At 35.3% G+C, this 72,089-nt stretch overlaps 2 protein-coding genes and 1 long non-coding RNA gene across 3 annotated transcripts; 1 reads left to right on the top strand and 2 right to left on the bottom strand.

The window, feature by feature from the left end:
* Positions 1-6,749: 6,749 nt before the first annotated feature.
* On the top strand, positions 6,750-13,255 carry LOC130728801 (uncharacterized). Its single transcript, XM_057580370.1, has 4 exons — positions 6,750-8,106; positions 8,363-8,939; positions 9,037-10,079; positions 11,927-13,255. Exons 1-4 carry the CDS (start codon positions 6,750-6,752, stop codon positions 13,231-13,233), a joined length of 4,284 nt encoding a protein of 1,427 aa, XP_057436353.1. The 3' UTR covers positions 13,234-13,255.
* Positions 13,256-34,013: 20,758 nt separating this feature from the next.
* Positions 34,014-48,402, bottom strand: LOC130728800 (uncharacterized). The gene is made up of 3 exons (XR_009015786.1): positions 47,783-48,402; positions 46,707-46,823; positions 34,014-35,151 (listed from the first exon to the last, which is right to left on the bottom strand). It is a non-coding gene; the product is annotated as an uncharacterized LOC130728800 (long non-coding RNA).
* A 22,330-nt stretch (positions 48,403-70,732) lies between these two features.
* Positions 70,733-71,747, bottom strand: LOC130717229 (NAC domain-containing protein 83-like). The gene is made up of 3 exons (XM_057567383.1): positions 71,540-71,747; positions 71,070-71,329; positions 70,733-70,903 (listed from the first exon to the last, which is right to left on the bottom strand). Exons 1-3 carry the CDS (start codon positions 71,745-71,747, stop codon positions 70,733-70,735), a joined length of 639 nt encoding a protein of 212 aa, XP_057423366.1.
* Positions 71,748-72,089: the final 342 nt, after the last annotated feature.

The following is a 72,089-nucleotide window of genomic DNA, read 5'->3' as shown; positions in this document are numbered from 1 at the left end:
CACTTAATGAAAATGACAAATGTGAAACTGACAACAATACTACATAGTGGCATTAAAGAAATTATTCCAACGGAATTTCCTTCAGCTGCTCAAAGAAATCTTCTATATACTATATACATCACGTGTACAATGTTTTTGAGCACAATGTTAATTGAAATTAATACACTGTTTCTCAATTTCATAAATTCTGCACAAATCCATAACCTGCCATTTCAAAGTAATGAACCACCCTGCAAAAACTGATAAAACTGATAAAACTTGGCAATACAAAGAGCCTATTCATCTACCACATTAATTTGAAATAATTGAATTACACTAAATCATGCACTATTACATATCTCTATATAAACAACTCAAACACACTCAAATCATACATACCTTAGACTTCAACATCCTACAAGAAAAGAATGGCAACTGTCACAAGCTATTTCAACAAGTATGTCATTTTTTCATCACATTAGCAAGCAAAAAAAAATGCCCTTATTACATATTACTCATTTCTTATTATTTCTTTGTTTCAGGAGAAAGATCATCAACAACAACAAAGAACACACATTCCTTAGTGATCTATCCTCCACTGCAGGTGATTGGAAAATTAAAGTGAGAGTTTCACGAATATGGGACACTCTCAATATATACATAAACAAGGACTTAATTAGCACTGATATGGTTCTAATTGATGAAAAAGTTTGATACTTATATTGTCTAATAGCTTTTTATAATCATTAAACAAACTTCTCTTGATTTCTAATTCTTACTCTTGATTTCTTATTGTTACAATTTTTCCAGAGTAACTACATACATGCTACTATAGGGAGAAATTTTGCACCCAGATTCAAGAATATTTTAAAAGAAGGGAAAATATACACAATCACAAATTTTATGGTCACAAAGAATAAAGAAAAATTTCCTGTGGTTGAGAAAAATCCTTTGATGTTACAATTTGATTATACAACTATAGTGAAGGAAATAGAAAATGGTGATAGCATAATTCCCCACCACATTTTTGAATTTGTGAACTTTGAAGATTTGCCAAATCAATATGACAAAGATGTCCTAACAGGTAAGTTTTTGAAATTTTTTTACCAAGTTGTTTTATTTAATATTAAGTAAGCATATTTAATTCAAATAAAATAATTGTATCATTCTCCTCATTGGTAGATGTTATTGGAGTTATCACCAATATAAGTTCAATTGAAGAAAAAACAACTCCTCAAGGCCAAGTTGATACTGTGACTCTTCATTTAAAAGATATGAGGTACAAAAAAGCCCCTCTTTAAAAAATCTCTTTTGAGTGTCACAACTACAACTATTATGAACTTAAAAATATACTCAATAGGGGAAAATTATTTTCCAACCTATTTTACTTTTTCTTTTTTCCAGGGGAAAAAATGTCAGAGTCACAATATGGGATGACTATGTTCCACTATTTCAGCAAAAAATGAAAGAGAGTGAATCTAATGCTTCTGAACCCAAAGTTGTCATTTTGACATCAACAAGAGTCAAGGAATTTCGAGGTATATTATATTATCATATTTGGAAATATGTAAATGAATTCAAGTTTAAGATATGTTAAGTTTAAACAAAGTTATGAATTTGCATACAGGTGAAATTTCTATTTCTACATCAAGGTCTACAAAAATTTATGTCAATATAGACATACCAGAAGCAAATGAGCTCATACAATCATTCAAGCAAGAAATTTGTGATATTTAACATGCATTTAACACTAAAATTAATATTTAGTGGCATATATTCAATTATATATTATACAATAAATACAGAGATTCAGATGAATTCCAAAAAGTTGCAACTTCTGGTATTACAAAGTCTCCAATGCTTGATATGGATAAAAAGAAGAATATATCTGAAATTCTGGACATTGCAACCTCAAAGAGTGATATGGTAGATAAGTTTATTTAAGTATTGTTATTCTTTAATATATTCCTAAAGGAAATGAGTGTATCATTGAAACTTTTAATTATTTAAAATGTAGAATGGTACCTATTGTTGTGCTGCAACTATAAATGACATCTTGCTGAAAAACGGGTGGTTTTATGTTTCCTGCCCTCATTGCAAAAGAAAGGTCTCTAACACATCAACAAAGTTCAGTTGTGATTCCTGCCACAAGAATGTTGACTATCCAACAACAAGGTAACAAATACTTCTAATATAATATATTCAATGAAATGAAAATTAAATTATTAATGTTCTATATTATTTATAAATAGGTTTTGATTAGAGCTTGATGTCAGAGATCCTACCAATTCAACTATATTTGTTGTATTTGATGACATTGCTGAACAAATAGCACGTGTGAAATTACATGATCTTTTATCAACCTTTGAACAGGTCAGGAACAAACTAATTTTGCCCATTTTTCAATCATAATGAAGACACGTAAAATGCTTATTATGTTAAAATTATGATTCTAATCTTTATCCATCTATGATTGAACAATATAGGGAGATAAGAGGGATTTGGACCTACCTCCACAACTCCTGAAAACCATAGGCTCTTCACATGTTTTTCAAATAAAGATGAGTACCTACTTTGAGAGTCATGGAAGGCAAAGTTTCACAGCAAATAAACTTTTGAAAGCAGTGGTGAAGGTGATTAAAATTACTTTGTATTTAATCTAATAATTAACAATTAAACAATGTCAATTAAATTGTAAAGTAATTCCAAAAAATTCTATCAGATTGAGAAGGAAGCTGAGAAGGAAGCAACTGAAGTTGAGAAAGAGGCTGAGAAGGAAGCAACTGAAGTTAACTTACCAGACAAAGTAACAGAGACCATATTGGAAATCAACAACTCCTCAATTGGATCTCCAGATATTAACATGTCAGATTCACCACAAAAGAGAAGAAAATTGAGGTAAAATTAGAGAATTTCCTAATGAGTTTTAACAAATATATATTGAATACTAACTTCTTTAACAACATTTAATTCAGGTTGCAACGGGAAGGAAAAAAACCAAGTTATCCAGAAAAAGAAGAAGAGAGTTTTGAAGATTTAGATTCTTGAAGAAAAAACCAAGTTATCCAGAAAAAGAAGAAGAGAATTTTGAAGATTTAGATTCTTGAAGAAAATAGTTTACCTAATACTTTAAGGTGTTTCTTTTAAAGCATTTCTTCGATAAAATCATTGTACTAGAATTTTATGTTTATGTTTAACGAAATAAACGATTTCTCTTATTACTAATTTTAATGCTTCTTTTATAACACTTAAATCAGAATATAAATGACACACATGCGCAATGAAAATAAGAAAACAAAGTCCAACCTGAAGTGAACGCTGGAAAGTCCAACTTGGAGCATATTCCCAATCGCTTAGAAGATATGCATTGAATCTCTGCAACTTCACAAATAAAGACCCAATAAGTCCAAATAAAAAACTAATTAATCTCAATCCCCTAATAAATAAAAAACTAACTAATCTCAATCTAGGCTGAAATGAGATGCTCTAAAATTAGATTGAATCCTAAATATGATAATAACAATAAAATGATTTTAAATCGAAAAACCAAATTACAAACCTAAATCTCTTAATGGAAAACTCAAATCTGTATATCTATGAATCATCAACAGGCTATAAACGTATACACTAAAGGCCTACTTATAGACCAAGTGAATCCAAACCTAATAACTAATCCAATTCTAAGCTGAAATGAAATAAACTAAAGTTTGAATGAACTCCCTAAATACCAAAATAACAATTAAGTGACTCCGAATCGAAAACCCTACTTACAAAATTAAATCCTCAATACATAAATAATACAATGTAAAGCATTTGGTTCCTGGATCAAGCACTACCTAAAGTTGATCACACACCTTTAAGATGTAGGTGTGACATAGGAGTCCATCTACGTGAACTACCTCAATGTTGTTACATAATAAACTTTATGAAACTCAGACAAAACAAATTCTTAAACCAAACACACTAAGGAATTCTCATTATCAAGTTTCATGTATTTTATGAAATATTCAAGTGAGTTTTAAATATTGTCACTCTCTTACAATATTTTTCCCACTCAAAGCTACTTATTACTCCTTCAGAACTCATTACTATACATATATTCTCTCTCAAACTTATAAATCCAACATGTAGAATACACAATGTCCAGTTTTAAACTTAATACAAAATAAAAAAATCAAACTTAATAATCCACATTATTCAATCAAAATCACTTGAGCTTAATATTACAGATTGCTTTGATCCATTATTAATCTCAAATTCCCAGAAAACCGCTCACATAAAAGATGATCTATCAGAAAATCAGAAAATCAGGAAATAGAAATGAAATATTCAGCTTCGAAACAAAAGCAGCTGTAAAAATTCACCAAAAACACTTATTAAGTTAACTTAAATCCCCCAAATTCAACATTAAGTTCATTTGTATATCTCACAATAGATCACATAATACTGTTGTTGATTAGAGTAAAAAAAACAACATGAGAGATTAAAAAATAAAATTATAAATTGGAAACCAACATAGTTATGCACCAATAATGTGGTTGGGTAATAAATATTAAAAAAAAAACTTTCCCTTCTACTAAATTCTGAATAAAATTCTCATATCCAAAAGTTTTTAAACTAAAGTTACTCCAGAAAAATATAGCATTAAAACGCATTCAAATACAATAAGCACTCAATCAATGATATATTAATTAATAACACTAAAACGTTATAAAAAATTTGACATACTCATTACTAATAAAGTTGTTACTAATTATTGTTTAGCCTAAACATAATAAAAAAAATGAGAATTAAAAATAATGACAAAATGTTCTTTCATATTCATAACGGTTTTTCTAATTATTACCAAAATCAATTCACTCATTCATAGTCATAACCTATCAGAATAGATCCCTATAAAAAAAATCTCACAACATATAGTCAAGACAAGAAAGCCTCTAATGTTCTTTCACATTCATAACAGTTTCTTCTGATTATTATCAAAATTAATTCATATAAATTCATATTCATAACCTATCAGAATAGAGCCCCTATAAAATAAAGATCTCACAACGTATACACAAGACAAGAAAGCCTCTAGAAATCATATGAAACTCTTGGCAAAATCTTCTTCCACAACTATAACATATATGCTACAGGTAAGTCAGTTCTTCATATTATTAATATTTATTTTCGTCAAAAATTATCATTAAGACCATTCTACCTTTCAACTCATTTGTTTATTGGTATCTTTTAAATCATTATTAGTTTCATACACTACTCAAAATCTTGATCCAACATGAAGTTCAAAGCTCAGCAACCAAGTAAGAGTACAGGTCAGCTCTATTGTACAATGGTGAAGAAAAATACCTATTTATTTTGTTGTTTCAAGTTTGTTTAAGTTTCTGTAAATTATGTCTTTCTTTCCAACTATTTACATGTCAATTGACAAAAAAACACAGTCTTATTCATACCAAATTATAAAAAAACGAAAAAAATATCATGATACTAACTCCAATACAAATTTAAACATTTCACCAACAAAGTTGCAGAAAGGGGCAAGAGCATACTCCATGATTTTCCAGCCAACATTGAAATGCGATCACAAAGAATATCTTTACCTAATGGGAGAGTGCAAAACTTTTTCGGCCTCACTCTTAATTGTGAAAAGACAACTGCAAACTTAGGTATTATTTTTATTATCATGCTCTGAAAAAAAAATTATTTAAATATAAATATTATCATTTGAGATAAGAATTACTAATTATTTTGCTGAATTTTTAAACAGATACAATCAATCTATCAACAGCATCAATGCAAAGAGGAATTTACCAAAATACATTCGAAAGGAAAAGAAAGCACCATAGATCGAGCACGTCAACACAGATACAACAAAACGGTTAGTCCAAAAAAAATTGTTTTCAATGTTAAATATGTTTAAAAATAACATGTCAACAGTTCCACATCCTAAATGTAATTATAAAAAAAAATGAAAATAAAGGAGACAAACGTTCCTCCTAAAGACATTCCTAAGGATGACAAGCACTAATGTTTATGTAGCTGTTGGGGATGTTTAGTGGGGTAATTTTGCTACTTCTTTCTGATCACCTGCTTCTGTCTTTGAATGAATACGTGGTATTTTTCTTTCTTTTACTAAATGTATTCTTCATCAATAGTTGTTGATATAACTCTTGAACGACTCTTATCTTAGATATATTTACCAATGTTATAAAATTTTGGTTATTCCACATTCCCATTTTTAAGTATTTCTGCCCCAGTTGACTACTATAGATCTGACCGTAATCTTTCTTAGACTTGAAAATTCTCACTTTAGGAGTGCAATTCTATGCCACTATTGTAAGGTGATGCGTTACTTAACCTGAAAGGCTTTTAGATCCTTTCAGAAAAATAATTTTTCTCATCCCTGTATATAAATTGATGCCTTCTGTTTCCTTTCCTCAATTTTTTTTTAAATATAATGTAAAGTGAATTGTTTTCCAGGTTCTGCTGCTTGCCCCTTCGTAAGTGCATACAAATGTGGCAAAGAAACCTAACATAACATCTTTCCCACTAATTACTTTAATCTTTGCAGAAGCAAGCACATCCAATGCACGGCCCAGATCAAAAAAAGCTCAAAATAAAAGGACAAATAAGAAAAAGGCCCAAACCTCAAATTTGGTCCCAAACCAAAATGGTTAGTACAATACCTTATTTCAATACCAATGAAAGCAACACATTTGAAACCACTATTACTAATATACTTGAAATTTGCAGGTTACGGATCAGTTTATATGGATATAGGATGTCCAAATATCACATGCGAAGATTGTGGAAGCTTTATGTGGTATGAGGAAAGAGTGGATAAACCACATCGACCAAAAAAGCCAAAATTCTCTATTTGTTGCCAAAGAGGAAAAGTTCAACTACCACTACTTTTAGAACCACCAGAGATTTTGCAAACACTTCTAAGCTATGAAGGTGGTCGCCGCTCAGCGAAATTCAGGGAAAAAATTCGAGCATTTAATTCTATGTTTGCATTCACATCCATGGGTGCTAAAATAGATCATACGGTCAACATACGACCAGGTCCATATGTATACAAAATTAGTGGGCAAAATTATCATAAAATTGGAGGGCTCATACCTGAAGAAGGAGAAACCCCAAAATTCTGCCAGCTTTATATCCATGATACAGAAAATGAAATCCAAAATAGAATGCGCTCCTTCAAAAAGGGAGCAAAGGCAGAAGAACTTGATGCAACCATAGTTGAAGATCTAAAGGAAATGCTTGACAGAGAAAATCTCATTGCCCAACTTTTCAGGATGGCAAGAGATCGATTATCTGCACCTGGAACAGCAAATGTCCGTATCAAGTTACTTGGTACTAGATCAACAGAATCAAGACAATATAGCAAACCAACTTCATCAGAAATTGCTGCTCTTATAGTTGGAGATTTTGGAAATTCTAATGGAAAAAGAGATGTAATAATAGAACACAAAACTATGGGCTTCCAAAGGATAACTGAATTACATCCTTCTTTCATGGCCATGCAGTACCCATTGTTATTTCCCTATGGTGAGGATGGATTTCACTTGGAAATTCCATATTCTCAAAAGAATGGAAGAAAGCGAGAGAATGTGACAATAAGAAAATATTATGCATATCGAATACAACAAAGAAGCTTGGAAGGAAAGACCCTCATCTCTGCAGGAAGATTATTTCAACAATATATTGTTGATGCTTTCACAGCTATAGAAGAAGATCGGTTGCGATGGGTAAGAAAAAATCAAACAAAGCTACGCACTGAATTGTACAAGAATGTATGTGATGCAGTTGTTCGTGGAGATACCATAGCGGCTGCTACTGGTAAAAGAATGGTATTGCCCTCATCTTTTACAGGCGGGCCACGATATATGGTCCAAAACTATCAAGATGCTATGGCCATATGCAGACATTTTGGGAATCCAGATATTTTTATGACATTTACTGCTAATCCAAAATGGCCTGAGATACAATATATGCTGGATAAAATTCCGGGACAACTTCCTGAATCCAGACCAGACATCATCACTAGAGTTTTCAAGCTCAAACTTGATCAACTCATGAAACACGTAGTGCAAGGACAACATTTTGGCAAAATAATATCAGGTAAAGATCCTTACTTTAAAACTTAACTTCATCAACTACACTACACATACCTTTTATCCCTATTAAGTATTTAAAATTCTTAGTTAAAACAATATTTTGTAATTTAAATAATATATATATACACATATGAATATCATTGTCATTAAATATACATGTTTAAAAAAAATTACACTTCTTTGTAAATATATATACATATATGTGTGTGTATAACACAAAAAATGGACATTCTATTTTAATCTAATATTTTCTTTTTCAGCATTATACACCATAGAGTTCCAAAAGAGAGGACTTCCTCATGCTCATATTCTTCTATGGCTTCATCAGAAAAATAAGTACCCAACAGCACAAGACATAGATAAGATAATAACAACAGAATTACCATCTGAAACACAAGATCCAAAGGGTTTTAATGCTGTCACACAGTTAATGGTGCATGGACCATGTGGAGAAGCAAACAAAAATTCACCTTGCATGGTTGATGGTTTTTGCAGCAAAAATTATCCAAAAAGGTACAGCCCTGAAACAACGATTGATAAGGATGGATTTCCTACCTATAGAAGAAGGGAAGATGGAAGACATGTCCAAAAAGGAGACATCAAGTTAGACAACCGCTATGTCGTTCCTTATAACCGAGATTTGTTACTCAGATTTCAAGCACACATAAATGTGGAATGGTGCAACAAGTCAAGAGCCATAAAGTATCTTTTTAAATATATCCACAAAGGCCCTGATAGAGCAACTGTGCTGATAAAAGATAATGTGTCTCCCCAAAACACACAAACACCACTCAAGATAACAGAAGTTAATGAGATCAAAACATACTTGGATTGCAGGTATATTCATCTGTTTAAGTCTTTAAATTTATACTAATTATCAATGTCAATTTTGATTAAAAAAATTATTTTAAACACTTGAAAATATCATATGCAGGTATGTCTCCGCATGTGAGGCATGCTGGAGAATTTTTGATTTTGATATACACTACAGAACTGTGGGAGTTACCAGATTAAGCTTCCATTTGCCCGGTGAGAACTCGATCACTTTAAGAGATTCAGACCGATTGTCAAATGTCATTACAAGAGAAGGAATTGAAGACACCATGTTCACGGAATGGATGAGAATGAATTCAATCCACCCCGATGCAAGAAAGTTAACATATTTGGAATTCCCCACCAAATTTGTTTGGGATAAACAAAACAAAATATGGAAAATAAGGAAGGTCGGAACAACAATTGGCAGAATTTATTATGCACACCCAACATCAGGTGAAAGATATTACTTGAGAATTCTATTAAATATAGTTCGGGGGCCACAAAACTACGAAGAAATCAAGACGGTAGGTGGCATGACACATGCATCTTTCAAACAAGCATGTAATGCTCTAGGTCTCTTGGATGATGATAAGGAATTGAATGAAGCATTGCCTGAATCAGGGCATTGGGCAACAGGTTTCCAACTGCGGGACTTATTTGTCACTTTGCTCCTTTTTGCAGAAGTGACAAATGTCAAAGAATTCTGGGAGAAGAATTGGCAATTGTTGTCTGAGGACATACTCTACAACAAAAGGCGATTATTTCATCACTTCGGTTTGCAACTAACCGAACAACAAATTCAGACATACTGCTTGATTGAAATTGAGAAACTTTTGATCAAGAATGGAAAGCAGCTAATTGATTATGATGGAATGCCATTACCAGAAAAATCAGCAATAGAAGCCTTGGATAATAGACTTATTCGAGAAGAGCTTAATTACAATATTCAGGAATTAGAAGAGGAGCATGAAAGATGCCACCCATTACTAAATGAGCAGCAAAGAGAAATATACAATCATGTTATAGATGTTGTGACAAGTAATACAGGAGGACTCTACTTTGTTTACGGCCATGGAGGTACCGGAAAAACCTTTCTCTATAGGACAATCATTGCAAGGCTCAGGGCTGCAAAGAAAATTGTGCTTGCTGTTGCTTCATCAGGTAATTAACTACTTAATACCTTATTCTTTTCTAAACATAATATTCATTCAATTGAATCATTCAAATATATCATAAATTCTTAATCTATATAAGACAAATCAACAACATAAAAAATACCCAACAGAAAAAATACTTTATACAAAACAAGATATAATATGTTGAGATAGACTGTAAGAAACTACTCCTTAGAATGCAGAGATAGACCAGAAAAAATACTTAGCAATATTGGTGAGATAAGTTACCTCGGCGGTGTCGTCGAAAATGAACTCGCCCAGGTTACTGTTGAAGCCAAGACACACTGTCCCACAGCATCTCTCACCACACCACCACAAATGTCAGTATGAAACCAGAGAAATCAACAAAAACCCAAAACCATGCAAATTTTATCTGAACCTACAACTGACCCCTTTTCTTCCATTCCCTTAACAGATTATCTTTCATTTTCTTATGTGGTCCGTTCGTTCATCATGTACTATAATTACATTAAAATTAACAGAGTAAAGATTCCCTCTTAGATACAATGTAAAAGTGTGGTGAATTGTGAAAAGCTGAGAGTGGAGAGGGACAAACCTGATTTCGGGATAGACCGGTCTTTCTTGCCAACAGATGCTTATCTGCATCGCTCGGGTACCTGAGAAAGAGACCAGAAAATGACATCAGTTTCCTTCCCCTTAGCTGTAAACCTTCCCTAACACTCCTGCCATGGTGGGTATCGGTGGCCATGATTAGATGAAGGATTGATTAGGGTTAGGGAGAGACAATACAAATCAAAGTACGCCGCCATGTCTGTTGAGATCGACCACGAATTGGGAGAGAGGAGCTCAATTTTCTTCTTGATTTCCCCCTTTTACAGCCACAAATTTGAGATTTCATGTTTCTCACTTTGAGCCCCATTCACGTGATTTTCCCCTTCTGTTGATCTTTTACTTTTATGTTTTAAATATAAACAAAATTATGAATTAGATTATTTAAAATATTAAAATATAATCAATTATATGTTTTTTAAATACATACTTTTCTTTAAAGATTTCTAACCGTAAAAAAAGATTTGATAAAAACTAACACATCATGACTATTTCAAATTTCAAAAAAAATCATAAAAAATTATGGCAATTTAAACTTAATATCATTAAAAAATATTTAATTCACTTTATTAACAAGACCCCAACTTGATTACCAGGAAAGTTCACAAATAGAAATTTATATAAAGTGAATTTAAATCATACATAAAAGCCCTTGATATTTTAAATACATAGTTCAAAAGTTACAAGTATAATTACTCAGTGGAAGAATCTGATGATCCAATTTGTTACTTTTTTGACGTTGATGACCCAATTTTTTTTGATAAATTAAAAGAACAAACGGGAAAATTTAAAAAACAAATTAAAATTAGATGATTTAAAATATTTGAATATAATGTATTATGTATTTTTTAAAGGATTATGATGCATTTTACAAATACTTTCTTTTCTTTAATGATTTGTTAAAAAATAAAACTTCATAACTATTCCAAATTTAAAAAAAAAATCATAGTTAATTATACCAATTTAAAATTAATATTATTAAAAAATAATTACTTTGCTATAAGACGTATTCTTGAAAAGAATTTTAACCTTTAACACACCAGTTTCAAACATGATACTTCAAAGAGAGAATCAGTGGTTGAACCAAAAATTAAATTTATTATCTATAAATTGTTTTCGCATAATGAAGTATTGCACTATTAATTTATGTTAATTCTTATGAACATTGAAAAAAATGAACACACATAAAAAACTATTATGCAAAAAATAAATTTAATTCTTATAAAAATATAACTCCCTCACCCCTCTTTATCTTAATTTCAGGGATTGCATCACTATTACTACCTGGAGGTAGAACAGCTCATAGTAGATTTCAAATACCATTGGATCTTTTTGAAGAGAGTACATGCTCAATAAAGCAAAATACTCACCTTGCTCAATTAATAAATCAGACAGATCTGATTATTTGGGATGAAGCACCAATGACTAAGAGATTGGCATTTGAAGCCCTTGATAGAACATTGAAAGACATTGTTGGTTACAAGAACCCTGACAAAGCACTCAAGCCATTTGGAGGAAAGACAACCCTTCTTGGGGGAGATTTCAGACAAATACTACCTGTAATACCAAAAGGCCAAAGACAAGACATAGTCCAATCATGTATTAACAGGTCTTACTTATGGGACCACTGCAAGATCTTTATGCTGTCCAAAAGTATGAGAGTCAGTGATAGTTCATCATCTTCACGACTTAGTTCATTGGCATATGAATTCAACAAATGGATATTGCAGATTGGTGATGGAAAAATAACAACAATTTGTAGAGAAGGTGAAGATATTTCAACATGGACAAAAATACCAAGCCAGTATCTACTAAAGCCAACAGGTGATTCAATTAAACAAATTGTTGACAGCACATATCCAAATTTGCAGAAACAGTTAAAAAATGAAGACTATCTCAGAGAAAGAGCAATCCTCACTCCTTTGAATGATACAGTTGATGACATCAATAATTATATTATTCACATGATTGAAGGGACAGCAAAACAATACAGGAGCTCAGATCAGATAGACAAGGCAACTGATAACATAGTTGAACAAGAGATCATGTACCCGGTGGAGTTCTTGAATACTTTAAGTTTCAACGGATATCCAAACCATTGTTTGGACCTCAAAAAAGGAATGCCAATTATGCTACTCAGGAACATCAATCCAGCCCTAGGATTGTGCAATGGAACAAGACTAATTATTTTACGCCTAGGAGACCAGGTAATAGAGGCAAAAATACTAACGGGAAGCAACATTGGTGCAAAAGTGCTTATACCACGGATAGTTCTGACGAAAAATGATTCCAAGTGGCCTTTTATCTTGAGAAGAAAACAATTTCCAATAAAATTTTGTTACGCAATGACAATTAACAAAAGTCAAGGCCAGTCATTGAACTATGTGGGATTATATTTGCCAAGACCTGTATTTAGTCACGGTCAACTATATGTTGCGGTGTCAAGAGTAACATCACCAAAGGGATTGAAGATACTTATTGTTGAGCAAGACGACACATATGCACAATATACGAAAAATGTTGTGTACAATGAAGTTTTTAATGAACTTCCTCAATGTAATTACAGTTGATATATCTATATATTCTACATTTTCATCAATTTAACAGCTTTTTAACCTTTAAAAAAAATAATGAACAACAAAACTTAAAAACATACCCGTGCAACGCACGGGTTTAATTTCTAGTTTGTTGGATATTTTATGGATTAGCATTATTCATTTAATTAGAATGTGTAATCCTTGAATTATTAATATATCAATTATTGGAAATTAATATTAATTCTAACGCTAAACCACTTGATGAATATTATTATTGGGCTCTTCTGATGAGTAACCCGTGATGGGTTGAGTTATTTATTTAAACCCAGTGAGAAGCCCCTGCTCTCAACTGATAGGTTATAAATTTGTCTCTCCATTAGACAGTTAACCTAACCTATTCTACATACTTATCAGAATAGAGAGCAGTTTTTCTCACACCTATTAGGATTGATTCAAGTCTTCAAGAACATGGATTCTTCTTCCTTTCTTGCACCAGGTACGCAAATGCTATGATTCAATTATAATATGTATAGATTAATGAAAATGTTATGATATTGTATCTATATCCTATCTAAGCTATCTTTATAACTTTTCTACAATTGGTATCAGAGCTAAATAGATACATGGTTGTTCACTTATTTATCTCTAATTCTTTATTAAAATTGTTGTACTCTTATTTTTAAATGAGAAAACGTGTTCTATCAATCCAGAAATCCCTATTTTTGCAAAAAAAAAAAAATGTTTGAAGGGGTTTCCATGCTGCGTACCATACGACCCAGCATACTTAATTTCGTGTGGTTTTGTAAAGTGGTCTTAGATATTTACCTTTCTTTCCATTGAGTTTAATGAACCTAAAATTTTGATCTGCAATTTCTGTATATGTGGTCCATAATTACATGAATTCTTTTAGGGCTTCTACTAGAAATCTCTTGCGCATGACATATTAAAACTTCTCTCTCTTCCATGCTCTATACTGAGAGATCTAATCGTCTCTTGCTACGTTTTCTGAATAATGTACACCGACCCAATTATTTTATCAGTTACTGTACATGTCAAATAAAATAAAAAAATTGATCCTAGACACCAGTACGTGGGTAGTGCCAAAAAAGAAACTATTTGAAAGGGACCAAATCTTTATCTCCTCCCTTCCCAAATTCAGTGCAAATATATATTTTTCTTTTAATATATCTTGAGGAATTTATCTGGAAAAGATTTTGCACAAGTTTTGTTATTCTGCAATTTTGGTGTAACTTTGCAAATTTGAATAAAATCTTTATCTACTGATTCAAATGTAATTGAATATGTGGAGAATTTTGTTAGATATATACTCTCCTATTTTATATATATATATATAGGGGATGTATCATATGAGAATGGTGTTTTTAGGTAAGAATATGAGAATAAATCATGACCGTCAGATCTAATCATGAACGGTCAAGATTAAAACAATTTAATGATCACATGACAACTTAAAAATGTCATGTGACTTTTTAAAAAAGTTTTAATCTTGACCGTTCATGATTAGATCTGACGGTCATGATTTATTCTCATATTCTTACCTAAGAACACCATTCTCATATGATACATCCTCTATATATATATATATATATATATATATATATATATATATATATATATATATTTACTAAGTTGTGCAATTATATATCTCTCCAAGATTTTATGGCATAAAATTTAAAATTCCAATCTATTTATTTAACCATTGTGATATTTTGTTATTTCTTGCCTAATTAAGGTGAAAATTAAATACAAATTCATGAACTTATTATCACATTTTTATGGTTAAATTTTGTTAGAGTTTAATTTCTATGCACCGACGGTGTAAAGTTTTTTTACACCATCAATCAATCAGATTTCAAGGATGTGAGAAAATATCTCTTTTTATTTAATTTCATTAATTGACGTGGCACATCCTTGAAATCTGATTGGTTGAAGGTGTAAAAAAACTTTATACCGTCGGTGCATCAAACTTTTTCTCATTTTGTTATGTATCATGTTGGGAAATTTAAGATTCTCTTCTATCCTTTTATTTGTATAAAGAAAATATATAGTAATTTTATATTACCATACTTCAGGCTTATAGACCATAAAATTATAAGAAAAGTTCCTTAATTTGCTAGAAATTTTATTTTATAGTTATAATCTCTTTGCTAGTATATTCTTCTTTGGAACTAAATTCTTTTAGATCATTCTAAAATTAAAGCCCAGTAATCCTTGACCATTTTTATATACTATGCTTGGTACAAACTCTTGTGTGACTATAAGGGTTATACTTTGTGTGATTGTGATCTCACCTATCGTGGGCACAATTGTGCAAAATTGTGTGAAAATTATGTAATCTAAATTCTTTCAATAGTTGAAATGAGATTTTATGTGTATTTACATTGATGATAATTTACCCTATCAGTATGTTGTTATTAGTGTAATTTGTGGTTTATATAATGTATTATTTGTTGTAAACTTGTGTCAATCAATTCAAATACTCTATCGGTATTAGAATATCTCTATGACATAATATTATACATGTTACATTAATTGGACAATATTTATTTTTTATTATTTTTAATTAAGTATTATTCTTAAAATTTGCATTACTTATCGCTGTGCAAATTTATACTAAATAAAACTCTTTATTTGAATAAACTATTGTTATGTAAGTAATGGACACACCCTATCGGCATGACATTGCTTGGCATGATTTTTGTGTGATAGAGAAAATAGTTTTGGATATTTATTTAAAATACTTAAAATATCCTTATATAGTTTTTATTTTTAATTTAACTATTTTTCTCTATCAAGTGGGAGAAACTATACAATGTCTTTCACTTAATTAATTACCCAGTTAATTGTATATGAGAAACCACTACACTTATGTTTAACATAATGTCATATATCACTTTATCGTCAGACCTATATTGAGGATACCATTAAGTCTCTTTGAGAATATTATAATATAATAAACTCTCCATGATTGTCTTATACAATTGTTAATCAATTATTCTTGTTAAGACAATATGACAAACTCCCCAATTAGCTGATAAATATTTAAATATTAAATTCTCTATTTTGCACCATTAATCTTTGTCCATATTTATGGTACGTTATCTTTAATACTTTGGGATACACATATAAACTCTAAATTAGGAGTTAGAGACTGTTTTTTTAATCCTCAATAGTGATCAATTATAGGTCTCATATGCTTCTGCTTTTATTAATGACAATCCATAAATTTTCTATGTTCGAGTGCGTATACTTGTTTTCATATTATAGCACTTGAAATTTTGAGTGATATTTGTAAGTGATCCCATATTCTGTTTAAAATATTATGGATCACTCTTTTGTTTATAAACTATGGGTTGCTTCATTCATAAGATCTTTTAATGATTTTATGTGTGAATATATAAGGAGATTTTATGATAAAATGTGTCAAATAAGCAATTATAATCTCCTAATTCTATATGCAGAGTATGTGGTTACTTGTGTAAATAGAAATTCTATAAGGCTCTGTGGTTGATAAATTCTATATATTGGCTCCATTTGGTGAATTCTATTATGTAACCACTTCTCTTAAAACTCTGCACTATTATATATATTTCTCTCTAATTTATGTAGTCTTGAAGAGAGAAAGATTGTGAGTTTCAGACTCACACAATTCTTTTCCACAGAGTCATGATCCCACTATTAAATACTATATCATTAGAGTATTTTATACTAGTTAGCTCTAATGAGACATTCTAATTTTACCATGGTATATTGGATTAGTGGGAGTGTTCACACACTGTTTTGTCTCGAGACATGTTGATATATTGATACCATATACTCTTGTGTGCATTTCTATGTTAATATGGTATATTCTTAGAGCTATTCTGTTGTCATATATTCTTATGCGCGCTTAAATGATCATATGACAAGCTCTTGGAGACTTTGGTACTCAGTCTCATTCTTTTGGCCTATTCTGTTGGTAATAGCACATTTGGCATGCAATTTATTGTGCTTCTCTTGACCAACATTTTACATTCTCTATGGTTAAAAACATAAGCGTCTTAGGTGTACAGTATCACTACTCCTATCGAGCATGATATCTTACATTTTAAGGTACTTATAATCTTAATTAGGTCATTGGTTATAAGTGTTTGTTCATTATTGACATTTTACTCTTTATTAGTTCAAGACACCCTTTGACTAAATAAGTTTCATTTATCCATGTTATTATTAAACTCTTTTATCATGGATTTATGACACTTGTTTAGAAAAACCTTGAATTAATTATGTCAAATTCTTTTGAGCATATTCTATTTAGCCCACATGTAATCACTTTTTTGGGCTATTAAAAGCACTTAGACCTATGTGGATTTATACTTGCCCTTTGTGATATATTTTCTCTCAAAACAATAATTCTATGCATTCAAAACACTTGTTTGCTAGAGAGAAAAGAAATTCTAAAATTTCGGACTCTAATTGAGTACATTAATCCATTGATTAAAGACTTTATTCTTGGAGCCTATCTAAACCATATAAATTGATATGGATAAGTCTTTTGATGTTTAAGGTCAGTGGGAGTCTGAAAACATAGCATTTTAAGATGCTTGGGCCATTCCTTGGAATTGCATGTTTATCTAAATTCTATAATGCTTTTCCACATCCATCATTCTTTTATGAAATATGAGTCTTTTATCCCTATCGGATATTCTTAACACACATGACACATATCCCTATCGGATACTATCTTCTCTTGTGTTAAAGCTTATATTTTTTTGCTTTTGGTGGATTTGCATTTTGTCCATTATTGATATCCTACTCTTAATAATTCTTGCAATTCTGTTAATCGACTAATGCTATCCAAGTGGGAGATTGTTGGATATTTTATGGATTAGCATTATTGATTTAATTAGAATGTGTAATCCTTGAATTATTAATATATCAATTATTGGAAATTAATATTAATTCTAACGCTAAACCAGTTGATGGATATTATTATTGGGCTCTTCTGTTGAGTAACCCGTGATGAGTTGGGTTATTTATTTAAGCCCAGTGAGAAGCCCCTGCTCTCAACTGATAGGTTATAAACTTGTCTCCCCATTAGACAATTAACCTAACCTATTCTAATGACTTATCAGAATAGAGAGCAGTTTTTCTCACACCTATTAGGATTGATTCAAGTCTTCAAGAACATGGATTCTTCTTCCTTTCTTGCACCAGGTACGCAAATGCTATGATTCAATTATAATATGTATCGATTAATGAACATGCTATGATATTGTATCTATATCCTATCTAAGCTACCCTTATAACTTTTCTACAATTGGTTAACTAAATATGTCATAACTTGCAATTTTCTTTGTTGTGGGAGTTGAACCTGATTCATTGTGTTTCCCATAGACATTGAAAGAAATCATCAAAGTTGTGCGGTGAACTAGATGACATAATTCATTTCTAAATGATAGAGATGATAAGGACATAATTCAAATCCATGAGTAAGAGATAGTTGATCTTTTGGACATATTCACTTACTCTACTCATGGCTTTCGTTCCTGTTTCCATTCCACTGCATAATTCATTTTCAAAATCCTAATATATGACAGCATGTTGAACTTTTGGGTAATTGAATTTATCGATTATGTGTTTTGCAAACGATAGTGCTTTTGACCTGGCACTATTCAAGCTTTTAGATAAACCAAAGGGTGGAGAGACTAGCTGAATCAAGTGACTGCAGTGAGTATTGAATGCAGTGAATCCAGATCCCGAATGGATGACATAGATTTTCTCTTTTATCAGGTAAGCCCCTAATTATGTGGTTTTTTATTATTAGTTTGTAAATTCAGATGCTAACTTAATGCATTATTTGCAGGACATATGTCGTTCATAAGAACCACTACCCAAACTCTATATTTTCCATATGTTAAAATCTGAACCATGTATTAGACTATTCCTCTTCTTATTAACCATATGTGTATGTTTGCTGTGGATGAACCCTATGTTTCATCAGGTGCTGATTCTTTATCACACATGGGATTCTAGATGGTGAAATATGCATAATAAGAGATGTTTAAACGGATGAATCAGTCAAAATCTAGATTAACCCTTTCTGCTCATCTTCAATGTTTAAAGCTTCATTCTTAATGGCTTTTTATTTTCTCTAGCATTCACCATTGCAGAAGATGCATATGCCTTGCTCCTTTATGCTATTGAGTATCTATTTCGACTTATATTAAGTACACCCTCCGGTTACTATTATAAGCAAAAGTTAGCTTTTTAGGTTCATTCAATAAATGATGTATGTAGTCATTAAAATGGTCACATACATCATTTATTGAATGAACCTACAAAACTAACTTTTGCTTATAATAGTGACCGGAAGGTGTATCTATTTATGGTTTTCAATTTAAATAGGGTTGGCCAAAAGTATGTTTTACGGTTTTCATTATTTGTTTATTGAGAATACATATGGGAAACAAAGTAAGATACTAGATGCCAAGAAGGTTGTTGTTGGGAAGAAGTCACCAAGTGGGTTTCAGACAGTTGGCTAATTCTGCATGCGTTTGAAAAGACCATGAAAGTCTATTTTGGTAACAAAGATGATGGGCTGGTCAAGTATGCTGGTGTCTTGCATGGCTTAGAGGTTTAAAAATTCCTCATGGGATTCTCTGGAGATTTCTTTATTGCCTTTTCTTTTTACTCTCAATATAAATGAGAATTGTACATATCTGGTAATTCATTTATCAATTCTTTGAAATCTCTTCCCTTTACACCTCTTTATCCCCCTATCATGTTAATAATTTACTTCTTTCACGACTTATCAGTTGGAGTTGTAAACTAATGAAAGCGAGTGTGCTATACTAATATTACAGAGATGTATTGTAACTCATGAAAGAAGAACATGAAGCTTAATATTATAGAGATGTATTCAAAAAAAAAGTAACACAATTTACTCTATTTTTATAAGATAGCTCACTCAGTTTTTTGTGTTTCTTTGCACCTATTTTTCTTCAACATAACTTGCTTTGTGTTTCTTACCGTAATGTTTATTTAACAAGTGACTTTCCAAGGATCATTGGTACAAATTTACAATTAATCATTGCTCTGCTATATATCTTTACTATCTATTAATTACATTTCAATTAATTTATTCACATGTCATCAATTCAATCAAACAATTTTGTTGTTACAAAAGAAAGACAATTCAATCAAACATTTAAGAAAAAAAAATGTACACCATTTTTTATCTATCAATTTTTTAATATTCTTAATGTTTATTTTATATAAAATTATATAGTCAATGAACGATAGCTAACTAGTAAGAGTTATGAGATATATGAGTTGGGTGGAGGATGTATAAGGATCAATTTATCTTTCTGATGTCCAAAAAAAAAATTATATATTGATCTTTTTTTACAAAAATACATTTCAAATTTTAGCCAAGGTTATCTACTGATTGAATTTTCATATTTTAATATTTATATTTTTTACATTTGAAACTATTAAATTAGTTTTTACTGCAGGTCCTCTCTTAGAATCTTGAACCTTTGTATTGAGTCAGTTTTGAAGAACTCTAGAGGTAACTTATAAAGTAGTGGTTTAGTCTTTGACTATTTAGTCATTTACCTTCACTATTTGTCTTAGTGTAGGTTCTTTCCTAAAGTTAGTTTGCTCTCGAGTTTGGAACCTTTCTATTGAAATGAAATATAAGGTGATTCTTGATTGCTTTACTGCATCTCCTGAAGTTGATTGCTTTAGTAATCAACTTTGCTTATTTTATCAATTTTCGGGCTGCAAGTACTTTTAAAGTTGGTCTCTTTATCCTCAAGAGCCATTGATAGTAAAATTTGCAAGTTTTGGAGTAGTGTAATCTAAATTTCTATTTAAATTTTACTACTCTTCGATGAACACATGGTGTTCATTTGGTTATTCCATTCACTTAAATGGTTTTCACACTGTTCAGGCCTTATTGTTAGTGTTGTATTAGTTTTGGCAGGATATTGGAAACAGTTAGTCTGATTATTGAGCTGTGATTTGCTTAATATACCAAATTGTGTTTTGTTTTTTTCTACTTGGATGATCAATTTAATTTCTAATTTTGTATTGAAAATGTATTATTAAAATCAATCTTTTTATTTAAACTGTATTTTTTTCATAATCCCATAAAAAAGTATAAAAAATGGTATATGTATTTGTAATAGAAAAGAAAAGTGGTTTATTTATTTATTTATTTATGCTATAATAAGTTTATAGTTCTTTCAAATGTATTGTAAAATAACTTTTTGTTTATCTATTTATTTTATTAGAGCTAAAGACGAAAAAATATCTTATATAAGAGATATTTCTGCACATTGAGACGGGTTGATTCTCAACACTAGATATATATATATATATATTATGTTTTCAAAAAATAATAATATATATTCTTATTTTTTTGGTGAATGTAGAAAAATTTGAAATATGTGGAGAATAAATTGTTTCCTAAATATATGACTCAAAATTGTGAACAAGTTCCTTGAAAACAAATATCATCAACTGCGAAGCGTTGGTTAATTAATTTGTTGAATTTGTCAAATTCAAAATATGTAAGAAATTATGAAGTGAAAACCTTTGATATATATATATATATATATATATATATATATATATATATATATATATTACTTAGGGTATAAAGTAACTGTACAATGTTATTTATAATGAATAGAAAATGTCATTGGTGATAGATAAAAATGACTGTTAATTTATTTAATATGACATCAATAATTATATAACTCATGTGTTTATCACATAATCAATCTGAAAGAATTGTTGAACATATGTCCCGTGCATCGCAGGGTAACGAGCTATATACTAGTAGAATTGTTGAATGATTATTCCATCGGTTGTCAATGAGGAGAGACTACTTCTGTTAAATTGTGAGTTTAAAAAAAAGAAATTAATTAACTAAATTTAACTAACGAAATTAATGTAATAACCAGTCTATGAAATTAAGACTATTTTGGGATTTAAGCAATAATGGACGATAAAATAAAATAAAATCAAATATTAATGAGATTTATAATGATCATTCAATAAGTTATCAATGATGAGCCTCAATACCAAAATCAAAGAAAAATAGGCTTGCAATAAATTGGTCCAAATGAATTAGAGACTGACACTTAGCTTGTGAGCTAATGAGGGGAGCGTGTGTGAGAGTGAGCCATAGAATGCCAACTCATCTAAGTGAGTCTCACAGTGATTTTCTTTTCTAAAGTATATAGAGTACATTATGACCGCTAGAAAGTGTTTTACATAAGAAATAATTATTTTTAAACACAAAAATTAAAATTATTTTATCTGTATCTTTGTTCTCTTTCAATCATATCAAACAATATCTAAATATACTCTATTTCTCATATCTTTCTCTCTACTTAAATTTTTTTCTTCTTTACTCTCTCTTTTCTACCAGACTAAGAGTTGGAAATTTTATTAGTGAAGGTTCTAAATATTTTTCATTTACATTTCATGTTTACGCATGTGTTTCATTAGTCTTATTTTAATCATGCAAACAAATTTCAATCATATGCAAAATGTGGCCTAAAAGAATGTCAACAACCTTCATAGGATAGAAAATATAGCAAGGCACATGTAATCAGAATACAAGGCAGAGTAATAATATCAATCTAAAACGAAAATGATTGATGGAAAATACCATTATATTTAAGGCAACACTTTGAAGGTTTTTAACTTATACAATTTGTTGTGGTGCTTAAAAACCATTACCAATTTGTATATCTGACTGAAAGGTATCAGCACAAATGTTTATGTTTATTTTTATAAGCAAATGTTAGTTGTTAGTAATGTTAGTAAATTAGTCTATCCTCAGGATTTGAACCCTGAACCCTTCATCTCACTCAACTCTTATGTTCCTTAATTCTTACCTAGGGGTGAGCAAAAATGTACACCCGACTGAAAACCGACTTATCCGAAATTTTTGAATGTTAAATGGGTGGGTATGGGCATCTGGCCAAACAGGTAAAAGAAATGGTTTGCAACGGTTTGCGGGCAGGTTTGGATTGAATATACTGTTTCATCGGTTACTGAAACAAACCAAAGGTACCAGAGAAAGTGTTTATTTTTTACCCACAAAGAATAATGAAAAGAATCACTCATAGATTAAGAAATCAATATTCAATTTAAGTTAATGCATTTTTTTTTAAAAGAGATTTGAATTTGAAATAAATAATGAGTATTGAATAATATTAATTGGAGCCGAATTTTTAGTCAAATTTTAAAACATTTATCCTAAACCGGAAAAAATAGTTTTTAAATGAATATCAGGGAAGAAATATTCAACCAATTTATAAAAACATTCAAAGTTTAAGTAACCAAATGAGCGCTGATATTAAGTGTTGAACTCAATCAACCATAAATAGCCAAAGTTTTTTCCATTATTTAAAGCAATATTAGGCAAGGAATAATCAACGGAAATATATAATTGTTGCTACTGTTTTAAACGGAACCAAGATGAGGGAAACATCCTTTATTGCTTGGATGAGCTTAACTCCATCTGATTCTGGCTTTATGTTTTGCAATGACTATAAATAAAAGCCAAGACCAATTTTTATCCCGTGTAGGACTGTATTTGTCAAGGCTTGTCTTTACTCACAGGTAGTTATATGTTGCACTTTCAAGAGTTAAATCTAGAAAATGGCTGAAGATACTCATCATAGATGACGAATGAGTTGTTTCTAGCACTACATGCAACGTTGTGTATCAAGAAGTCTTTGATAATATTTGACATGTAATTGTTGATATTTCATAGAATTATTTTGAATTATATTTTTTTAATAGGAAAATTGATATATTTTTCTTTTAATTGTTGACAGCATAAGAAAATGGCAAGCAATTTATTGATCATATATTTCGAAGGGTTATTGGCCTTGCTATAAGTTTTGTTTATCATTTTCAAAGGATATCAAGTTTATCTTTAATTATATTGCTTACTAATTATTACTCTTATATATACTTTTTCTTTTGTAGGTTCTGTTGCTCAAATATGTTTACACAGTAGACTTCAAGTTCGATTTTGAAGTTATTATCATTCATCATGGACTACAAGTTCTATTAAATGTTCATGCTGTTGTCATTGTTATGTTTATTTTATTTGATTATCCTTGCAATGCATTCCTTAATTCTCATAATTGGAAAAGCTTACTGGGCATTGTAGGTGTAATTCACAGATGTTGTTTTGGCCTTTGGAAGTTAGATTTATTTTAATGTTCGTGGTCAAGGTTCTGTAGTGGGAATTTGTGAGCTGATTAGTTATTCAACTTTGGTGTTGGCTCATGTTTGAGTACTCTTTTTCCTCCCTTATGATTTTTCCCACTGAGTTTTTCTTAGGGAGGTTTTAATGAGGCTCGCTCATGAGTTTCTACCACACCAAAATAGCATCGCGCTGGCAAAGTTTTTGTAGATTTGCTTTCAAGTCTACATGAGAGGAATATTCTCATGAAACTTTTTACTCCTTATTAATAAATTCAGTTTGCTCTAAAAAAAAAACTTGCGTGGGAAATGGACCAGGTAGATAGTGGGCTAGTAGTCAGCCCATAGAGCATATATGAGGCTCATATGTAATAGATTAGGGTTAATGTAACAACCCCCACTATAAAAGGCAAAAGACTTCATTGAATATACAGGTTCTCATTTCTACTTACATTTACAGTGTTTGCGGCTCGGAACCCTAAACCATAAACCCTCCGATTCGGGGGCTCTTGGCCGTGTAAGAACACTTTTTGGCGTCCACCGTGGGGCCGACGGTAACACCATCAGTCCCAGTACAGTGTGAGAGCTGGCTGGATTCACTGGTTTTTTTTACCGTTCAAGTGTTGACATTGGGAGGTCTATACATCCTGTTCTATTCAAATTTTTTACTGTAGTCTATTCATCGTATATGTTTGGAACGTATTCTCTATTCTACAGCTATTCTACTGATGTAGCGATACAATAAATTAAATCGCCGTTCAATACACGGGTAAAAAAACACCGGTTACTATGAATGATTTGAAGATAAACTCATCTCTCTCCAATTTAGATAAGACCAAAAAAGTGGTGGTGATGCGACTCAACTCTCCGAGTATCATACAGTTATATCATACAAGAATCCCAACTAACATATATTATTCGTGCTAGATTATGCTAAATTAAGATTAATTCAACGATTAATAAAACTTACAAGTTACAAGCCTTCAATTTGGAAATAATTAACATATTAAAAAATTATAATACAAATAAATTGCTAATCATTCACAAGGATTAAGTTCACGCCCAACCATATTCACATATGTAATTCTGCATATTAGTACATTGAACATGATTGGGAATTTGGGATCATAACCAAGACTAAAATTATCCGCATTAATTGATTATTAATCATATTATTCAATTCTACCGATATCCAAAATAAAGGATGCAGAATTTATACATTCTTACACGATTCTAAGTTTATCTAGTTCAATCCCTTCTAAGTTTATCTAGACATTCTTATACTCGTATAAGAATCAAGAATGTATAATTCGACTTTTTTTATCACCATAGTGCAGTTTTAGAACATATTTACCATTATAGTGTAACTCTTTTTTTTTATTTACTAAACTAGTGTAAATCGCCACTCGGAGTGGCGATATATATATATATATATATATATATATATATATATATATATATATATTTTTAAGAAATCGTCATTGTGAATGGCAACACTTTAAATTATTAATTTTTTTTAAGAAATCGCCACTGGTAGTGGCGACACCATATTTTTTATTTTTTTGACTTTCTATTTTAGTGACGGAAAGAAATCCAACACAAAATCCTGGTATATGATTTAAAAGAATTAGTGACAGAACATGGATTGAGAAACTATCCGTCACAAAAAACATATTTCATCGCTAACCCTTTTGCGACTGAAGAATCCCTTTTCAAATATCCGTCGCTAATTTATTTAATATTGTTCTCTTGGATTTTGGGATGTAATAGACTTCGTCATAAATAAAATTCGTCATTAAGTCCTTTGTGACGGAAAAGTTCTTTCTCCATATTCTGTCACTGATTCCTTTCAATTATTTACCAGGCTTTTGTGACGGGTTTGTTTCCGTCACTAAAATAGAAAGTCAAAAAATAAAAAAAAATTAGGTGTCGCCTCTGGTAGTAGCGATTTCTTAAAAATATAATAATAATTTAAAGTGTCGCCAATGTAAGTGGCGATTTCTTAACAAAAAGCAAAAAAAATATATATGTATCGCCGCTCATAGTGGCGATTTATACTACTTTGGTAAATAAAAAAAAAGTACACTATAATGGTAAATAAGTTCCAAAACTACACTATGATGGTAAAAGAGTCGTATAATTCTGCATCTTTCTGTTTTGGATATTGGTAGAATAATATGACTTGGAAACCAAACAGTTTCTCTGCTGTATTGCCATCCTTTTTTTTGTTTTGTTTTGTTTAATCAACATCTCTTGATCAATCGGTTCTATTCTATCTAAGATAAAAAATAGATCAGTAATCAGTTGGATTGTCTATTGATTATTTTTGTTGGATCAAAGGTGTTAGTTTGGGTATGCTTTTGTGCTTTATTGCTGTATTTTCTTTTTGGGTTAACTATCATATTGGTCCCTGTCTTTGTGTCGTCGTCTGAATTAGGTCCCTCGTCGGAAAAATTATTGAAAAAACTCCTCTTCTTTGTAAATCGTTTGAAGCAGGTCCTCGCCGGAGCCCGGAGCTCCGGCGAGTGATGATTTGGAACGCTGAGTGGATTAATCGTGCTTACATGGATTTTAAAAAAAAAGTACAAAATAAAAATTTAATAACACATCACATAATTAAACCGAATTAATAAAAATAAAACCTATTAAGTATTAGCAAATCTAACCCAATCTAATAAACAAAATCAATTTTCCCCAAATTAACCAAAATTCCCAATCTAGGGTTCTTCTTCCTGAGCATCAACACTCACCTGCAACCTAAAACCCCAACCCCACCAGTAACACCACCTGCAACCTCTACCTCCACCCCCAACCCCCACCTGCAACCAGATCTGTGAATCGAAAACCCAGAGGATGACGAAGGTGCGAGGAGGAAGAAAGGGAGACCCAGAGGTTGGCGGAGGTTCCTGTCTTTGTTTTTGTAATTGGTGGTTTTCGTGAGTGACATGTCGGGTATGGAGAGGCTTCAAAGGATGTTCGCGGGTACAGGAGGAGCACTAGGTCACCCTCCACCTGATTCCCCCACCCTCGATTCCTCCGAGCAGGTTTACATCTCCTCCCTCGCCCTTCTCAAAATGCCCAAACATGGTAATCACATGCTCCTCTTCTTTTATTTCAATTGATTCACTTCACCAACCCAATTTTGAACGAAAGCCCGAATTTTGAAAACCATAATTTTTCTCGTACAGGTAGGGCTGGACGGCTGGTGTTCCTATGGAAGTACCAATGGGTCCAAGACATTGGGACAAGTGGGGCGCAGGTGGTGGAATAGAAATGTCTAGGAACTGTAAATTAATAGGAGGTGATGATAGATAAGGAAATGTTGGTGTTTCTGATGATTTTTTGTTGAACGTGGTGTTTCTGATGATGGGTTGATGAATGTGGGATGAAAATGAATTAAAAGATTGAGTTTATAATGAGTTGATGATTGTGTGAATAATAAACGTTAGTATGGGTTGATGAGTGTATGATTATTAAGATTGAGGCTTTAGATCTTGAATTTTTAATCTGGGTATTGAAGAAAGGGGATGAAGATGATAGGATGGAGAAGATGAAGATGTTTGTGAGATGATAAAGATGATGAAGAAGGAGATGAAGATGTGTTTTGATTTTCTGGAAATAGAAGAAATTTTATGATGAGTAATTTAATTTAGTTTGGGTTTTTAATTTAATTTAATTTTCTGGTGTGTAATTTTTATTTTTTAAATCCACGTAAGCACCATTAATCCACTCAGCCTTCCAAATCATCACTCGCCGGAGCTTGGAGCTCCGGCGAGGACCTGCTCCAAACAATTTACAAAGAAGAGGAGTTATTTCAATAATTTTTCCGGCGAGGGACCTAGTTCAGACGGCGACACAAAGACAGGGACTAATATGATAGTTAACCCTTTCTTTTTTAAACAAAACACTTTATTATTTTCCCACAGCGGAGTCTCTCTATCGCGTCCCAATCTAGCCAGATAATCGGCCACCGAATTAGATTCTCTATAAATGTGAGCAACTCCCAAGCAAGCAACTTCCACCATAAGCCTATCAATGGAATTGAGGTCATTTAAGAGCCCAAGGTCTATCTGTACAGTTTACAGCTAAGGTAGAGTCAGTCTCGATGAACTGAAAGAGAAATATTTGCTGTATATCATCATCACCTATTTCATGATCATGACAGCCCTTGGTGATATTGTGATGTTGATAGTGTTTCCACCTTTTTATGCCTTTCTATTTTATTCAATATGATGTTTTGCTTTCGAAAAATACAAGAATGGATGCAAAAATTAAATAATTCTAAAGACCTTCAACAATGCTGATATGAAGAACCTATGTAAAAATGAAAATAGAATGGCAACTCTGCTGCTATGACTGGTGTGTTGTTCACTGAGCATCTCTGGGTCGGTTTCCAGTTCTCACTTGCTTACAAATCTTGGCTGTGCAACTTCCTCTGTTATCCTCTGTTTTCCCCCTGTCCTCTTTGTATCTTTTCCGACAATAGCTTTGTGATTTTTCAACTTTGCAATGTAATCTGTTTCTATATTGACTTGGGCAGGCACTGTTAGTCAAATGTACTATTTTAACCACCACCCACCCAATGTTAATGTCATGCCATTAAAAGTCAAAGAGGTTGAAAACAAAGTGGCATGAAAGTAAAGGAACGGTGCTGCATTTGTTGAAATTGGAGAAGCTGTTGGTAGCTAGCATTGGGAGAATTAATGCTTGCATTGCACCTATAAATAGGAGTGCAAGGCTGAAGGAAAATGAATCCCAGCAATTGAATCCCAGCAATTGTGTCCCATGGTAGAGAGCAAATCCAGCAAGATGTAGTTTCTCAAGCTTTAAGCTTTTATCTGTTGTTTTTTCTTATACTCTTGTTTTAGAGTGTTGTGAGATGTTATTCAGATAATAGCTTTGGAGAGTGTTGAGTGTACTGGGAGATTGTGGGGTGGTTGAGAGAAAGAGTCTATGTGTTGTAACAATTTTCACATAGTGTTTATTCTCTGGTTGTTGGTTTTGACAACGGCCGTGGTTTTTCTCCGGTTTTGGAGTTTCCACGTTAAATCCTTGTGTTGTGATTGTGTCACTGTTTTTATTTCTCTATGGCGATTTCCTAACAACTGGTATCAGAGCCGATGGTTCGACCATGGTGACGGCTTTGAGGATGGCTTCCGCTCGGAGCCACAATGATATTGTGAAAGTGCTGTTTTGGAAGGTTCTCTCAGAAACCTACCCGGTGCACAATTTTCAGTTGGTATGTGGCAGTGCAGTGATAGAGAGATTGTATTTTGACTTGTTGCAAGTCATGGATGGTCGATGCAATCAGGACTACACAAGGTGGACATGTAACTGTCCAGGTGACACACATGCATTGGTTGGCTTTAATGCAAGATGTGTGGTTATAGCACATGGGCATTGGCTGACATGGATGCAAGGTGTGTGGTGATAGCGTGCGGGCATTGGTTGGCGTTGATGCAAGGTACGTGGTTATGTCGATGGCTGATGAACTTCCGGAGAAAGCCAACATGGAAGTTGTACCATAAATTTTCAGCAAGGTTTCGGCATGTGTAAATTCTTGGAATGGTTTAGTTCCAAGTGAAGATAATTCTTGGAATGGTTTAGTTCCAAGTGAAGATAATTCTTGGAATGGTTTAATTCCAAGTGAAGTGAAATTCTTGGGATGGTTTAATTCCAAGTGAAGTGTAGTCATTATGGTGGAGTATGATAGTTTTCTTTGCCGGTATAGGCAATGAGAACTATGATTGTCGGAGTAGACAATGAAACATATGATTGTCGGTATAGACAATGATTGTCGATGAACTCAATGGAAGCGGAAGATGCATGTTGAGTGGGAGCGCAATGTGATATGGTGTTGACTCACTTGAGCTTGAGTGGCATGGAACTGAGAAGATGAAAAACACTTGTAAGTATACAAGAAGTGTCTTTAAGTGGGAGATTGTCATACATTATTGCTACATGATTGATGTGTGAAGACCGACTGAAGTCAATCTTCAAGTGGGAGATTGTTAGTCAAATGTACTATTTTAACCACCACCCACCCAATGTTAATGTCATGCCATTAAAAGTCAAAGAGGTTGAAAACAAAGTGACATGAAAGTAAAGGAACGGTGCTGCATTTGTTGAAATTGGAGAAGCTGTTGGTAGCTAGCATTGGGAGAATTAATGCTTGCATTGCACCTATAAATAGGAGTGCAAGGCTGAAGGAAAATGAATCCCAGCAATTGAATCCCAGCAATTGTGTCCCATGGTAGAGAGCAAATCCAGCAAGATGTAGTTTCTCAAGCTTTAAGCTTTTATCTGTTGTTTTTTCTTATACTCTTGTTTTAGAGTGTTGTGAGATGTTATTCAGATAATAGCTTTGGAGAGTGTTGAGTGTACTGGGAGATTGTGGGGTGGTTGAGAGAAAGAGTCTATGTGTTGTAACAATTTTCACATAGTGTTTATTCTCTGGTTGTTGGTTTTGACAACGGCCGTGGTTTTTCTCCGGTTTTGGAGTTTCCACGTTAAATCCTTGTGTTGTGATTGTGTCACTGTTTTTATTTCTCTATGGCGATTTCCTAACAGGCACCCCTGTGTCTTTTAATACAATTTGTTGCTTATCCAAAAAAAAAATTATTTCCTTGAAGCACCCTTACACAGCTAGATCATAGTGCAGTTGCATGGTATTCTGGAGTCCTTATTGAGCGATTGGGATCCTATATTAATTGTAAGTAAATTTTGGAGGGAGTTATTCAAGTTGCAAAAGGTGTTTGGTCCCATTGGCTTCCATGGGCTGAATTATGGTACAACACAACCTTCCCATGTGTCTACCAAAACTTCACCATTTCTGATTGTGTATTGAAGGCAGCCGCCTATGGTGCTTCGGTTTGTAGAGGGAGAGACTTGCGTAGAGGTAGCAGCAATGGAGTTAAAAGACCTTCGGTAATTTGAATTACTGCCTACCACAAACTTTGCCAACTTTTGCTATGTTTGGCATGTTTAGCTGATAAGCTAGCTGAAAGCTGAAAAGCTAGTTGAAAGCTTATAAGCTAGCTGATAGCTGAAAGGTGATAAGCTAGCTGAAAGCTGATAGCTGAAAGCTAAAAAGCTACGTGATTGGAATTTTTGTTTTAAATTTTTTTAAATGATAATATATTATTTACTAATAAATCTTTCAAATGTGTATATTATTTTATAAAATTACATTAAATACAATTAAGTATATATATATATGTGTAGAGACTTGAGGATTATTGATATTCTATATATCAATCAATATATAGATAATTCATGATAAGATTAATAAGGTTATAAAATTATACTACCTTTGTATTAAAATAATTGTGCAATGAGAGAATTTTTGTTTCATAATAACTGTCAACTTATAAAATAAATCAATCAATATATTTCTTAATATGTGTGTTTCTTCCTTTACTTGACAATTTTTTTTTGTAAAGGCTAGACAATTATTCTGAAACATATGGAGTATCTTGTATTGACAATTCATCCGACAATAATTACACATCAATAATGGGCTATTAAAAATCAAAATTTGAAATTCATAATAAAAAAATTCGTTGTATTTATGATTACTTAGAGTTTAATGGGCTATTAATTCGTTGTTTATTTTTACACCAAAAACCAATCATGGTATGTCACGTAGGAGACACACTTACTTTCATTTTAAATTTTAATGAGAACAAAAATATTTTTGTTCAATTGGATGATTGTATAAATAAAGTTAACGCTAACTATGCACATACTTTTTTGTGTTTCGGAATGATAACAACAAGGGGGAAACCAGGCAACTATGAAACATCTAGGAGTCTTTCAACAAGATCAACCACAAAGCTGATGGGGGCCTGTCAACTGACCTAACACCGGGGGGGAGGGGGGTGCACACCCCTTTTCACTAGTAATCTGCTGCTGCATTACCATCACAATGGATCCAAATCCGCAGAAAAAAAGAGTGTTTAGGGGTGTTTTACTGTATAATGGTTCATGAATCATTACTGTTGAAATACAAAGCTTTTGTAAAAAATTGAATGCTTCCTTTCATACAACACCTTCATAGAAGCTACATTTTATACCACAATCTTTGGTACAAATAATTAAGCTAAAGCTATTTTTTGAAGGTATTGTGGTACATAAACAACCAGATGCATTTGATTTATAGTAGAAGACCGTTGCTTCCTAAAGAGAAAATCCACCTAATAACCTTGCTTCCCAAGTTTCTCTATTTTGTTTGGAATGCCAAATTATATAAATTAGAATAGAGGGATAAGGTGTACCCAACCCTTATACAAATACCAATTAGGAAAGAAAGGAAAAGGTGAATAGAAGAAGTGGAACCAGTAATGCAAACAGAACAGAGTGAGGACAAGGCACATAGAAGCCTCCTCACTCACGCATCCACCCACCCGCAAGTAGCCACCCCTTCACTCTGAAGCAACTCCCAACCCCAGCGGCTACTTGCACAAAAAGAACACAGTACAGAGACCAAGAGAAGAAATTCCCTTAGTGGTGCCGAATGCTCCTACCCAGCAACATAAAAACCTTTCAAATTACTTGCCTGCCCAGCACCACTAAAGCCAATCAAATTACTTACTAGCTAGCTCTAGCCTTTAGACAATAACTGGGATTCGTGAACCAGTCATAAAAAAAGTAATGGAAGTCCTTCTTCTTGGTCTTCATCCATTTTTCGGAATCTGAATTTAATTGGATCCTCCAACTTATCTAAACTTGTTGTTCCTGAATTAAAACAAATATCGATCATTTCGGTGAAGCCATATATTGTCCATACCCCTGCAATCCAAACTGACCACCACCAATAATTAGAATTTGTTACTAGACTTTGGCCATGTTGTAGGAACAGGGATCGAAAGTCCTCATGTAAGACAGTGTGAACACCCAACCAGTGATAACATCTCATCCATATTGCCCAAGTAATTAAACCTGCAAGAGCTCACTAGATGGTTCAGACTTTCCTCTTTCTCCATACAGAGCACGCATAAGCTAGTAATCCCTTGCTGAATACAATTTCTTTTCCTAAGGGCCTGTTTGGTTTGTACGTTTCCTTTTTTCATTTTCACTAAAAACTGAAAATAAAGTTGGAAATGTGTTTGCGCAGAAAAAAGAAAATGTTTTCAGAGAAAATGGTGCTGAAAATGGCCCCAATTTTGAAAATAAAAAAACAACGTTTTCTACGTTTTCAGACTTTTAGAAAACGCGGTGGCAAACTTGTTAATATGGTGAAGTTTTTTCTTTTTCGTAACTATTTCCTTTTTTGGTTATCTGATTGCACCCGCCCCCTTCTCATTACTCTTTCTCTCTCTTCCATTTCTTTGTACGTTCCATAGTTCTACTTGAATTTTTTTTTGGTACGTATAGTTCCAAGGCACTTGATAAATGAACACATATATTATTTTATATTATATTTTTTATTCATAAACTATTCATTAATGAGATATAAGTTTATTTTTATTACAAATTTGTATTAAATGTATATTATTTTTTGGTTTTCCAATGTATTCTATATATTATCGGTAGCTACCCAAGAGAGGTAGCTCAGTTGGTAACGCAGACTGAGTGTACGTGTGGGAAGAGCTCTCTGGTTTGACTCTCACACAATACACTCTAGGGAGGGATGAAGATTAAAGAGTCTTAAGACTCTGGCAGCATTCAAAGAGTGACATGGTACCGGATGTTTATACCAAAAAATATTATCGGTAGCTATGAGAGTAATCCCCTGAGTTTCTGTAACACCCCGATTTCGGTGGCGTCACTTAAGTAACCAAAAGTAAACTTAATGCGGAAAAACGTGAATATTTTTTTCGATAATAACTAAGACAAGACTGAAATAGATAAAACCCAAATGCGAAAAGCAATAAAACTAATATACAAAATATATAACAGCCCCCGCTGTAAGTAGCAACTTCGTCACGAGTAAACCTCCAGTGACGGGTAATAGAAGAGTAGCGCCCGTAGGCAATATGTACAAACCAAATGAAAAGGTGAAGTGTCCGCAACACCATCCCTCAAAACTGAGAATAAGCTGACCCAATGGTCTGAAAATAAGACCTCCTAAGTCCAACCAACTCTCTGTGATTCCCGTAAAGAAACCACACAAAAAGCTATAGGCGGAACTACCCTGTCCCCAAAGAAACAAATGAAGCAAAGACTGTCAGAGCTAAGACTCTACTCCTACACTAATCCTAACTCGAGGAGCTCACACCAGCACTAAACCTACGTGCTAGCATGATTGTCGTCTGAATCAGAATCCAGAACGACTAAGTCTACCAACCCTATCCGTCCTCCCCTCGCAACCGCGATGCGCTCCGATGCTGTACTCACGGGCTTAGGGCCCGAACCCTGATCATCAATGATCGCAACGGTGGGTGAACTGGACTCTGCCGAAGGCACTCCCACTGGCTCCTCCTCTGAGGGATCCTCGTCCTCTGAAGATGACGGTGGCGGCGGTGCTCCTCCAAATCCTGGTCCACAGTGAACGCTCGGTGGCAAGTTGAAGCTGACAGAGCATCTCCGCAGCACTCCTGACCTCAAGAGTCCTCCACTATCTACATGGTCCTCCATGATCCTCCCGGAGTACGTCGCGCGATGGCTAGCGGGGTCTACCACCCACGAACCGGGGTCATCCTGGTCAATCACCTCATATCTGATCCCCCCCAAAGGGTGGACCATTGTGAACCAGTCCGCAATGGACATCTGACAAAAGGCGTTGTCCGCCAAAACACACACAGAAGACGCGAGGGTCAACTCTAAAGAATTATGTAGATAATAAACCCAATAGGTACAAATAATAGATAGCCACTTAGGCTTATTGTAAGGCCCGAGTTTTTAAGTTTATGCTAAGTGAATAAACTTCTTATTCACGATTAGGGTTGATGTAATGTGAAGGGAAACCTGAACGAAAGTTTATTAAATGAAATATATTTATGAAGGAGAAAGTTCAGGAAAAGTTCAAGGATTGCATTATGATCGATAAAAGTTATAGCACGAACGTTTTACGCTTAAACCTAGGTCAGAAACCCTAGTATATAGCTAATTTTCACTTTTAGGCACGATGGCAGTTAATTCCAAAAATCTTCAGAGAAATGTTAGAACTTCTCTTTTTCCATATATCACAATCGTTTCGAGGCGAAACTCTAGGATCTACGAACGTCCGATTCCAATCATCGGAAGTTTGCCGAAACCGAATCCCTGGTATTTCAAAACCCTAGAATTTCTCGACAATGAAGACTTTATCTATTCAGAGCTTCAAATGAATATTCTACACGCGTACACCCATTTCTCTTGATGATTTCAATCTTTCTTCCGAAGGAAGTTTTCTATTCCGACATTCGATGCAAAAAGCAACTTATCGGGTAAAATAGTTTTATACCGACTATGCATTAGTTGCCAAAAATACAAGGAGACCTCTTTATAGTTTTGGAATTCTTTTGCCAAAACATATCTATTAATTCACGGAGAATGACGCCGGAAAAATCAGATTCGCGAAACTTTCATTTTCCCGCGAATTTCCAACCTTTATATATAGCAAAGAAAGGAAGAAAAACTCAAATTTTCCTCCATTTTCTTCATCAAGGCCGCGAGTTCTACAAGGGAGGGAGAAGAGAAGATTTTCTTCATCGTTTGCTTGATCGTCGATCAATCAGTTGCTACTTCAAGGTTTCGAGGTATAGTCGCTAATCCTTACCTCTGATCGCTTTTTCCATAGCTCTTCTGTAGAGTTTTCTGAGCGGATAGTTTATGGGTTTTTGAAAAACTATCCTGAATCTTTCATTTCTGATTCTAAACCTCTTCCTTATGCGCCCAAGATCACTTATGCCGGGTTAGATTTTCCGTTATGTCGCCGGAATTCCGCCGGAATCAATTTGAACCTAAAATACCCATTTTTGGAGTTTTTGGTGTAAAGCTTCAACCTTTAGGCTGAAAACTATCGCCTTAGCTTAGTGCTAGTAGGATTAGTTGTCATAAACGTCGTTGGTGACGTCCCTGCAAAATTTTATTTTTGGGATTTCAGTTTTGCCTAAGTTAAAAATCATGACCAAAATACCCCTGCGACAGTTTTTGATCCGATAATTTTTCCGAGTTCAGAATACCCTTAGTTACGGCTTATGAAAGCATAGGAACCAAGTTTGATCGAAGAAAAATCGAGTCTCCTAATTACCTAAAGTGGCCGAACCTATTAAAGGGGGAGGAGGAAATTTCCTTTTCCGAAAACTTGTCTTTTCGCGCTAGATTATCGTACCTTAGAGTATAGATTACTTCGAGTAACCTTAGTAAGTATCGATAGCTTAGTTTTCGATAGATTCTGATAGTATTTCTGTGGTTTTGCTCTAAAGGTGATTTTGAGGAATTCCCAGAGGAGCAAGCCTTTGATTGTGAACAAGTGTTAGGAGATCGTCCTGGAGAATCTACAGGTGAGGGCATCTCACTGAATCTCTAGTTAATGCTTAGGGTCGATGCTTTCGACATTGTTTACTGTTTATGCACTTGTTTGTGTTTGATTGGAAAAATGTTTTCTGAGGCTTCGGCTGACAGTGTAGATGATTCATCTACTGAATGTTTTTTTTATGATTGACTTACATGCTACGTGCTATGTGGGTAATTTAGGATGTGTGGTGCATGCCTTATATGCTAAGTGCTATGTGGTTATTCCTTAATATGTTGATATATGACATGTTGATTGATTGTGCTGAGTATTTATGCTTTTGCAATGAAATCTGAGTTTCTGAATGGTGAGAATAGCGGGCCGGTCATGCCGATTTTATTTTGAGAGTTTTGAGAAAGTTTGATAGGACGAATGAGATTCGGGCCTTGTTATGATGTTTCATGGATCGAGACATTCTCTGGTATCATTTGGGAATTAGGAGATCCCGAGAACAAATAGGATTTGCGATAAGAGTAAAAGGATATTATTTTGAAAAGAAAACTCATAAGACATTAAACAACCTCTAAATCTTCAATTAATGATAATAAACTCGAAAGGAAGCTTAGGATGCAAATCTTAGTTTTTGGAAAACGAGAAGTGTCGTCGGATCCAAGTGTTGAGGAGATTGGTAAGTTCTGAGTATGTTGATACTCCTTCGCTCGTTGAGCAGTTTGTCTAGCCATCCTAGGGATGAGCCGAGAAGCTTCACTGAGGCGTGAGACCTTGTGAATGCGTGATACTCCACTGAGGCGTGAGACCTTGTGGAAAGCATGGATCTTCACAAAGGCGTGAGACCTTGTGAATGCGGGATACTCTTGTGCTGTTGGAGCAGCTATGTGTTGTTAGGCAATCCTGGGGATAAGTCCGGGAAACCGTTAGTTTCCGAGAGTGTGATACTCTGTGCTCGTTGAGCAGTTGTGACCATCGGATTGAGATGAGTCGGATGAATTGGAGATCATCGTGGGTTATGTGTTGATGTGAAGAAGTGTCTTTTGTCGCAGAATCGACTTTACCTTAGGGTAAGCTTTTAGAGACATTAATTTAGCTAGAACACGTGGCGACGTGTCGAGTGAGATTCGGAGACGTTGTTTGGCTAATCACTGCATTGCATGCACTCATTAAGTGGTTTAAACACGGCGAGATACCGGACCACGGCGGATTCCAAAATGGTTATAAGACCGGGATTTCCGCGTAAGAGCGCTGCTAGGTGACTCTTAGTAGCAGACCGAATGGCAGGCCTTCGGGTTTTATGCTGATATGGCTACCTTTGTGTGGTGTAAGAGGCACGCGGGCAGAAATGGTCCCACCGTTGCTGGTGCTAGGATTGATCCGTTTGATGCCCATCCGTTCCGGATTGCATGTTGGTTGACTGGGTTAACCTGCATATCATTTCATGCAACATGCATACTGACTTAGTTGCTGAGTGTGATTGCTACTTGTTAATTCTATTTGGAACATGTTAAGTGTTATTATTGTCGTTTATGTTATTGTGAAATATACAATCCTAGGATGTTATCCCTAGCTATAAGCCTAAGTGGCTAATCTTTTATCGTTATCTATTAGTGGTATTATTTAAATAATTCTTTGGAGTTGACCCTCGCGTCTTCTGTGTGTGCTTTGGCGGACAAACGCCCATTGTCAGATGTCTTTGGCGGGCTGGTTCACGATGGTGTTCACGACGGTTCACCCATCGGGGGGGACTAGAGTTGAGATGCGGGAATAGGAGCGCATCGCGATCGCGAGAGGAGAACGGATGGTGTACATAGACTAGGTCGTTCTAGAATTCAGATTCGGATGACGATCATGCTAGCATGTAGGTTTTAGTGCTGGTGTGAGCTCCTCGAGATGGGATTAGTGTAGGAGTAGAGTCTTAGCTCTGAACATCATTTGTTTTCTTTGGGAACAGGGTAGTTTCCCGCCGATAGCTTTTTGTGTGATTTCTCTACGGAAATCACAGAGAGTTGGTTGGACTTTGGAGGTCTTGCTTCAGGCCGATGGGCCAGCTTATTCTCAGTTTTTGAGGGATGGTGTTGCGGACACTTACCTTTTTCTTTTGGTTTGTATATATTGCCTACGAGCGCTACACTTTTCTTTCCGTCACTGCAGGTTACTCGTGACGAGGTTGTTACTTACAGCGGAGGCTGTATTATATATTGTACATTAGTTCTGTTGCTTGTCGCTTTTGGGTTTGATTTAATTCAGTCTTGTCTTAGTTATTATCGGAAAAAAAAATATTCACGTTTTTCCGCATTAAGTTTACTTTTGGTTACTAAAGTGACGCCACCGAAATCGGGGTGTTACATTGTGGTATCAGAGCACGGTCGAGTCTTTCGGGAGTTGTTGGGGAATAGGTCTTCTGTGCTAGGTTGTGTGACTCTGCAAAGAGTGAAAATTGATTGTCTGCAAGCGATTTTTCGCTTAAAAATTGATTGAAGTTATTGCTTACTCATATTGTATAGTTATACTAGATGCTATCTTATGATGAGTACTAACTGTTTGTTTAACTTAACAGAACATGGTGAATACTAACCAGCTAGCTGCGATGATGGCCACTATGGCCCAAGCCGTGACAGCGCAAGCAAACGATAGTGCGATGAGGCGTGCTGCTGAGGAGGCACGTGAACAGCATCAGCGCCAGAGGGAAGTAACTCTGGACCAAAACAAAGGCCTCAATGACTTCAGGAGGCAAAACCCACCAAAGTTCTCTGGTGGTATTGACCCAGACAAAGCGGATCTCTGGATTCAGGAGATCGAGAAGATATTCGGCGTACTACAAACTGCTGAGGGTGCCAAGGTGGGCATGGCGACTTATCTTTTGCTAGGAGATGCTGAGTACTGGTGGAAGGGCACCAGGGGAATCATGGAAGCCAACCATGAAGAGATTAACTGGAACTCGTTCCGGACCGCATTCTTGGAAAAGTATTTTCCAACAAGTGCTCGGGATGAGAGGGAGGCACAGTTTCTGACACTCCGTCAGGGAGGTATGTCTGTACCGGAATTTGCTTCGAAGCTGGAATCTTTGGCGAAGCATTTTCAATTCTTCCATGATCACGTGAATGAGCGCTACATGTGCAAGCGCTTTGTAAATGGACTGAGGCCTGATATTGAGGACTCAGTGAGGCCGCTGGGAATCATGCGTTTCCAATCCTTGGTTGAGAAGGCCACGAAAGTGGAGCTGATGAAGAACCGGAGGTTGAACCGTACCGGGACTGGAGGGCCGATGAGATCAGGTTCTCAAAATTTTCAAGACAAGGGGAAGTTTCAGAGCAGGAAACCATATCAGCGTCCTGCTGGAGGAGGGATTACTTCAGGATCTTACAGACCCATGACGGGTACTGCTGGTGGTTCTGGAGATCGGACTTTGAACAGGGAGGTGACCTGTTTCAGATGTGAGAAGTCGGGGCACTATGCTAATGCTTGTCCCGACAAGAGGCCCAAATGCTTTAATTGTAACAGAATGGGGCATAATGCCGATCAGTGCAGAGCACCCAAGACGGAGCCAACCGTGAACACTGCTCGTGGAAAACGTTCTGCTGCTAAAGCAAGAGTTTACACCATGGACGGTGAGAGAGCTGAAGGATTTGTCAGAGGAGAGCGCAAGAACGATGGTAACCTTCTAACCAATCTTTCTTATTTCAGTATAATATTGTTCCATTTCTCTCGTAGCGTGTGCAAACACACCTATCTTGCTTACATCGTTTAAGCTTTGACCTTATAGTTAGTACGCCTATTAATACCTTACTTGACCGTAGCTCGTATTTTAACTATAGAAGTACACGAGGTTTAGGATAACATGCTAAGCCTAGGAAGTAGTCTTCCACCGATGCGTTTAAACGGAAGTATATTGCGGATCTGACACATGCTATCGAGCTGGATGACAGTAAGTTGAAGGATGAGATGACGAGATGACTAGTTAAGTTCCTTGAAGTATAGTTATGATTGGATTTCTAGGGGATAAATCTCGTTTTATGCGAAGTGTTAGGGATTTCAGTAAGCCTAAATCGGTTTGAGTGAGGAAGGTTTTGAGGACGAAGACAACAATAATGGATTGTTAGATATTAAGGGGATGAGCCTTGTCATGCACGAGGTATTAAGACTCAAGTCGAGTTTTAATTTGAACGGTGACTAAGGGGAAGATTGATTTCATGGTGCGAGCGACGATAGTTACGAAGTTGGAAGTGACGTTAATGGACTAGTAGATTCCAATTGAATAGTTCGTCTAGGAGTTACCAAGCGATCGAGTTGAATTTTGGATCATGGGTGAACATCTCGAGGACAAGTTGAGCATTCACTCCGGAACATAGAGATGTACCGAGTTTCTAATCAGAATTTTGGACGAACGAAAGCAAAGGAACAAGTGGTTGTTGGAACAAAGATATTGAAACAAAGACACAGACGGTGATATAGGAGAGTTAGAGGAAAAGACCAAGGAACAGTATCCAGAACTTTTTACTAACCCTTAAGTTTCGAGGTCGAAACTTTCTTTTTGGAGGGTAGTAATGTAAGGCCCGAGTTTTTAAGTTTATGCTAAGTGAATAAACTTCTTATTCACGATTAGGGTTGATGTAATGTAAAGGGAAACCTGAACGAAAGTTTATTAAATGAAATATATTTATGAAGGAGAAAGTTCAGGAAAAGTTCAAGGATTGCATTATGATCGATAAAAGTTATAGCACGAACGTTTTACGCTTAAACCTAGGTCAGAAACCCTAGTATATAGCTAATTTTCACTTTTAGGCACGATGGCAGTTAATTCCAAAAATCTTCAGAGAAATGTTAGAACTTCTCTTTTTCCATATATCACAATCGTTTCGAGGCGAAACTCTAGGATCTACGAACGTCCGATTCCAATCATCGGAAGTTTGCCGAAACCGAATCCCTGGTATTTCAAAACCCTAGAATTTCTCGACAATGAAGACTTTATCTATTCAGAGCTTCAAATGAATATTCTACACGCGTACACCCATTTCTCTTGATGATTTTAATCTTTCTTCCGAAGGAAGTTTTCTATTCCGACATTCGATGCAAAAAGCAACTTATCGGGTAAAATAGTTTTATACCGACTATGCATTAGTTGCCAAAAGTACAAGGAGACCTCTTTATAGTTTTGGAATTCTTTTGCCAAAACATATCTATTAATTCACGGAGAATGACGCCGGAAAAATCAGATTCGCGAAACTTTCATTTTCCCGCGAATTTCCAACCTTTATATATAGCAAAGAAAGGAAGAAAAACTCAAATTTTCCTCCATTTTCTTCATCAAGGCCGCGAGTTCTACAAGGGAGGGAGAAGAGAAGATTTTCTTCATCGTTTGCTTGATCGTCGATCAATCAGTTGCTACTTCAAGGTTTCGAGGTATAGTCGCTAATCCTTACCTCTGATCGCTTTTTCCATAGCTCTTCTGTAGAGTTTTCTGAGCGGATAGTTTATGGGTTTTTGCAAAACTATCCTGAATCTTTCATTTCTGATTCTAAACCTCTTCCTTATGCGCCCAAGATCACTTCTGCCGGGTTAGATTTTCCGTTATGTCGCCGGAATTCCGCCGGAATCAATTTGAACCTAAAATACCCATTTTTGGAGTTTTTGGTGTAAAGCTTCAACCTTTAGGCTGAAAACTATCGCCTTAGCTTAGTGCTAGTAGGATTAGCTGTCATAAACGTCGTTGGTGACGTCCCTGCAAAATTTTATTTTTGGGATTTCAGTTTTGAAAATCCTAAGTTAAAAATCATGACCAAAATACCCCTGCGACAGTTTTTGATCCGATAATTTTTCCGAGTTCAGAATACCCTTAGTTACGGCTTATGAAAGCATAGGAACCAAGTTTGATCGAAGAAAAATCGAGTCTCCTAATTACCTAAAGTGGCCGAACCTATTAAAGGGGGAGGAGGAAATTTCCTTTTCCGAAAACTTGTCTTTTCGCGCTAGATTATCGTACCTTAGAGTATAGATTACTTCGAGTAACCTTAGTAAGTATCGATAGCTTAGTTTTCGATAGATTCTGATAGTATTTCTGTGGTTTTTCTCTAAAGGTGATTTTGAGGAATTCCCAGAGGAGCAAGCCTTTGATTGTGAACAAGTGTTAGGAGATCGTCCTGGAGAATCTACAGGTGAGGGCATCTCACTGAATCTCTAGTTAATGCTTAGGGTCGATGCTTTCGACATTGTTTACTGTTTATGCACTTGTTTGTGTTTGATTGGAAAAATGTTTTCTGAGGCTTCGGCTGACAATGTAGATGATTCATCTACTGAATGTTTTTTTTATGATTGACTTACATGCTACGTGCTATGTGGGTAATTTAGGATGTGTGGTGCATGCCTTATATGCTAAGTGCTATGTGGTTATTCCTTAATATGTTGATATATGACATGTTGATTGATTGTGCTGAGTATTTATGCTTTTGCAATGAAATCTGAGTTTCTGAATGGTGAGAATAGCGGGCCGGTCATGCCGATTTTATTTTGAGAGTTTTGAGAAAGTTTGATAGGACGAATGAGATTCGGGCCTTGTTATGATGTTTCATGGATCGAGACATTCTCTGGTATCATTTGGGAATTAGGAGATCCCGAGAACAAATAGGATTTGCGATAAGACTAAAAGGATATTATTTTGAAAAGAAAACTCATAAAACATTAAACAACCTCTAAATCTTCAATTAATGATAATAAACTCGAAAGGAAGCTTAGGATGCAAATCTTAGTTTTTGGAAAACGAGAAGTGTCGTCGGATCCAAGTGTTGAGGAGATTGGTAAGTTCTGAGTATGTTGATACTCCTTCGCTCGTTGAGCAGTTTGTCTAGCCATCCAAGGGATGAGCCGAGAAGCTTCACTGAGGCGTGAGACCTTGTGAATGCGTGATACTCCACTGAGGCGTGAGACCTTGTGGAAAGCATGGATCTTCACAAAGGCGTGAGACCTTGTGAATGCGGGATACTCTTGTGCTGTTGGAGCAGCTATGTGTTGTTGGGCTATCCTGGGGATAAGTCCGGGAAACCGTTAGTTTCCGAGAGTGTGATACTCTGTGCTCGTTGAGCAGTTGTGACCATCGGATTGAGATGAGTCGGATGAATTGGAGATCATCGTGGGTTATGTGTTGATGTGAAGAAGTGTCTTTTGTCGCAGAATCGACTTTACCTTAGGGTAAGCTTTTAGAGACATTAATTTAGCTAGAACACGTGGCGACGTGTCGAGTGAGATTCGGAGACGTTGTTTGGCTAATCACTGCATTGCATGCACTCATTAAGTGGTTTAAACACGGCGAGATACCGGACCACGGCGGATTCCAAAATGGTTATAAGACCGGGATTTCCGCGTAAGAGCGCTGCTAGGTGACTCTTAGTAGCAGACCGAATGGCAGGCCTTCGGGTTTTATGCTGATCTGGCTACCTTTGTGTGGTGTAAGAGGCACGCGGGCAGAAATGGTCCCACCGTTGCTGGTGCTAGGATTGATCCGTTTGATGCCCATCCGTTCCGGATTGCATGTTGGTTGACTGGGTTAACCTGCATATCATTTCATGCAACATGCATACTGACTTAGTTGCTGAGTGTGATTGCTACTTGTTAATTCTATTTGGAACATGTTAAGTGTTATTATTGTCGTTTATGTTATTGTGAAATATACAATCCTAGGATGTCATCCCTAGCTATAAGCCTAAGTGGCTAATCTTTTATCGTTATCTATTAGTGGTATTATTTAAATAATTCTTTGGAGTTGACCCTCGCGTCTTCTGTGTGTGCTTTGGCGGACAAACGCCCATTGTCAGATGTCTTCGGCGGGCTGGTTCACGACGGTTCACCCATCGGGGGGGACTAGAGTTGAGATGCGGGAATAGGAGCGCATCGCGATCGCGAGAGGAGGACGGATGGTGTACATAGACTAGGTCGTTCTGGAATTCAGATTCGGACGACGATCATGCTAGCATGTAGGTTTTAGTGCTGGTGTGAGCTCCTCGAGATGGGATTAGTGTAGGAGTAGAGTCTTAGCTCTGAACATCATTTGTTTTCTTTGGGAACAGGGTAGTTTCCCGCCGATAGCTTTTTGTGTGATTTCTCTACGGAAATCACAGAGAGTTGGTTGGACTTTGGAGGTCTTGCTTCAGGCCGATGGGCCAGCTTATTCTCAGTTTTTGTGGGATGGTGTTGCGGACACTTACCTTTTTCTTTTGGTTTGTATATATTGCCTACGAGCGCTACACTTTTCTTTCCGTCACTGGAGGTTACTCGTGACGAGGTTGTTACTTACAGCGGAGGCTGTATTATATATTGTACATTAGTTCTGTTGCTTGTCGCTTTTGGGTTTGATTTAATTCAGTCTTGTCTTAGTTATTATCGAAAAAAAAAATATTCACGTTTTTCCGCATTAAGTTTACTTTTGGTTACTAAAGTGACGCCACCGAAATCGGGGTGTTACACTTATAGCTAGAGATATCATTCCTAGGGTTGCATGTTCCACAATAACATAAACGCAATAATAGCAGATAGCATATTTCCAAATAGGATTAACAATTACCAATCACACTCAACAACTAAATTAGTATGCATGTTGCATGATATGCAAATGACGGTTAACCCAGTTAACCACATGCATTTCGGAAACGGATGGACATCAAACGGATCAGCCCTAACACCAGCCACGGTGGGACCATTTCGGCCCGCGTGCCTCTTACACCACACAAGGTAGCCAGATCAGCAGTAAACCCGAAGGTCTGCCATTTCGGTCTGCTACAAGAGTCGTCTACAAACGCTCTTACACGGCATTCCGGGTCTTATGACCATTTTGGAAACCGACGAGGTCCAGAGTACGTCCTGTGTTAATACCTCATTAATGTTGCATGAATGCAGGATGATTAGTCAAACAACGTCTCCGAATCTCACTCGACACGTCGCCACGTGTTCTAACTAAATTAAAGTCTCTAAAAGCTTACCCTAAGGTAAAGTCGATTCTGCGACAAAAGACACTTCTTCACAACAACACATAACTCACGATGATCTCCAAATCATCCGACTCATCTCAATCCGATGGTCACAACTGCTCAACGAGCACAGAGTATCACACTCTCGGAAACTAACGGTTTCCCGGACTTATCCCCAGGATAGCCCAACAACACATAGCTGCTCCAACAGCACAAGAGCATCAACATATTCAACACAGCTGCTCCAACAGCACAAGAACATCGACATACTCAACACTTCTCAACTTCCTCAACGATTGGATCCGACGACACTTCTCGTTTTCCAAAAACTAAGATTTGCATCCGAAGCTTCCTTTCGAGTTTATTATCATTAATTGAAGATTTAGAGGTTGTTTAATGTCTTATGAGTTTTCTTTTCAAAATAATATCCTTTTAGTCTTATCGCAAAATCTTATAAGTTCTCGGGATCTCCTAATCCCCAAATTACACCAGAGAATGTCTCGATCCTTGAAACACCATAACAAGGCCCGAATCTCATTCGTCCTATCAACTTTCTCAAAACTCTCAAAATAAAATCGGCATGACCTTCCCGCTATTCTCACTACTCAGAATCTCAGATTTCATTGCAGAAGCATAATTAACTCATCACAGTCAACAACATGTCATATATCAGTACATCTCAGAATAAACACATAGCACTTAGCATATAAAGCATGCACCACACATCCTAGATTACCCACATAGCACATAGCATGTAAGTCAATCTCAAAAACATTCAGTAGATGAATCATCTACATTGTCAGCCGAAGCCTCAGAAAACATTTTTCCAATCAAACACAAACAAGTGCATAAATAGTAAACAATGTCGAAAGCATCGACCCTAAGCATTAACTAGAGATTCAGTGAGATGTCCTCACCTTAGCCAATTTTCTTCCTAAACTGCAACTCCAATCCTATCACATCTTTGTTTTTCGCGTCGGCTCGCTTCCTTCTATTCTTTAGCTTCGTCGCAAGGCGCTTTCGTCCTTCGTACCCTTCACAAGTTCACATACTAAACCTTAGCCAATCTTTCTAGCTCACTTAGGCTAAATGCACAAACTTTATGTTTCAAGGACTAAAGTCCAAAGATAAAATATTTGTGAGTTTTAAAGAAAGGCCCTTAAAAAAAACACGTTTCGCAAACAACTCCTCAACTTTTAAATAATTCAACCCTAGTCCCTTTATAAGCACATAATCATGAAAAGGTCCTCACATAAAAGTAAGTTCTTTTTCAACCCTCAATCTTTTATAAATTTATCAAACAAACCCCAAGACTTTTAAAACTCCGGTTTAACCCAAAACTTCTCAGCCTCTTGTGCTTTAATCCTAAAGTTTTCCCACAATAAACTTTTAGTCCATAAACTTATAAAGTAAGTTCTTTTTCAACCCTCAATCTTTTATAAATTTATCAAACAAACCCCAAGACTTTTAAAACTCCGGTTTAACCCAAAACTTCTCAGCCTCTTGTGCTTTAATCCTAAAGTTTTCCCACAATAAACTTTTAGTCCATAAACTTAACTTATGATTTTCACTAAACAAAAACAAGTTTCAGAATTGATTTTCCAAACCCAAAACACATGCCATAGGCTCGGCCACATCTACATAACCATGTATAAATTTTCCTTTTTCCTAAAATCACTTCCAAAGCCATTTCTTTTTCATTTAAAAAAAATAAATAATCAAGGCTTAAATTAAAATCATTAAAATCTCAAAATCACTTAACTCAAAAAAAACAACTTTTTAGAAAACTAATCGGTGAAATCCATAGATCCGGTGATGGGGAATAACATTTGTAAAAGCACTTTGGAAAAAGCTCTAATTGAAAATTTTACAAAGACAAGAACTCAACATTTTTGGAAACAAAAATCAAAGTTTAGTGAATCATTTCCATAGTCATAACTTTAATGAAAACACTATGTGTGGAAACTAAAAGAATAAAGAAGATATTATTTACCATATAAGTCCATAGAGATTATGGTTACTGTGGCTGTCCAAGGGAGCTACGTGAGGAAGAAGGACAGAGGGTTGTGGTGCGTTTGGCCAGCCATGGAGAAAAGAAAAGTAATGAAGAAGAAGAAAGGAGAAGAAAAACGTGATTTGTAGAAGAAGAAACATGGTGTGCGTGGACTGCCAAGGGAAAGAAAGATGACGGTGATGCTTGCTGCCAAGAAGAGACAAAAACGAAGAAGAATGGTGATGTTGGTGGTGAGAAGAGAGAATGGGTCGAGAGGTGAGGGGATTGGGATTATGCTGTGCCAAAATGTGATGATAATAATCATTCAGATATGTAAAGGAAAGGATAGAGAAGAAGCAGATAAGAACGTGACGAGGATAGATAGAAAATATCTGAATTCAAAATATCCTATGGGTTGCTTCAGCAAAAGAAAATGAAAGAAAGAAGAAGTGTTGCAGGAAAAGAAAATAAGGGACGTGAATGAAGGAGAAAGAAAGAAAATGAATAAGAAAAGAAAGCTGGTGGTGAATTGCAAGTGGGAGAACAAGTGGTGAGATATTTATTCAAGATGTTTTGAGAAGATATTTTTAAAATCGGTACGAATTGATTTAGACACCGAATGATTTAACTCATAGAGTTAAGAGAAAAATATAAGAGTGATATATTATTATATAAAAATTATGAGGAACTCTATGAAATGATAAAATATAAATTTGAATCACTTTGAGCAAAATAAAATGATTCATAAACCAAGAAAGGAGTAGAAACTGAGCTAAAGAATAACTGTGAGACGATCAGAACAAATATGAAGTTGTCATATTATGCATCAGAGTTAAGTATCTCTCTATAAAATGTCGATACTTGTTCCTGGTTCATTTAAGTGAGAAAATAGCTTGAACGTAGTATGGGTTGAAATATGCCGCAAAACTACTTTTTGCGTTTGACGTCGGATGAAGAAACTTCCTTCTGAAGAAAGATTGAAATCATCAAGAGAAATGGGTGTACGCGTGTAGAATCTTCATTTGAAGCTCTGAATAGAAAAAGTCTTCATTGTCGAGTGATTCTAAGGTTTTGAAATACCAGGGTTTCGGTTTCGGCAAACTTCCGATGATTGGAATCGGACGTTCGTAGATTCTAGAGTTTCGCCTCGAAACGATTGTGATATATGGAAAAAGAGAAGTTCTAAAATTTCTCTGAAGATTTTTGGAATTAACTTCCATCGTGCCTATAAGTGAAAACTAGCTATATTCTAGAGTTTCTGACCTAGGTTTAAGCGTATATCGATCGTGCTATACCTTTTATCGACTTCGATACAATCCTTAGACTTTTGCTGAACTTTCTCCTTCATAAATATATTCCATTCGATGAACTCTTGTTCAGGTTTTCCTTCACGATACATCAAGCCTAGTCGTAAATGGAAATCTCTTCCACTTATTCTAAGCTTAAAAACTTGGGTCATACAGTTTCTGAGATCACGTTAAGTGAATACGTCTCTTTAAACAGAAGATTTCTCATACGCACCGCTCAAATATCAAATCTTGAACTAGATGTTTAAGGAACCCGGGACTATTGTTCTTTGTTTTAAATGTATTTAAAACAATAATTATTAATTTTATATTAAAAATAGTTAAATCAAACATGTTTCCAATATTTTTAGTTTTTGAAAATAGAAAATAGAAATTCAAAACAAACACATTTTCTACATCTTAAAAATTTGAAAATGAAAACTGTTTTCAGAAAATAAAAAATGAAAATGAAAATAGAAAACGTTTTCTCAAACCAAACAGACCCTTAAGATTTCTGTAGTTTGAATTCTATTCCAAATAGCCCTCCAAGTAAAAGCAAGGACATTATAAGGGGCTACTAAGTTCCAAACCTTTTTGAATATTTCATTATCCTCTGACTAACCTTGCACGAATTGAGACTCATACGCTGATTTCACAGAAAAATTGTCCATCATTTGTTGCCTCCCAAGCCCACTTATCCCCTTTTCCTTGACGTACCTGGACGCTATCTACCTCTTGCATCATCTCATTGAAAATTTGTGTTTCCCATTCAAACATGTTTCTCCTCCGCTTCAACCTCCATTTCCATTTCCCCTCCACCTACTCTCCCATTTGGCTAATGTATCACATTGTTACAATGACATATCAAAAAGTCTCGAGTGAATGTTTTTATGAGGTTTTTCCCTTCCTTCACCCATCTATCCTGCCAAAACAAGGTGTTGCTATCATCTCCCAACCTTATTTTCACATTTTCTACAAACCACCCGCTCTCACTTCCACAAATGCTTTCTAAGTCCCTCCACCGCCAGGAGCTCCCACTGCACTCCCTCGACTCACCCACCAGTTGGAGGCCCCATATTTGGCGTGAGTAACTCTTCCCCATAAGCTACCATGCTCCGATAACAACCTTCATTTCCGCTTAGCTAATAAGGCTTTGTTAAAAGTCTCAATATCCTTAACCCCTAGACCCCCTTCTTCCTTTGATCTACAAACTCTCTACCATTTCACCCAAGCTATCTTCTTATCTCCTTCCACACCTCCCCATAAAAACTGCATTTGGATCCTCTTACAAAGCAAGAAAATGCCTTTAGGCATTTTGAAGAAAGACATAAAGAAAATGGGGATGGAGGAGATAACACTTTTTATGTGGCATATTCTTCCCCCAAAAGACAATGACTTACACTTCCAAGAGGAAAGCCAGCTACAAAGCTTTTGAATCACTAGATCCCAAGTAGTTAGCTTCTTGGGATTAGCCCCCACCGGGATGCCAAGATAAACAAAGGGGATCTCCATTGTTGTACAATTGAGGAGAGATGCAAACCTATGGATTTTCCCCTCATAAGAGACACACCTGCAAGCTTGATCTTCGAGAAGTTGACCTTTAGTGTTGATAAGAGCTCAAAACTCCTTAGCACACTTTTCAAGACAAGCACATTCTGGATTAAAGCCTCCCCAATGAATAAGGCATCATTAGCAAATTGGAGGAGCGAAACTTCCACTCCTTCCCCGCCTACCTTATATTCTGTGAACAAGCTCAAACTGACCCCTTGCCTCATCATACCACTAAGCCTTTCCGCCACCATAAGGAAGAGGAATAGAGCGAGTGGATCTCCTTGTCTCAAGCCTCTCTCCGATATGAACTCTTCAGTAGGGCTTCCTTTGGCCAACACTGAAACTGGCGCTCATTGGATACACCATTTTATCCAATTATTCCACTTACTACAAAAGCCCAATCTCACCATCATATATTGCAAGAAATCCCAGCTGACCGAGTCATAAGCCTTCTCATAATCAACCTTAAACACTAGACACTCTTTCTTCTTTTTTCTAGCCTCCTCTACGACCTCATTTGCTACTAATACAATACACTATCCAACATTTTCCTCCCCCCAATGAATGTTGTTTGGCTCTGACCAATAATATTCCCCATCACCATCTTTAGTCGGTTTACTAAGACCTTTGCGACTATTTTGTACATGCACCCGATAAAAGATATAGGTCTTTAGTCATTCAAAACAGTGGGGTTCGCCACCTTGGGAGCAAGGGTTATAAACGATGCATTTCCCCCCTTGGGCCACACTTCATTCATGTGAAATTCCTCTAGAACCCGTAGAATATCTCCTTTGAAATTGAATCCAAGTTTTCTCCTATTTCTACATTGGCAGATATGGACGCTCAACAAACTTTTCTGGCTCTCATCCATCTCCTTCATCTCCTACTTTTTATCCTCCACCCCCCATTCAAAATGACACACCCTTGTCCAAACCTTGTAAATAAACTTTACCTCACCAAGCACCACTTTCATCACTCACTCTCAAGTCTTGGAAATCCCAAGGGTTAAATCTATAGTATACCCAACCACCCACTATCACCTAAATTCTCTAACCCAAACATAAGCGATACCATACCTCATGAGCCCTTATTGTCTAACCTTCATACTATAGACAATTGATCCCAAACACAAGCTTAGATCGACTACCCAAACACCACTAGCTTCATCTCACAAATCACCCAAGGCCAATATTGTTCCCTCCAAAAAGAGCAAGAGATCATCCCACTCTGTACATAGAGCAAAGAAACATCAACTTGAGAACAAGAAATGGATGTCTAAGAGGAATGCAGATATACATTCTCTCGTAGCTCAGAAAAATCATGTATTTCATGCAAATTAAGATACAAACATAGTGGTCAGGTGATAGAAATATGATAGAACCCCTAACTCTGGATACACCGTCTAAGCATGAGAATGCTATGTCTATGCACTTCCGACATCAAGAACCTTCACTTAGTCTCTTTGCTGCGAGATCCAATATGCCTTTTCTAGAAGAGCACAACTACAGATCTAGTCAAGAACCTTCAACATCTGAAGGGATTGAGGCACATGTTGCTTGGGCTTAAAGGAATAATGTGTTTATTGCATTTCAAACAGACACACAAAGCTAGTGCACTATATCACAAAAGTAATATAGGAGTTAAAGTCCCATTTATCATTCCAAATGGAATGAAGCATGGATAATGGGCTCATTTTTCAGGAAATCAAAGAGTTGGTTGGTTTTAAGCATGCGAGAGAAAATAAAGAAAGCAATTAAAGCAAATTAAGAGATCAGATTAGAGAAGTCTCAAGGTTGTGAAAGTAATTGAATTAAATCCCTCCAGGTTTATATTTTCTACCTATGGTTCCTATGTAATCCAACTATGCTCCTTAAATTGTTAATGAACTGCAAGACTCTACCCACCACCTACCAAGTGCACTAGCTAGCAACAACTATCAAGCAGGCGTGATTGCATAAATAGGGATGGAGTACAGAGGAACTATCTAGTGGATGTTTCTGATTAATTTCATTTTTACGTATATTTGAATATTATTTTAGACACTTATTTCACTTGTGTGCTTTAATTTATATCATTTTAATCCTAAATTTATTAGTTTAGTAATTATTTAGGTTTATGATAGGTTTTATGATAATTTCAATTCTAATCCCAACTTTTTGATGCAGAAAGTTAAAAGTTGTCTGCGCAAAATTGGAATCCCACATTCGTTAACCGTCGGATCGAGCTAAAACTTGGATATGTGGTTTATAACACATGGAACTTCAATTTGAACGGTTGGATCGGGAAATGATGTATGTTTTGGTGAGAAAATGAAGTTAAGAAGTGTACAGGCCGCTGGGCGCCCAAGGCGGTTGCAGAAACCCACCTGTGAAGAAACAGGGGGCGCTGGGCGGCCATCAAAGGCCGCTGGGCGCCCAGACCACGATTTTTCACTATAAAGGCCATTTTTTAGAAGATTGGGCAACAATACATAGATCAGGACCCATCACTTAGAAATTCAGAGAAACACTTGAGAGACAAAGAGATAGGCTTAGGAGGCTAGAGAAGAAACTCCGGAGGTCGGATTCGGCGGCGAGACATCGCAACAATTTCGGTTCTTCTCATTCTTCTTTTCTATTTGTAAAGTTATCCATTTTTATCTCTTTTGTTGGGATTTGATGTAGTTGTATGATACTTATGCTCTCTATGTGATTCTCTTCAATATAAAGCATGTTTCTAGTTGTTGATTTAGTGGTTTTCTCTTGATCTTCATGCTATATCTTAGATTGATCACCTATGGTATTTTGTTTGATTCTACTTGTGAGCGGAAGCTACAACGTTTGAGTCCGATCTAGAGTTAATCACCTAATAATCCTAATTGCTAGACATAGGATTAGGTTTGTTAGTCACTAAACACCCAAACTTCATGATAACCTTCTTTATAATCATGTGAGACATCAATGTTTAGGATTAGAGAGTTATTGATATCCACTCATGCGAGACATCGATGACGTAGGGTTGAATTGGTGTAGACGAATCATATGCTTGAACATGTTATGTATTTGAATGACTAGAATGCAAAAAGGTCAAATGATGAAATCTAATCCCAACAAATTCTCATACCTGTTGTTTCTTCGTTAGTTTATTTGCTTTTCATTTAGTTTTATTTTCAAACAATCAATCAACCTCATTGTGTAATCATCATTTAAGTTTGTTAACTATTGAACGACGTAAGTATTACACCTCCTTGTGGATACGACAAAACCCTTTGCTATATTACGATTAAATCTTGAAGATTCGAAAGTGGTTCGGTAAAAAGCTTTCATCAGTTTCATGGTCCACTAACCTAAACGTTGGAAGCATAAAAAGCTAGTCCATAGCCTCCACCAGAAGCGAATTATTCTTAACTACCTACACTTGATCTCTTCTAAGTTCAATAATTCATCAAGACTGACCCAACTATATATAGTTTTACGTCGTAATATCATTAAGCATAGAGAAGAAATACCAACTATATAGAAACTAAACAATAAAATGTATAAAAAGATGTTTAAATCATCTCTTACATTGCAACCTCGAGAAAGGATGTTTAAATACTCATGATACAAGTTGAAAACACAATAAACGTAATAGCTAACATCATACAAGATAGAGAGAAGATACAAAAACTAATCTCCACGATGGCACTGGTTAAACACTCCAGCAATCCTCATCTCCAAATCCTAACTCCAATTTTACGTTTCGTCTCTGTCTGGTCTCTCTATGTATATTCAGCACTGACATTGTTCTCCCCTTCAATAGAATGTAATTAGGCTGCACCGCTATGCAGAGGCGTGCATGCTAAAACGCACGACCCTGATAACTTGACAACAAGTGGTTGTGCCATAGCACTCAACGCGGTCATGGTTCTCAAAATTAATTAAGCACGACCTTGCTTCACAAGTTCCACATGACCGTGCTCCTGTCCTTGAACACTAACATTGTAATTTTTCTTCCTTTTCCTTGTGTTCGTTTCATTTCATTGTGTTCGATCAATCAAAACATAGCCTTTGTTGAAGTAGCAATGCATTATTTCCCGTTTTCATACTTTTTACGGTAAATGAAACAGGTTCATAGTTTTAATTTCGCCTCGCCTTTAAAATTTTATGCAATTTTTTCTCAATACAAATACACGGCATAGACATGGATCTTCTTTATTTCAACACAATTTTCTTTTGCATCCCAACAATTATCGTGAGGAAACACTTTGCAGCAGTTACACTGTTTGAATCAATTGAAAATGGAATCATTCGATCTCTTTCTGTTGTCAAAATCCCTTCCTTCTATTCCATCCAGTCCCATTCTTTCGTATCTCTAGTCTCTACATAAACACTCCATCCAAATTCTTTCATATCTCTTTAAGATTCCTTAATTAATTATTCTGATGTTACTTGTGATTCTACACCAAAATCATAAAATGAAAGTGGCAATCTAAAGGAAGGTCTTGGATAACATTTTAATCCTAAAAGATAAGCTTAATTATCTTTCATGTTTAATTAATTAACATGAATTTTTGAACTTTAATCAAAAGCTTGATGAAGACATGTAGAAGGACACAAAGTCAAAGAAAAGTGATCATAAATGACACAATCAGTTCCTTATTAAGGTCCGGTTTGGAAGAACTTATTTGAGCTTATCTGATAGCATAATCACTTATGTCAGTGTTTGGGAGAGCTTATTCACAACTTATGGTCTATCATAAGCTGTTTTGAGCTAATTTTCATAAGCTATTCATGACAGCTTATGAAAAAGAGTTTATGCTTATATATAACTTATTTTAAATTTATTCTAATAAACTTTTTAAAATAGCTTATGAATAAGCACTCATAAGCATTTATGACCATAAGCGCTTAATTAAGCTGTTTTCTCAAATTATTCAGAGGTACAGAACTCACGGAGGTAGAGAAATGATTAGAAGCAAATGACAAAGGAAAATGTCCAATGAATATATATACTCAGCCAATAACTTTGTTTATCCAAATGCTTAAGAAGTTCTAATTTTTATTCTATTTTAATAAGATGCTCAAATTTAATATAATAAGCACTTAATTAAGTTGTCTACCAAAAACATCCAAGATTTAATTTTTTTTTCTCAGAATGATACTTATTTTCAGTTTTGTTCTTTCTATATAAAAACCGAGAACATTCCATTAAAAATAATTTTATTTTTATGAAAATAATCAATTTTAATGTATATCTATACGTGCATTCGAGCAATATTTAGTTGGAGATAGAGAGGTAGATCGTTTCTTATTGATCTTAAGGAGCATAATTTTGTAGTTGATGCTCTAGTATGTTTAACATTTGGTGATGCATCTTCTTTTCACATGACTTTGTCGGGATGTGTTAGCCTTACCGTTCTATTTTTTAGTCTTTTATTTTTTTAAACGTTCCAAAAGAAATTGGCCAAGACTATTTGTACCATCCTCCTTTACTATTTATACCATCCCTTTTTTTTAATCCCAAAAATACCACCAACATAGAAAACATACAAAATAGTAAAAAAAAAAACTCTCCCAACCTCACCTCCTTCTTCCTTCTTCCTCTTCCACTCTCACCTTCCCCATTCCCAATTTCATCTTCTAAATCAACACATCACACACCTTAGAGGTATTTGAAGCTTCAAATCAGTGTAGAAGATAAGTGGGTGAGATCAAGAGAATAATAGAAGCTCAAAATAGGTGAAATTTTGAGATTTTTACAGTTTTTTCGCGTAAATCTGGGTAGAATATGTGGGTTCTGGTTCGTTCCGCCATTTAAATTGCGGACGTTTTATTGCTACCGCTATCTTTGTAGCGGTAACTTCCGCTATCTTAACAGCGGTAGCTTCCGCTCTCATGGTAGCGATAACTTCCACTAGCTTAGTAGCGGTAACTTCCGCAATCAAAATAGTTGTAACGTCCGCTATCAAGGTAGCGGTAACTTCCACTATTAAGATAGCGGAAGTTACTGTAATTTAAATTACGATTTTTGTTGCAGGTTCTGGTTTTGGTGTTTGACTTGGTGAAGTTTGTTGTCTATTAGGAGCATTATGACAGCTGGAACTTCTGAGGTTGATAATGAACATGATGGCTTTCAACCATTGCAACCCAAAATTAGGCAAATGTATGAACGGGGGGAGGGGGGTTACTCTACAGTTGCTTCTTCTTCCTCCTTGTTCCTTCAAGCACATTCTTCCTCTTCCTGGTATGGCCCTCCTTCTTCGTTCCAATCAACAGATAGTGTAGTGCTAGGGTTTTTTTTGATTTGGGAAAGTTGAGAGGAAGAGAGAAGGCCGTGAGAATGAGAGAGGGAGATGGTGTGCAGTTTTTTTTTTAATTGAATCAGTTTAGGTTTTTTAAAATTGGGGGTATAGTTGTATTTTTGCTCATAAAGGGATGGTGTGGATAGAATAACTTATTGCTTAAAAAAAAGAATAACTTATTGCTTTGGATAAAAATCAAATTGAAAACAAGGGTGTTACGCATGAAAAATCTAAACTTTTCAATTTTTTTTCCATTATTTTCACCAATTTTTCTTCCAATTTTTTCTCTGTTTTCTTAAAAACATGCAAAAAAATGACATTTCTTGAACTTCCCCTCTTTAACTCCCAGATCCAAAATCATTCATGAAAACACAAATGTTACAACTCCTTGAAACCCTAAAATCAATACAAATACTTGCTTTGGACATATAATTTTTTACCTTCATAACATCACAATCTAGACCCTAATGGAAAATCTATCAAAAGTTGAGGAGTGTAGAACCGAAAACTCCAATCCGACCATCTCTTTGCCACCACAAAAGCGAAGTCCAATTTCTTGATCATATTTAAGACCCCTTTTCCTTATAATGTGTCTAAAAGGATCAATTGAATAAGCAAATTCTTCCCTTGCTTTCTCCAAATCGTAACAAGGTAGAGAGCATTCTTCACCCTTCTTTGGCTTTTCACCCAAACCAGGCATTTGGGGGGGGGGGGGGCTTACTCTACAGTTGCTTCTTCTTCCTCCTTGTTCCTTCAAGCACCTTCTTCCTCTTCCTGGTATGGCCCTCCTTCTTCGTTCCAATCAACAGATAGTGTAGTGCTAGGGTTTTTTTTTTATTTGGGAAAATTGAGAGGAAGAGAAAAGGTCGTGAGAATGAGAAAGGGAGATGGTGTGCAGTTTTTTTTTTTAATTGAATCAGTTTAGGTTTTTTAAAATTGAGGGTATAGTTGTATTTTTGCTCATAAGGGGATGGTGTGGATAGAATAACTTATTGCTTCAAAAAAAAAAAAGAATAACTTATTGCTTTGGATAAAAATCAAATTGAAAACAAGGGTGTTACGCATGAAAATCTAACTTTTTCATTTTTTTTCATTTTTTTCACCAATTTTTCTTCCAATTTTTTCTCTGTTTTCTTAAAAACATGCAAAAAATGACATTTCTTGAACTTCCCCTCTTTAACTCCCAAATCCAAAATCATTCATGAAAACACAAATGTTACAACTCCTTGAAACCCTAAAATCAATACAAATACTTGCTTTGGACATATAATTTTTTACCTTCATAACATCACAATCTAGACCCTAATGGAAAATCTATCGAAAGTTGAGGAGTGTAGAACCGAAAACTCCAATCCGACCATCTCTTTGCCACCACAAAAGCGAAGTCCAATTTCTTGATCATATTTAAGACCCCTTTTCCTTATAATGTGTCTAAAAGGCTCAATTGAATAAGCAAATTCTTCCCTTGCTTTCTCCAAATCGTAACAAGGTAGAGAGCATTCTTCACCCTTCTTTGGCTTTTCACCCAAACCAGGCATAGGATCAAACCAAAATGCATCTTTCTTACACAACTTTGCATTGTAAGTTTCACAAGTATTAACATCATGAATCAAAATGTTCACCGGAATCCAAGACTCCAAGATTTTGCGGCTACTTTCATTCATGTGTGCTAGAATGTGTTCTTCAAACTCCTTTGAATGCAAGATCTTGAGACTATCCCACAACATGCGATCAGTAGTGAGTTTAACTCGAAATGGCCATGGATCACCGGCCATGCCAAAAGTACCTTCAACTTCGTATTTGGACCTGTTGTTGCAAAGTTGTTTACAGCCTCGCTTCTGCACAAGTATAACTATTAATCATTGTAATCAATGATTAAGATTAATTTAAATGAAAATAAATACATAAGTAAAAGAATTTACAGTGATTTATTAGATGCAGATGTAGAAGAGATTCTGAATCCTTCAATTTTTTCTCTAGCAAGAAAATGACCAAGTGCAAGTACAAAAAAAATGATCGAAGATGTGAAAAATGCACTAACATAAGCTCTTTTTTATATGTATTTTGCTTTATACTTTGCCAGTGAGTCTTAGTCTGGAAAATTGACATGCATTGATTTCTTGAATAACTAGTTAATCACTCACGTTTTATTTCTTACCTTTTGGTGTTTTGTTTTCATCCTTGTGCCGTGGCAGTTTTGGTTGGCAATTCCGGTTTTTACTCTCATCCAACTGTGCATGTGTTGGTACATGCTGCCCACAATGAATACTAGTAATGAGTACTTCATTCTATTCTATGAATCGAGCTTTATTTATGTGGAAACTGAAAAATAGCAGCAATGCAAGCATAATGATATCATGTACCACCTATACACGAGGCGCTTGTTTCATTCTTCATTAAGTGTGTATTTATATTATTCAATGTGAAGAGAAAGTGTTTTGAGTGTTATTTTTCCCTTTTCACAATTATTAAGCGTTGTCATTAAGTTTTTGGTCCTATCCAAAGTATTGCCACTACCTGTGGCCGTAAGACTAATTTATCACCTCACAATCAACACACTAAATAGTATGGAGCTGCTATAAATTAAACACAAATTAATTAGGTTTGCATATAATTGTTTAAAAGCGTTTTTATCTCAATAATGAAATTTATACATGGCAAATTAATCTTCATTTCTAGATTATAATTTTTTTAATTAATTTTAATAATTTCTCATTCGCATTATTTATTATCCAAATGGCAAGTCATTCAAATATTTCTCATAACTAATATGCAACTCTTGCAATTTATTACTGTTATGTCGTTTCTTTATTGAACATTGAGGTTGCGTTTGGATGAGGATTGTAGAAATTCAAGGGATTTTAAATGTTATAAGAAATTCAATTGATTCAATTGAATTCCCTTGATTTTCAAATTAAATTCTATTGTTTGGATAAAGAGATAACATTTCATCAATTGTAAAATTCTTTGTTTGGGTAATATAATAGAAGTTCCTTCATTTATTTTTTTAATCTTAATATAATAATATAATTTTTTAATCTTAATTAATATTATTTGAATAATTATAATAAAAAACTCGACCTAAACCCTGATATCAGCAGAAATATCTAAAATCGTCCCTAAACACTAAAATCGACACAAAACCCTAAAATTAACCCTAAATCAAACATGAACCCTAACATCGGTCGAAAAAACTAAAATTGGCTCTAAACCCAACCAACACTGGAGTCTCACCCGACGAAGACTACTGACTTTGACATGAAAGAAAAAATGATCGCCCGAAAACCATAAAATTAACCCTAAACCCCACCAGAACCCTAAAATCGACCGAAAAACCTAAAATCGGCTAAAAAGCCTAAAATCGACCATAAACCCTAAAATTGATCGAAAACCCTAAAATCAACCTTAAACCCGATATGTACCCTAAAATTAGTAGAAAAACCTAAAATCAGCCTAAAACCATAAAATCAACCCTAAACCCGTCCCGAACCCTCAAATCGCCCGAAGAACCTAAAATTGACCTTAAACTCGACTTGAGCCCTAAAATCTGATGAAAACCTAAAATCAACCGAAAACCCTAAACCTGACGTAAACCTTAAAATTAGCCGAAAACCTAAAACCAGCGTAAAACCCTAAGATCGATCCTAAACCCGACTTGAACCCTAAAATCGGTAGAAAAACTTAAAATCGATCCATACGATTTTAGAATTGAGAAAAGTGGGGATCTGAGTTTGTGGGTGGAATTGGAATTAGGAAAGTGCAGTGAGATTTTGGGGCGCGTTGAGAGAATGTTGGTGTGTGATTGGTTGGAGGGTGATACATGGTGTGGGATTTTTGATTGCGTGGGGGTAGGTCACGTGAGGTTGGAATGAGTGTGATTTTGCAGGATTATGTGACAGAAAGAGGGTTTTGATGTGGTTATGTATAGGAGCCACATGAATCTGGGAGTCCAAGAGAAGGTAAATTTGGGGGAAATTAAACATGCCAAATACACTCATGCAGTCACGCCAGATGTGATAGGTAAATAAGTGAAATAAAAAGAATGTAAAGTGTGATTAAATAAAACCATAAATCTAGATTATTGAGAAGTCTTACGCATCTTCAATACTTGGCATCTCGTTGGTATCTTATCACTCTTTTAAGGGCTTGAAATGACGCATAGGATAAAAGGTACCCGTAAGGTAAAGCATATTTTTGGCCCTGATCGTGGTATTTTTTTTTTACTTTTGATTGGGTATTACTATATCACATAAATTTATATTATTTATCTCAGCCTAATATTGATTGTGTCTCACAATACCTCAGATATTTATATTATGTTGGATGAATGAAAGAGAAAAAAAATAAATTAAAATCTTGCTTTTTCCTGGTGTCTTAGCTCGGATATAAATCTTAGAAATAAAATCTCACACCCTCCACTTAATCTCACTCCAATGCAAGGAAATTTAATATACTATAAGATCCAATTAAATTTGATCCATTCATATTGTATTTCACCTTAAACCGAACCAACCTCTAAACACCCTTAGTCTCTCATATTCTCTTTCTAATTTATAGGGTTGTGCTACTTTCTCTTTTTGAAACGAAATCCATTCATTAAGAAGAAGGATCGGGCGTCGAGACTGTTACATCAAGATGAACCAAATAGAGGACCCCTAACGGGAACTCCTCAATCCAAGCCACATAACCCAAAGCTAAATTGTGATAATCAAGAATTACTAAATCAAGAAAGGAGGTGCCCTAACAGTAACGCTTCCAAGTCTCGATCAGTTGAAGGTAATTAATCTCAAAGCAAACTACAGGAAAACAGAGATCATACGTAAGTTATACTTTGTCCTTATAAATAACTATAATAATAGTTGCAAAACTCATTATTATCTAAGATGGTTAGGAATTTATTATGAGAAATGACAACAATAAGGAAAACATAAAAAGTCATTTCAAGAGGATTCAATGCCCTTGCTTAAGGAAGAAGTCATTGGGGGAGGGCTTGGGAAACTAACACTCTTGTTGAAATCAATGACCTTAGCACTTACAACATTTTTGTCACCGTTGGAGCTCCCCCATTAGGCTCTCTCGTATTCACCTTCCTAGCAGCCTTCTTTTGAAAGATGTTATACACATCCCATTTTTCCATCTGCATTTTGAGTTAAAAATTTAGTGATATGATAATATTGATGACAAAGAAAATAAAATAAAAAGCTTTGATAATGATTCAACCAACCATTCTAAAGAGAATTTAAAATATATTACTCTAAAACTACTCAATTTTGAAAAGGGCCCCTGTACTATATATTTTTTTCTTTACCTTAGATGGATTCGCAATAGCACAAGGCAGAACTCATGAATCACCCATTTGGTCCACCTAGCACAAACACCTTCCAGCTCCCAGAAAACTAGAGTGTTCCACTTCCCAATAACCTGGTTGTTTCAAGGAATATGAATGTTTTTGCCTTTCTCTACAACCCTCCATTGACCACTCCCAGCAAATCTGATGTCAAGGCTTTCAAGATCACGCCCCATGGTATTGTAGAAGAAGCACTTACGCTCATTGAAAATCTTCTCCTCTGCAAAGATAGGATCAAAACCTAAATTAATTCCCACTTGAAAACAACATAAAACATTTCATGGGACATGCAAAAATTGGAATTTTTATTTTCTAGTTACGAGACAAAATGCTCTCTGAGTTAGCACAAGGGTCAAAAAGGTTTAAAGGCTCGAACATTGAAAAATGAGAGTTAAAAAAATCACCAACCTCCTCTAGGAAGCCCCTAAGGCTCAGTTTGAAACACATCAAAATTTGGGATGATTTGAAGAGGAGGTTGAGCAAAAGCCCTCCTTTTCAAGTAGAAATTCATAAAATCCTCATCAGTGGGATCAAACTTGTAACTAGGTGGCAACCTAACACTACCATCATTATCATAAGTTATGAGGCCAACCTCCGTCTCAAGGGATGAAAGGATGTCATCTCAAGTGAAGAAAGGGTTGTTTGAACTATTTGGGTGAATCACTTCAGTAAACTCTTGTTGCTAGAGAGCATTAGAAATGCAAGAGGAACGATCATAACTTTGATAATTTGAATAATTTTAAGGATTGACTTAATTCGATAAGGGATGACTTCTTTATAAAAATCATAACTATGATAATTCCATTTTTTTAGAGTTAAAAAAAAGCAAAATAAAGTACGACCCCACCCGACAAAAACCAAACAACAAACAAAACCACCAGAAAAAAAAAAAAAAACCAAAGACCTTACAAGCCTGAACAACCCAAAAACCAACCAAGGGGACCAAACAACCTAAAAAGACAACTGGCCTACCCAAGCACGCTACGAGCTCGCAGACCCATTATCTTTAAGATACATCGCCAGACCATGAATGGTCTCATCCTCGCTAAAAAAGAATTCCAAACCTGCCAGTTTTCCTAAAAAATAAGCCTTTCTAGCCAGTGTATGGGCCAAAAGGAGAAGGAGGACCACTTGGCGGACTGCACGTGGCATCTTCACAAACAACCTTCTTTGGACGACCTCTAGGCTTGCGAGGGGTCCCCTCTGAATCACGCTTCGCCCCACGCTTCTTCCATCGTCGTCCACGAAGACGAGGTCTCGGCGGAGAAAACTCAAGAGTTGGGTCTTCAAAACTGACATCCTCATACCCCCAAAGAGAAGAGCAATGCGACAAAGCAATAGCTCCCTCTTGCTCATGATCGACAGAAGCTGGGCAAGACCCCACCTCACCACTAGAAGAGCAACCCGCAATAAGATGATCAGAAGAGGCACTATCGGGAAAGGTTGAGCAGGCTACTGGAGATGGCAAGGAAGTAAGAAAATTTGTGGCACCCTCCAAAGCTGGGAAATCATAATTGCAAAAGAAAGATCCAGGGCCAAAGAAAGACCCAAACAAAGGAGATAGTTTAAAACTGGGGGATAAAACTCCACATTGGGCTTTTAAAGAGCAAACCATAAGTGGACCAGACACCACATATTTCACCCAAATCCTTAAGGCAATGGGTGAATGAGTCCTCACACTTATAAACCACTCAAACTTATCCTTAGCTTCCAATGTGAGACTTACTCACACTTGAAAATTCCCAACAATCTCCCCCTCAAGTGTGAGTCCATCTAAAATGAAAGTTGGGCTTGTACTCATCCAGAACCTCAGAGGCCGTCATTCTGGGCTTGTGCTCCTGAGTCTTAGAGGCCCAGACCCATGGTCAAACAACCATCGACTCTGATACCACGTTAGGCCAAAGAAAGGGCCAAAGAAAGGAGATGATTTAAATTGGGGGGATACAACTCCACATTGGGCTTTTAAAGAGCAAACCATAACTGGACTAGACACCACATATTTCACCCAAAACCTTAAGGCAATGGGTGTGTGGGTCCTCACACTTATAAACCACTCAAACTTATCCTTAGCTTCCAATGTGGGACTTACTCACACTTGAAAAATTTCAACAAAGGGAACCAAGCGAACCAACATTATCACATTGAAAGGCCAAGACAACATTCAAACTCCAACTTGAAACCCACAAATGCTCATAAAAACCAAGCTGCAACTGCATAAAAGGAAGAGACAGAGGCTCCTTAAAAATAGAAAAACCATTAACACCACCAACCAAAATAGGCATAAAATTAAAGGATAATAAATTATTTTCAAAATTCCCATGAGACATAACTGGCAGCATATTCTTCTCTCTCATCCCACCAAGCTGCACCCTTGCCCCTTCGAATTCTACATGTTCCAGAGAGGCCGAAACTGGAGAAAAGGATTCACCTGAAACGTACCCATCTTCTTTGTTTTGAGCACACTGATCCTCAACGTCCAATTCTGGGAACAACACGCCGACCGAGATTCTTGGCCCTGAATCACACTTCGATCCCCTATCCACAAGCATGGAAACCTCCATAGCAGCGACTGAAACCGATCTACATCTCTTTGGCTTCCCCATCACAACTTCACGCCAGGATCTAGAAGGTATGGACGAGTCTACCGCCTTTATCTGCCGGAACTAAGATTCAGACGCCTTCACAGGAACCTGTGAAACGCGGAGCTGCTATTCCAGGCCCTTCAAGCTCGCGTGAGGGAGCTTAGACGAAGCAACAGACAAGAAAGCGCCACTAATCCTAAACCTGTCAAGACGCTTCATCGCCGAGAAGGCATCCTCCTTGAGCACGTAACGAACAAACCCAAAATGGAACCTTCGCCTAAACTTCCGCTGTTGTTGGATGAACACATTTTTCACCTTTCTATGCTTCAAGGAAAGGTCCCTTACCATATGGTATCCCACAGCTTCCGAAATACCATTGATAAACAGTGTGTAACAGGACTAGGGATGTCAATGAGTATGAGTGGCATATATCCACCACCCGCTCCGTTGGTAATAATACATACCCGTACCCGCTCCATACCCACAATGATATCCATTAAGTGAGGTTTAATCAGATTTTAAAGTATTCGTGGATATTCATAGGCACCCATGAACATATATGGATTCACATATACTTGTTCAAATGAAAATAATATTAAAAATAAAATTTAAGATTAGACTTCACAGTCGATACGTAAAGGCAAATACTTATTTTCTTTCTCTTTTTTTGGGTCTACGAGTTTCTTTTTACCATTACTATTGTACAAGTTTACTTGAAGAACACAAACACAAATTGATTAGGTATTAAATTTGATATACATTTCTTACTAGATTATATATAGTGTATTTTAGTATTCTATATATCGAGTGGTTATCCAAGGGTATGGATACATCAATATCCGTACCCACCCCATTAATAAATGGATAATGGAAATGCCCATTAAATAAATTCGTGGATATCTGTGGGTGCGGGTAATTTTACTCGTAAAGGGTTTTTATCCGTGGGTATTTGGGGGCGTGGGTAATTTTGACATCCATAAGCAGGACCTTTTAGAACCACCGTCGTCCCAACGCTCCCCATCTATGCCCTCGTCTTGCTCCTCTTCATCACCACCGCTGAAATCAATCACTGAAGCACCACCTCGTCCTGAGCAGGCCCTAGAAGTCGCCTCATGACGAAGGAGCAGAACAAACCCCAACAGATTTTGAACTAGGTTGTGTACTTGTGTTTGGAAGATTCTTTTTATAAGCCAAATAGTATAAAATGAAAGAGAAATACTGAATTGCACGATGGATGTAGAGCACGAAAAGGCACAACTGTGTATTTCCCAAATTTCCATTTATATTCTGTTGAATTATAAATTTAAAAAATAAGATTTGTGTTCAATACAATAACTGAATCTTGTGTATCGTGCCTGGCGTGCAAGGAATTTAGTCGTGCCATGTAGCAAGTCTAAAAAGAAAGTACTAGGAGTACTTCAATTCATTACAAGAGAGCAAAAGGAGAAAGAAAGAAAACAGAAACACGAAAGGTAGGGAGCAAAAGAAGGAAATAGAAGCAAAGACAAAGGTTGGTGCTCATCTTGTACTCTTATGACCGGTTGCAATGGAAATTTGGCGAGGGTGCTATCAATGGTTGGGGGTTCTAATAGTGCTACCAAATTTCCCTAGGGTCTGTTTGGATTGAGGGAGGGGGAAGGAGTGGAGTGGAGTGAAGTGGAGTGGAGTGGAAGGAGGAGGGGTTCCATTGTTTGTTTTATTTAAAACAGGATGGAAGGGAGTGGTAAGTAATGGTCCAAATTTCATCATGCTCCATTGGTTACCTTCATATTTGCTCCCCCCAAATTGAATGGAAAGGAATGGAAAGCAAAACCATCATTTAATTAAATTGTAAAAATACTATTTTACCCCTAGTAGCCTCCCTCCATAACCTCCCTTGCACGTTCTTACTCACTCTTTTTCACCCATTCTCAATAGTTGCTGCCATCTTTGTTTGCAACTTTCTCTCGCCTTTCCCCTGCAGTTGCTCCCATGTCTGGTGCAAGCTTTTCTCTGGGCAAGTAAATTTTTTTTACCTCTTCAATATACATGTATTTGTTATGAATTCTCACCCCTGGTAACCTACCACCATAACCTCCCTTGCACGTCATAACTCTGTAACTAGCAAGGCTTATTTCCTATAGTAATTTTTTCTGTTTTTAAATTCAGTATAAATCGGCTACTTCTAAGCATATTTGCGCTATTTCTCACTAATTTCTCTAAGTATGTTCCTCATTGCCGGCTTGTAATTAGTTTTTGTTACCTGCAATCATGTTTTAATCACAGACTATTTTATGCAATCCACTTTGACGATATTACTGTACCATTTGTTTGAAGGTATTTTTGATTTCTTAAGGATAATTAGTGTTTAAGCCCGTTTTCATATAAACACCAGATTGGAGATGAGATTTTTTTTTTTGAAAAGGAGATGAGATATATAATATGTATGAAAGGAAGATAAATTGTTGAGCTCCCTTAACAATCAATTTGACATTCTTATAAGCTAAGATGACTTTTTTAATGATATTTTATAATAAGGGTAATATAGGAATAAAAAAGTTATAATTCATTCTGCTCCGTCCCAAGTGGAGCGGTAGATTTGTTCTATTCCATCACAAAATACCCAAACAATGGAATGAGATTTTTACTCTATTCCGTTCCGCTCCATTCTGTTCCATTACATTCCATTCCGCTCCGCTTTATTATGTACCATCAATCCAAACATAGCCCTAGAGATCACTTGCTTCAATTCTCTTTTTGCTGGAATAAGTGTCAACAAGGAGGTGCTTTCTCAATCTGGCTTTCAGCAGTGTTGTCAATTTGGTTGATTTGTAATGATGTTGTATTTAGGGATGGTACGGTGGATGTCAATTCTGTCTTGGAATTGATCCTGGCAATGACTAACGGCAAAGTATACATAGCGAGTTCAGCTGTTCTCTGTATGAGTGGTGCTCTCAACCTCTTTTGTGTCTGCAATTGTTATGATTTGGGATTGCAACTGTCATGTCGAAGGTTGCTGTTTTTACAAGATGGGAGTTCGTTTGATGAGGTGTTTCTGTTGGAGTGTGATTAGTAGTATGCGTGCGTGTGATGTGGAGAATTCACCTGGCTGTGTTATGGTTGCTTGGGTTGTAATGCTACCCTTTAACCTGGTTTGGTACTTTCAGTTGCTGAGGTGGGTCTTTAATTGGGTCTGTTGCTGTGGAAATTCACTTTCACATTTGCTGTCGTTTTTCCTATTGCTGATGGCTTTGCTTCTGGTATTTAGTTAGGATTTGATTGATTGATGCTGGTTTTTTCTATTGGTTGAGGTGGTGGGGTGTGCGTCCCTGCACCATATTTTATTGTAGGTCTTTAATTGTTGTTGTTGTTCTGGTTCTTGTGTTTATCTATTGACCCTATTCTGCTTTTTTTTTATTTGTTTTCATTTCTCCTCTTTGTATTAAGGGTTGGAGTACCCCTTGTACTCCCTTTAATGCATTTATTTTGCCTACTAAAAAAAACAAAGGCTGGCGCTATAAACTCGGGTAAATCGGAAAGATAAATTGCACTCGCCAGAAAATTGATCTATCAACATCTCATACCCAACCCATAAAACAAAACAAACAAAAACTCGGTTCCTGGATTCCCGAAGCAAGCATCTCTCCCTTTATTAAAAAAACCCACCAACAACAAAACGAAAAACAGGGGAGCTGCCACCGTAACAGTTCAAGTGAAAAACGATCTCATTTAAATGAAACAATTTAAATTTGATCGGTTTGTATTTTATTTTACATTATACTAGAAATTAAACCCGTGCAACGCACGGGTTCGTTTTTAATTTGTATTTTTTTAATTGTAATATTTAAATTTACAGAAAGGTAAGAAAACTATTATTTAGAAGAAGATTTAGAATATATGTATAATTAAATATAATTGAGTTATGATATTCTCACACTTTATTTCTCTAATAAGGGAAAAAAGGATCAAACAGGTAGATTTCTTTTTTTTTCTTCATCAGAAGAAAAAATAGGTAGATTTCTATTGAGATTGAATTGAGAGTAGATTTTTTTTATATAAAAGAAATTTTATTACTTAATTAGATTAGTATTGAAATGAACGTGGTAGTCTACTATTTTTTTTTCTAATATTGATTTAGTCATTGCAGTGATGTTATCAGTTGTGCTAAAAAAAAATTATCAAGATTGATGTGGTTGTTTACCATTGCTGGTGGCATAGAAGTTCTTTTAAAATCACTTTCACGAACATAAAAATATATTCTATCTAACTGCAGGATGAACGTCATTTGTTCCCTTTGAATGATTAAGTTGCTATTTTTTTTCTTCCATAATATGACAATATTGAGGAGTGAAAGATTCATATTTCTTATCAAGAATATAGTGAGTACTATATTTTACACTTATCTTTCTTGTGCAATATATAAATTTATGTGGCACACACTTTGTTACTGATTTGTGTCATATAAATATAGAAATGATGATATATTTGTATGATTTCAATTGAATGAGAAGAATTGTTTAGTAAATTACCATATATGTGAAACTCACAGTTTTATTTTACAATCATCTGCAACGGAGATATATGTGGATTTTTTGTTGTTGTTGATGATCTTTCTCCTGCAATAAATTAAAGAAATAAGAATGGGTAATTTAAAAAAGCAATTTTGAAATTAACTAAAATAATTAAGAATGACATACTTGTTGAAGTAGTTAGAGTCTTAGAGACAATTGTCATTTTTTTCTCACCAGCAGGTGAAGTCTAAGAAATATGAATAATTTGAGTTTGTGAGTAATTTCACTGGTTTGTTTATATAGAGATATAATAGATGCATGGTTCAATATAATACATTTCATTTTTTATTTATTTAATGTAGATAGTTGAATAGCCTCCTGATATTAACAATTTTATTCAGTTTTTGACACTGGTATTGCCATCATGCCACTATTTTTAATTTAATGTTAGTTTTTCTTCGGAGTTACTATGCTAAGGAATTCTAAGAGTTTGTGAGTTTAAGAAAAATAGACATATATTCTTGCAGAAAATTGGACAGCAAACTAAGACCATTGCGTATCAAGATTAATTTTGGCGGAAGTATGCTTTATGGTTAATAGTTTTTTTTTTCTTGGACTAAATTGATATTAGTTTAAAATTAACATTAAATTTGATTTTAATTTAAGGTACTGTGCTAAAACCATTTGCAGATATATATAACTTTGTGGTCTGTTACACTTTTGGCATGGATGTTACTCTTTTACTTATACATTTGATATTTATTAAGTTTAAAACTGAAATCATTAGTGCACAAGTTTCCACTACCCGTTCATTCACTCACTAAGCTATCTCATTAAAACACCAGTTTTTTTACTAATGTATGTAGGTTCTCATGTGTATTTGTACTTAATACTTAGCTCAAGTGAGCTTTACTAATATATATAGATCTGAACCAGCACAGGTCGTGAACACTCATAATCTTTCTTATTCACTCTACAATTTTGAGAATTGTACTGCTTTCTCTTTATAATAAACTATATTGTTGTTTTAAAAATTCATTATTATCTGAGATGATATGGCCTTTATTAACTAAGTTACTCCCTCCGTTCCTATATAACTGACACTATTTTCAGCTGAATTTTGTTCATAATTATCTGTCACTTTACAAAGTTCAAGAGAGCATTAATTATATTTTACCAATTGTACCTTTATTTATTGGTGGTGGGAAAATTGAAAAGTTAGAATTAATAAGAGAAATAAATTGTATAATAGGAAATTCGATTGTAATTTTAATAAAACAAGAACATTAATTGCTATTTTTTAATACTTGTGCAACAACCTTAAAGTGTCAGTTATATAGAAACGGAGAGAGTACCACTTATTCGTCACTTATGATAAATGACAACAATAAAGAGAGCATGAAAAAAAGTACTTCATGAGGATGGAATCTCTTCACTTAAGGAATGGTAGAGCTTGAGAATTGCCACTCTCATTGAAATCAATTGCTTCAACACTTGCACCGTTTTTTCCACCATTAGAGTTCCCCTCTTTAGACCCTCTTGTTTTCTTTACCTTTTTTTCATCATTCTTCTGGAAGATGCGATACACAGCCCATTTTGTCATCTGTATTTTGGGTTACAAAGTTCAGTGATATGGTAATATTGATCACAAAGAACAATTTTAGTGATGATTCTACCTATCAACCATTCTCATGAGAATTCATAAAATCCTACTCTAAACGTGCTTTGTTTTGAAAAAAGGGTCATTGTTCTATATATTCATTCTTTACCTTAGATGGGTTATCAATTAACACAAGTCGGAACTCATGCATCACCCAGTTAGTCCTCCTAGTAGAGACTCCTTTCGCCTCCCAGAAAATCAAGGTGTTCCTCTTTCCAACCACCTTGTTGTTTTGAGGGATAGGAATGTCTTTACCTTTCTCCACAACCTTCCACTGACCACTTCCAGCAACTCTCATATAAAGATTTGTAAGGTCACGTTTCATGGGGTTGTAGAAGAAGAACTTGCACTCACTGAAAATATTTCCATCTACAAAATTAAGAAAACCTAAATTAAATTCAAAACACTATTTTGGTTCAAATCCCAGTTGAAAACAACACAAACAGTTCATGAGACATTAAAAATGTTTTTATTTGTTATAAGACAAAATTCTCTATGGGTTAGCACAAGGTTCGTAAAAATATTAAAAGACTTGTGAAGCAGTAAAATATGAGATAATTAGAAAAAAAATTCACAAACCTCCTCCGGGAAGCCCCCAAGGCTCAGTTTGAAACACATTAAAATCAGGGATGATTTGAACAGGAAGATGTTGAGAAAATACCCTCCTTTTTAAGTAGAAATCCACAAGAACTTCATCAGTGGGATCAAACTTGTACCCAGGTAGTAAACTAACACTACCATCATTCTCAAAAGTTATGAGGCCGATCTCCATCTCAAAGGATGTCATCCTAAGTGAAGAAAAGGATTGTTTGAATTATTTGGGGAATCACTGCAATAAACTCGTGTTGTTAGGACACCAATTTATAGATTCAAAATATGTAGTGTCATTTAATGTTTGTATCTTAGAGAGCGTCGGAGATGCAAGAAGCAAAGGAATATGAGGTAGAGAAAGAAATAGAGGAGCATGACAAAAGAAAGAACATCATAACTCTAATAATTTGAATAACTCGAAGAATTGTTTTCATATGAAGATTCATAACTCTAATAATACCGAATTTATAAATTTTAGCTAGTATAATTTTTCAATAAAGATAAAAATTCTTGAATAAAATATTTTGCGAGGTTTAAA

This window comes from Lotus japonicus, chromosome 1 (genome assembly GCF_012489685.1).
Source record: "Lotus japonicus ecotype B-129 chromosome 1, LjGifu_v1.2".
Taxonomy (NCBI): Eukaryota; Viridiplantae; Streptophyta; class Magnoliopsida; order Fabales; family Fabaceae; genus Lotus; species Lotus japonicus.
Note: the sequence above shows the minus strand (reverse complement) of the source record. Positions and strands in the feature narration are given on the sequence as shown.

Coding starts and splice junctions, on each gene's coding strand:
- LOC130728801 (XM_057580370.1), top strand. CDS start 6,750: ATGGATATAGGATGTCCAAATATCACATGCGAAGATTGTGGAAGCTTT. Junction 8,107..8,362: donor TTTTGGCAAAATAATATCAG/GTAAAGATCCTT, acceptor TTTCTTTTTCAG/CATTATACACCATAGAGTTC. Junction 10,080..11,926: donor GCTTGCTGTTGCTTCATCAG/GTAATTAACTAC, acceptor TCTTAATTTCAG/GGATTGCATCACTATTACTA.
- LOC130717229 (XM_057567383.1), bottom strand. CDS start 71,747: ATGACATCCTTTGAGATGGAGATCGGCCTCATAACTTTTGAGAATGAT. Junction 71,330..71,539: donor TTGGGGGCTTCCCGGAGGAG/GTTTGTGAATTT, acceptor TTAATTTTGTAG/ATGGAAATATTTTCAGTGAG. Junction 70,904..71,069: donor TAATTGATAACCCATCTAAG/GTAAAGAATGAA, acceptor CCCAAAATACAG/ATGACAAAATGGGCTGTGTA.